Below are 72,089 nucleotides of genomic sequence, written 5' to 3'. Positions count from 1 at the left end.
AAATGAGGTATATATGTCATTGAACTAAGGATAAGAAGATAGATCTGGAAATTCAATTCTCAGAAAAATGACAAAGAGAACATGTTTGATAAACAATTTGCTGAGCCATTCCAAAACAATGAGACATAGAGAAGACATTGTTCAAACAGGCTTTGCTAGGTTCCTCCCTGTCTAGCATACCTAGTTCTTATTATAACATATAGTTATCTATGGGGATAGCTTTCTTCCTAGAGCAGGTCCTCTATATAAATTCTTTTTAGGCAATCAAAGAAGAAGTGAAGAGCTTTTCCTGGAATCTGCTGGGTTTTGATTGCTTTTAACTCAAAATAATCTTCATGCCAAAGTGGTCCATCTTGGGTGGCTTCTCCTTGGCTTCTCCTTGATCGCTACAGCTGGAAGTCACTTAAAACATCTTTCCATTTAAATGTCTGCTGAATAAAATTGAAATTTATAAGTATTTCTGAGGAATGTGTGAACTAATTTATGTAAAGAACTTGGAAAAATTTATGCCGTTGAACAGTTTCTGGTGCATAGGAAGTGGTATATAAACATCAGCTGTCGTCATCATTGTTGTCATTATAGTCTATTGTAAAATTGATTATTGCTACATATTATTACAAATAATTTATTCTCACTGCATTTCTCCCACTCCATTTTTTTCAAATTTAAGACGATGTAATTCTAAATCAAAGTTATGAATTTTGTCTTAAGTTTGCACTTTACCCTGATATTTGACTATTGATGGCCTGGTGGAAGGCAAGTATTAATTTAATCATATAGTTAGGCTTAGTCTAAAACATATGTAGACAGAGAATGAATATTTGTTGATATAAAAAAATCCCAATTCTATTAACTTCCATGATACCTTCCATGATACCGAAGTAGTGATATTACTCTATGTAGTAATATATTTCCCTGTGTATCTAGATCTTTCTAAAAATTAATACATCCATGTCCCACAAGCAACAAAACCAAAACAACTATAAAATATTTACTGTGTATCACTTCTTTTTTATCACTCCTATAAACCTGCCATTATTCTTTTATTTTTATTTTGGATAAAAGTAGATCCAATGCCATATTAACCATCCCAGGCTTCAGGAAATTCATCACTAATTTCTATCCACTTAATCATATTGTTTCTCTGTTTCTACCTCTGAAATATCTCTTAAAGTCATTTCCTTGTTGATGTTCTGGGTATGCTTTGGCTATACCTTCAGTAATTTTTTACTAAACACTTGTTTCTACAGTACCTAATCCTACGTGCTGTCAAACAAAATCTGTTTTACCTTATTCATCTTTTTACCCATGAATGATAAAACACGATCCACTTGGAATTGTGGTGAGTGTCAAATAAATGATTATTAATTATGATATTTGGTCTTTTAAACAGTGCAATTTCCAATATTTATATCTCTAAATTAAAACTGTAGTCACAATGAAACCAAAAGCTAGTTCTTCAAAAAGATAAACAAAAAAAAAAAGATAAACAAAATTGACAAATCTTTAGGTAGACTAAGAAAAAGAAGCCTCACATAAATACTATTAGAAATGAAAAAAGAGATGTTATAAAACTGATACTAAAAACATACAGATAATTATAAAAGATTACTATGAACAATTTGTCAACAAATTACATAGCCTAGAAAAACAAAATAATGAATACAGACAGAAAAAAACCAAGACTTCTAAATCCAGTGAACGAACTGCTGGTTGCCAGACAGGATATGGGTAAGGAAATGGGTCAAATAGATAAAGGAGATTAAGAGGTACATACTTCCAGTTATAAAATAAATAAGTCACAGAGATAGAAAGTACAGCATAGGGAATATAGTCAATAATATTGTAGTAAGTGTATGGTGATTAATGATGACTAAACTTATTGTGGTGAGCACTGAGCAATGTATAGAATTATTGAACCATTATGTTCCACACCTGAAGTTAATAAACTCTATATTTTGATTATACTTTAACTTAAAAGCTGGTCAGAAGAACTAAATATTTTTCCATAGAAAACATAAAAAAGGCAAACAGGCATATAAAGAAATGCTCAACCACCATCAGGGAAATACAGCTCAAAACCGCAGTGAAATAACACCTAATACCTATTAGAATGGCTGTCATCAAGACAAGAGACAACAGGTACTGGCAAGGATATGGTGAAAGGGGAACCCTCTACACTATTGGTAGAAATGTGTAGATTAGTCCAAACATTATGGAAATCCAAATGAAAATTCTTGAAAAAAAATAGATCTACCATATGATCTAGCCATTCCATTTCTGTGTATATACTAAAGGAAATGAACAGACTTTTGATGAATGATATATACACCCATGTTTATTATAGTATTATTCACAATAGGCAAGACATGGAAACAACTCAAATGCCCATCACTGGATGAGTAGGTAGAAAAGAATTATGGTGTTATGCACAACAGAATATGATTCAGCCATGAGAAAGAAAGATATCCTGCCATTTGCAACAACATAGATGAACTTGTACATTATCTTAATTGAAATGTCAGACAAAGAAAGACAAGTGCTGTGTGATATCACTTAAATGTGGAACCTAAAAAAAGCCAGACATGTAAAAATAAAAAAAAGTAAAATTGTGGTTACCAGGGATCTAGGGTGGGGAGATAGGATTGATGGCATTTAAGGTATACACTTGTAACAAGTAGTAACAAATAAGTAATAGTGATCTAATGCAGAGTCGAATAAATATAGTTAATAATAATATACTGTAATTTTGTAATGTGGTATACCTTGCTTCAATTGCAATTATAGTATAATGTATAAATGTATCAAAGTAACATGCTGTACATTTTATGTTTACAAATTGTAATGTATTAAATTTTTCAAAAAATAGTCACATCTATACTAGAAGACTTTTGGCACAAAGTCAGATCTAAATTAGCCTACACTCTATTCTCTGCCAGTAATACCCATCCTTAAAATAAATGAGTGACAACTATTGCTTCCTTTTGGTAAGTATTTACTTTATTTAGTAAAGTACTAAAATTTGTAGTAAAGTAGTATACAGTCTTTTGCACACACAATTTTTACTTACAAATCTCTACACCTTCAGAAGTAAGACAAAGTCGGTTAAAAGACTAATTATTACTTCTTTTTCTTCAAAATTTTTTTTCATGTTTATATATTTATTCTAAGAAAGAGAGAGAGAGAGAGAGAGATTGAATCCAAGTAGGCTCTGCACTATTAGCGCAGAGCCGGATGCAGGGCTTGAACCCACAAACCACGAGATCATGACCTGAACCAAATCAAGAATCAGATGCACTCAGGGGCCCCTAATTATTACATCTTAAGCAGCTGGACAGCAATTGAAACTAGATATCAAACGTCTGCCTAAAACCAGGATATTACGTCTCTCAAATTTTTAAAATAGCATTCCTTACAAAGCATTGGTAGGAAATGAGTACTTGTGCTTTAAAAAAGTATATTAATTAAAATGTAATAAGGAGATTATAAATGGAATTTCTTTCCCCAATTAAAATAATGTAGTTAAAAACAATGATTTTTCCCTTTACAGTTTTATATAATAAGAAAGAAAAATGTTCTATATAAAATGTTATTAGAAAATATGTTCTGGTTAAATGGAGATTTTAATGTCTGCCTATACTATATTAAAACTATTTTAAAAACTAAATCAGCAGACATTTATTCTTGATTTGACATAGCAAAATCAATATATTGAATAATTCATTCAAGGCTTAACTATTATTTTATTTTACACAATTATGGTGTATACATTTTAATACTATTAACCAAGCTTAATCTTTACTAGTAATCAATGCCTTATTTTTCATTGCATTTTTCTTAATTAAGTTTCTCATTTAGTTTTTATCTTTTGCATAGAGTGCATATGAACCATTCTGGAGAAAAAAAAATCCATAGTATAAATGTAACTTGCAGCTTCCTTTTCCTATTTTCTCTTGAAAATACACTCTACAATATATTTAAGACATGAAATTTGTTACGTTTCATTTTATAAGTTTTTGATACATTTAAAATTACAATGTGAGTTACTATAAAAATAAATATAAATAACAAACAGATTTTTAGCAAAGTGTCTATGCACTTATCTATTTCTCACTCACATCAATAATTCTATACTTTGAAGTAAGAAATAAAACATTTTTTTTTCCTATAGCCCAAGGTGTTGTTTGACATCAGCAAGAAGGAGTGGCTGAGGAAGTCTGGTAAGAATTGTTGAGGAAATACAGTTAATAATTGCTTATGTTTTCATGATTTTGTTTTAATTTGGTTAATAAAGATTTGGAAGCTCTACTTAAATGCTGTTTCTACTAAAATATTTGGATATTTGTCATGTAAGCTAGTCTGGAGGTATTCAGTTGTATAATGTTCCCTTCTTTAAATGTAGTGAGTAAGTGCTCAAGCAAAGGATAGCCATTTAATAATCAACAATTTAAGGTTTACAATAAAATGTATTCGTTATTATTTTACTTATGTTTCCTTAGACACTAACTGAAAATAAAATTTCAGTTTCTTATGAGATGCAAATTTAATTTTTAAAAAGTCTCAGTCAAGGGTAGGTGGAATTTTCAAAAGCACATATTCTTAGATGGCTGTAAACTGCTATGGTTAGACTGCATAAGATTGCTTTATTCCTATGTGTAGAATTGTGTGGCATAAGACATGAAACCGCATAATTTCTACAATGCAATTATAGCATATGATTTGTAGAAGTCCTTGAGCATTAAATTAGTTCTAGTTTTCTTAATTATATTGAACATGGCAGAATTTTCAAATTAGTCAAATTCTTTTCTGCCTTCAAAGAATGTGAAACTGAATAGGATGTGACGTTCTTATAACTTGGCTCTTACCCAGATTTTTTTTTTTAAAAAGAGAGAGATACTATGGACCTGAGTATCCTGACTGATCTGATATATAGGGACAAAGAAAGAAAAAACATTTTTTTTCTGTTAATGTTTATTTATTTATTTTGAGAGAAGCAGTGTGTGTGGAAGGGGGAGAGCAAGAGGAAAAGGAGGGAGGGAGGGAGAGAGAGATAGAGAACAAGAGCAGGGGAGGGGCAGAAAGAAAGGAAGAGAGAGAATCTCAAGCAGGTTCTGTACTGTCAGCGAGGAGCTGGACACAAGGCTTGAAATCATGAACCATTGGACAATGACCTGAGCTGAAACCAAGAGTTGGCCACTCAATTGACTGACTCGCCCAGACCCCCAATGAAAACATTTCTTAATGTTTGTTTTGTGTTCAATTTTGTATAGGCTCTTTTTATTTATAATCTACTGAACCCCCTTACATATTACCAAGGTTACTGTCCTCATTTATAGAGGATACTATTATGTAGAGAAGGAACTGATTTGTCCTGTGTCAATCAGCTAGGAAGCAACGGAATTAGAATTCAAATTCAGATGTATTGGTTCAGATCACCATTCTTTCCTATTGGTATATATTGTTAAGATTAAAACTACTTTTTAAGGAGAAAATATTTGAGAGATTTTTAATATATTCATGAAATGATTACTCCTTCAGATCCACCTTCTACCCTTCTGTACCTGGTTTGGATCGAAGAAGTCTGTCCTGTATAGATTGCATCCCTGTAGACTTTCAAGGGGATTTGGCTAACGTGAGTCATCAGAAGGACTTAAGAATAGGAGAATAGTGGGGTCCAGCAATATACTTCCTCTGTTCCATCACCGCCAGGTCACATTGGTTGGCTATGTGCATGCATGGCCAATAGTGCGTCTTAAGCATACCTCTGCATACAGCTCACATCTCTGGTTTCCAGTTACCACTTCCTGATCTTGCTCCTCTTGGCCTAGAAGTAGTTACAGGTCTCCCCATTCCCCTTGTTAGCCTGAAAGTACTGCAACACCCCTTGGTGGTTTTCCTAAATGCTACTATCTATTTTATTTATCACTTCATTACAGTGCCCTCAATTCTACAGTTGCTAGTCCACTTATTATCTTCTGGAACTCTTAATGATATAATCAATTTTATTATATCGTGCTCTTTGATACTTTAACACATGGAATACATTTATTATTTTTGTGTACATTATCATAAGATGACATTGGTTCATGGATAATATCGTAGTATATATTTTACATGGTACGTTTTATTTCTTCTCAGGCAAATAGCAAAAGAGGCTTGAACTTCTTCAGGGATAGATAAAATTAATACTATGTTTATGGTTGCAATCTTTCTAGACTAGAAAGACTAGAAAAGACTAGACTAGAAAATACATGGTATTCAGGATAAATTATGCAATGAGTAGCATTTCTATTTTGTAAGTAAGAAAACTGAATTCTAAGAAGTTATGCAACCCTGAGATCACAGAGCTAAAATGTATATATGTACATTTATACATTTATTTACATGTTTATAAATCTATATAACTACTCCATTCTCATTTAAGTATTTTCTGTTTTCTTTGAAGTCCTTAATAGTCTTTGAAATTCTCAGAATCTCTTAACATATTATTTCCTAATTTATATTCAAAACATTCTTGTAAGTTTGTTTCCCCCGGAATCATCTCTTATCAATTATTTGAATCAATATGTTTCTTTTGCATTCTTTACTTGCCACAACAGTCTTAACAAAACCTTTCTCTTCACTTCTTTCCCTGTTAACAAATATACCTCAGAATTAATGTGATCATGTCTATGTATACAATTATTCATTGAAATGACACTTCCATTTTCCTCTGAGTTCCTCTTATTCTATATTCATGTGCTGAAATGATGCTTATCTTGGATTTTAATATTCAGTGTTCTTATCCCATGAAAGTGATGCGGTCACTTGTTACTGAGACATCCCTGAAAATGACTTTTAAAAGCTTTTAGGACAAAATCAACCAGCCCAAGAAATACCACTTGGGCCTAAAAACACCTTTTAAAATTTATTTTTATTTTTAAATGTTTACTTATTTATTTTGAAAGGCAGAGAGAGACAGAGCACAAGCAGGAGAAGGGCAGAAAGAGAGGGAGACACAGAATCCGAAGCAGGCTGCAGGCTCTGAGCTGTTAGCACAGAACCCAAAGCTGGGCTCGAACCCACCGACGGTGAGATCATGACCTGAGCCAAGTTGGGATGCTCAACCAACTGAGCCACCCAGGTGCCCCAAACAACTTCTAAAAAAAAAACAACAACAACATTAGAATTTTAGGTGGTGGAAACCACTTTTGTAGAAACATTTACTTATTTTAAATCCTTAAATGTAGTATGTCAAAATAATAATTCATCTCACATAATTGAGAAAGAAATTCACTTGTTAATCTCTTTCAGATAAATCCATGGCATGTATATCTTACTTCTGGAAGAAAATATATATGAAGAAATAAACAGATAACATTTTTAAAATAATTTCCTTCCAATATGTTAGGCCTAGTCTTTTAAAATATTATGTCATTATTGATAATAGCACAGGAATTTCTAATATGGAGATTAAAAATGACAATAATAATAAAGAAACTTTGATTTGTTTTAATTTCTAGAAACATTTACTTTTTGTCTACTATTTGATTTAACACATTAATGGTTAGTAACATTTTTTCTAAGCCAACTTGTCTACGTTCTTTATCAAATTTTATGTATGTTCAATTCTTCACTCTTTATGGATAATAGATTATTACCTTTGATGTATCTCTGATAATTTAATTTTTTGAACTGATTCAGAATGGATGTCATAAATGAGACTAAAGAAAGAAATTTCAGAGATCTTTTGTTTTACCTTCAACAAAGAAGAGCACTTTCGAGATAAGAATCAACTTACATTTAATATAAAACATACTTTTACTATAAAAATAGTATATTTTATATATTTTGATATAAATTATTTTATTACAATTTTTACTTTATTTCTAATACAGGAATAAAATAAAAGTGAACAAAGAACTGAAAATAGTAAAAATAGTTTCTAATTGTGCCATCTTAGTGCTTAACCATATCCATGATGACTTGACTTTCATTATAAAGTAAGGCTTTTATTACTCTACAATTAGGTGTTCTTCCTATCAAACACCTGTACCAGTGTGGGTCTGTGTGTGGAATGAGTGATGTCACCATGAGCATAAATACTCATACAATTATAAAAAATAAATAATTTTTTAAATTAGAACAGCCTATGCTAAGTCTATAAAACCCCCAAATTCTACTGGGGACATGCTTATAGTAATGTAGATACACTCACCAAAATCTCCACCTTGTTTCCTTTCTCTTTGCTCACTTTGACTGCACTAAAGTCCTAACTCTGAAGTTTTAGGAAAACAACATATATTAAAACACCCAAATTCTCATCACCTTCCACATAGGGAAAACTCCTTAGTTTTCTGTTAAGGTTTGGGCTCTAGTGGAACTTAGTCTGAACTGAAAAGAAAATGAATTAAATATTCAGATTATCATTATATTCTCTTTATAATCTTTTCTATTTTACCTTTACTTCCTTTAGAGAAAAGACTCCACCCCAGAAGCAAGTTTTTGCCTGTGCAGGTATCTGTGTTGAGCATCAGTTATAGCTCGTGTACTGTGCTAGATGCCAGTATATTAAAAAGCGTCTTCTTGTTTTCATGTTGCCCTGGCCTAATAGTAGAAAAAGATTTATATAGCACAAATTAGAATATTTTGTGACATGTTTAACAACAGAGATATGCTATGTGTATAGTATAAAAAACAAATCATTAATTATGATCAAGGTCATTGGGACTGGATTGTAGAGATATAGTCAAAGTGACCATTAGTCACTATTAGGGATTAGTGGAGGTACAGTAGTTTGAAGCATAAAGACAGGTGAGACATGGAAATGCTTTCTAAGGAGATTCATTCCTGCTGATGAGAAATTAGATGATCCTTTACAGGGAACTCAAAGGGGTTTATCATTGTCAGAAGGAAGATCTCTAGAGGAAGTGATGGGAGAAGTGTAAGCAAAGAAATACAGAAGCCAGAAAAATCCCATGGTCTTGCATGCTGTGCTAAGTAGTATGTTATTTATTCTGCAGGAAAGGAGGAGTCCTTGAAGGATTTGCAATAGAAGTGGCACCCTTTTTGGAAAGACTATTCAGATAGCATCATAAGGAATACAACTGGTCAGAAGTCATAGTAGATATAGACAATTTAGAAGGTATAATATATGATGAGCCTGGTGATGATGACCGACAAAGAAATGAGCTAGAGAGCAGAAATAAATGTTGACTGTTAGGGCTGAGGATTAAAGAAAAATATAAAGAAAAATTTTTCTGAAAGAAAAATTTCAGAATGACGGACTGATTTCTTCTCCGGGTAACTGGATACATGATGTTGCTATTAGAGAAGTGAGTGACCAAAAGAATCTTATGTAGGATCCTGGAAAAGGAATGTCGTTTTATACACGTTGAAGTGCAGCAGGCAGTTGAATGCAAAGTAAACACCAAGAGCAAGCTTTCTCAAGGATAATCTACTTTTTTAGAGTAAGAAAAAAACCATAAAAACCCAAATTTATTATGGCCGACATAAGAAGGTATTCAAATAGGTATTAAAAATCTGTAAAGCTGTCTAGTCTATTCCCAGGGACTACATAGGAGAATAAAGCTTTGTGAGAAGCTCTTCTTCAGTTGACTTTAATCTTGAAATTGCTGCAGGATAAATTTTTCCAAAGCAAGATCTATTTATATTGTACCTTGCCAAGAAAAAAAACCTCTTATATTTTTTATGCCATCTGATATACAAACTTTTTGACACTCCAGGCTACATCATGGCTTAAAACCTTATCTCCCTCTAGTTTTTTCTACATACCATATGCTACAGCACAAATGAAAAACAAGCTATTCCCTGAATAGCCAGTTAATCTTCTCTCCCAGATCCTTTGCCTTTGATTTAGAATGCACTCTCTATAACTCAACCAGTAAAATCCTCCTTGAATATGATCTCCTTCTCAGAAAACCTTTAATTTTCCCCAGTTGCACTTGTTCATTTCATGATTTAACACCACATGGGTATTGCTGTTTCTCTCTCATAATTTACATGTAGTAAGATACATTCTGTGGTAATTTTGGTTATGTTCTTTATTTTTTCACTACTAAATCAAAATTTCTTTTAGAGAAGAATTTTTGTTGTTGTTTACTCATTTGGCTTTCTTTCAATACTTGGCTCATAGTATATGCTCAATAAATATTTGAAATAGTAAATCAGATGTAAGATAGGTTACACTTAATTGAAAAAAATTAAGTGGAAAAACGTACTTAAATTTAAATACACAGCTATTTAACTTAAATAATGTGAAATCTTGAACTGGAAATACTCATTTTATCAGTAAATATGTGAGAATTATTATTTATGCAATTAGTTTGCCAGCCACTGTGGCAAATCTATTTAAATAAGGTTTTTTTTGCTTAAAAGGGTTATTGCTGTATGAAAATTTAAAATAAATTTGGTTTCATAATGAGAAATATACTAAAAATTATTATGTTCTCTTTAAAATTTAAATATAAAAAGCAACACATCAGTTTAAAACTAAGGTACATTATATTAATACATACATATATATATATAATATATGTTTTACAAAGTAGTAGAGTTAAAATACTATGGAATCTATGTATTATGGAAAATAGATTAAAAAGACCCTGGAGCAGAGAAATCCTGTACATTGTAATCAAACAGAATAGAGTTAGATTCCTTGTCTTAAAAGACTAAGGGTAAGTTTTTTGACTTCTTTACATGACAGCATTCTCATGACTAAATGCATACATATCTGGGGTGCATGGGTAGCTCAGTCATTTAAGTATCTGACTCTTGATTTGGGCTCAGATTGTGGTCCCAGGGTCATGGAACTGAGCCCCGCATAGGGTTCCGTGCTCAGCCTGGAGCTTGCTTGAGATTCTCTCTCTCTCCCTCTACCCCTTTAACATAGTTAAACATAGTTAACATAGTTAACATAGTTGACTCTCAATAAATAAGATCATTATTATTATTAGTGTATGCTATTATTAATTCCACTGTTGTTAATTGCATTATCATTACCAATACCACTATTATTTATCAATACAAGTGTATCAGTGATATATATTAATATATGTGTGCATATATATATATATACATAGGTAAGGAAATACAAAAAATGTCTACAAAAACAAGATTATAAATGAAAAGTGAGTGACATGAAGATATATCAAATGTATATTTAGAGCATAATCATAACCCTACATGTTTACAGTATCTAATAAGTATAATTTTCTTAATTATATTAATGTATAATATCAGAAATTATTAAACTAATGTAAATATTAGTAATAACTTAGTAATTACTAATGTAACTGCATAAATGCACTTGCTTTTCAAACTTATACACAATATTTTAGGATTTTAGACAATTTTTTAAATTAAATGGTTAAAAATGAAGTATCATAAATCAAAAGGAAATTAAATAACTACCTGGTTTAAAAAAAAACATGCAAGACTAGGCAATAAAATCATCCCTATAAAATTTAAACCTTATTCATTATAAGGCAATTTCCATTACCTGCTATGGTGTTTGGTTTGAAATTTGTAAGTATGTAATCTAAGATAACATAGTCCTACTAGGAAATCCAAAAGTACTATTTGTGCTTCTGTATATTATACATTGTCCCATTCAGCTCCAAGGACCTGCTCTTCTAACTCAATAAACTTCCCCCCTAAGAACCTTTAACTTATGAAGCCCTAAATCAAAGTTTACAACTGGAGATACTATCAGCTTAAATCCAAACATTTTAAGGTGAGCATTAAAGAATATTTATTTGTAGGTTTTCGCTTTATTCTGGCTTTTAAAATTTTGGGTAATGGCAAACACCTTAAACATTACTGAGTTTAATTTTTTTGTGAATTTTCAATGTTTTGGGTCTTTTTGATTGTTTTGTTTTTGCTTTTGCTTTTTGCCTTTCCAATCTATAGAGTGAAACCTATTTGAAAATAGGTTAATAATTGATAATATAGGAAAATATTTTCTGGAGAGGAATCCCTTTTTGTTTCATCCTCAGTTATTTTATATAACTGAGAAATCTCATAGGTGTTACTGTACTCACTGAAAAATAATATAGGTAAACATTTAAAAAATACTTTAAGAGTATTTAAGTATTAAATGTAGATAAATGTCCAGGCAATTTTTATATATAAAACTATTTAGAACACTATAAGTGAAGCCTCGAATCTAGGTCAGTGTATTCTCATTATATCTTGGTTATTCTTCAAAATTATGTCAAGAGTAAATATATATTATGAAGAATTATTACCATATATCATTATATGAAAGGTTGATAAAATCAAATACATTACAGTAGAACTACATTTTTTAAAAATCCCATTGGGTCTCTATTTATCTTATATTTTCTTCTGCATTTTGTTTTAGTACAATAAAAAGATGAAAGTCTAGTTTTAAAATCAAGTTTAATGTTTGGTTTAACAAAAAATACAAAATTATTATATACTAAACTGCAATACCTATTTAAAACCCTAAAACATGTAAATACATAACAATTTTTATAGGTATTAACAGCTGTTTTAAGATTTGTAACTTGTGTGAGCATTACAATTTTGTTAGATAAAAATAGAACTACTCTATGATCTAGCAACTTCACTACTAAGTATTTATCCAAAGAATACAAAAATACTAATTCAAGGGGATACATGCACCCTGATGTTTATAGCAATGTTATCTACAATAGCCAAATTATGAAAACAGCCCAAGTCTTCACTGGCTGATGAATGGATGAAGTAAGGGAGGTATATACTGGAATGGAATATTACTTAGCTATAACAAAGATGAGATCTTGCCATTTGCAACAATATGGATGGAGAATAATATGCTAAATGAAATATCAGTAAGGGAAAGCAAATGCCATATGATTTCATTCATATGTAGAATTTAAGAAACAAGATAAATGAGCAAAGGGGTAAAAACAAGAAAGAGGCAAACCAAGAAATAGACTCTTAACTGTAAAGAACAAATGGAAGGTTACCAGAGTGGAAGTGGGTGGAGGGGATAGTGAAATAGGTGATAGAGATTAAGGAGTGCACTTGCTGTGATGAGCACTGGGTGATGAATGAAAGTGTTGAATCACTAAATTGTATCCCTGAAACTGATTATTACACTATATACTAACTAATTGGAACTTTAAACTTTTTCTTTTAATGTTTTATTTATTTCTGAGAGAGAGAGAGATTGACAGCGTGAGCAGGGGAGGGTCAGAGAGAGAGGGAGACACAGAGTCTGAAGCAGGCTCCAGGTCCCGAACTAGCTGTCAGCACAGAGCCCGACGCGGGGCTCGAACCCACCAACGGTGAGATCATGACCTGAGCCGAAGTAGGATGCTTAATCCACTGAGCCACCCAGGCGCCCCTAAATTAAAACTTAAAAAAACAACAACAACAAGGGAAGATGCATTACTATTTTCAAAATGAGGAAATGGGATCCTATCAAGGTAAAATGTGAAAGAGAGCCTAACATATGTGGCAAACCAGGAAGTTCAGAGTCAAAGTATAGGCTTAATTTTACCTACGGGCTCAATGTACCATTTTGGCCTTTATATCTCCTGTATCTTTATTTTTTATCATAGGAAGGAATGAGAGAGGGCATAACAGGTAATCAGATATATGTCCATAAATGTAAAACATGGAATACATGTTTTAAATTATGAAAAAAATTAAATTTAAATTTATTTTTGTGCAGATTTGAAAGAATCAAAATTATATATCAAAAATGGTAGGCATTCTTTGCACATAAAGTATTGTTGACATAATCAGAAGATTAATATGAAAGAAATAAGTTAACAGCCAGAATTGTTAGAGCTGGTACATATCCCACTGATCTTAATCCTCCACTGCTTTGAACTTCTGAAAAGACAGACACTCAATTAATAAAACTTCTATGCAAAATTATGGATTTGGCATACTTAACAGTGATGTAAGGTACAGATGTACACATTTCTTCTTAGGGACCATATTAATTTCTTATTCAAGCTGATTTTTTTTTTCTTCCTTTCCTTCTTTTTTTGCTTCCCATTTTTCTTCCTTCCTTTCTTCCTCCTTTCCTTCCCTCCTTCATTTGTCCTTTCTTTCTTCCCTCCTTTTTTCTTCCTTCCTTCTCTCACTCCTTCCCCTTCCTTCCCTACTTCCTTCCTTTTTTCCTTAAAGATGAAAGCCGCAGTGTGTTCTTTTAGCATCTTTATTTTTTTCCATTTCTTGTATTTTTTCAGGTCCTGTATTGGAGCAGGGCCTCTTAACTTTTTCAAACCATGGCATACATGGAAAATGATACCAGCACCATATATGGGGGGAAATCAAGGAGGCCTTTAGAGGTTAGAGGAAATTGGACTGAGGCATAAGCTATTAAGGTCCCTGCTGTCGCCCCAGGGCTCCAGAGGAGAAAACTGTCTCAGTTTATTTCTAATCCATCCAAGGCACCGGATGAAAATTGTGTGTTGTATTTAAGGATGTGGAATTTGGAATTTTCCATACAGAGGTTCACATCTAGGCATAGTCACTTACTATTCATATGACCTTGGATAAACAATGTCTCTGACACTTGGTTTTTATATCTATAAAACAGAGGTGATAAAGATAACTATTTGAAATGGTAGCTATTATGATAATTAGACCAGAATGTACATTCCTTAGCAACTTACTTGGCATGCAGGTCCTAAGTCCTCAGTTTAGTTTGGATGTAACCTTCCCTCTCCCTCCGCCAAGTCCAGATCTGTTTGGAACAGACTGTGAAAGAGTTGCTACAGGTATTGAGGACTCCGTCAGAAATGAGCTAAATCACAGAAATAGCATATAAAGCACAAGGGGAAGCAAGCTCCTTTCATTGAAGTCCTAATGAAATCTGTTTGTTGGATAAGAACAAGTTATTTATATGTGTTATTTATTTATTTGTTTGTTTATTGTTTTATCCAGACTCATCCCAACTTGTTGCTACTGCCTTTGCTTCTAAAAATTCTGCTTTAAATTTCTGTCAGCTCTCACTGTATTTTGGCAATTGAAAATCAAATCTCTTTCCTCTGGCAATAGAACTTCCCCATTGATTTATCTTTGATATGTTGATAGTGTTGCCCTTATGCTTCTCATACATCTCAATAAAGGAAAGTGTTATTTCCTATCATGAATTCAATTATCATCTTTTTCCTCAGTTTATAATCAACAGTGGCCTTTAATGTTTGAGAAGATTTGTTATGTGAGCCCTATGATATTTACAAAGAGAAAGGCAAATGCACAGGGAGTAGAGAAGAGGAGAATGTTAGAGCTCAATGCAGTGATCTAATTTAATACATTCATTCACAAACAAGATACTGTGTCCCAAATAGGATAGATTATTTGTTAGAGATCATATAATTTTTGAGTGGCAGAATAAGGTCTAAGACCCAGATCTCTCATCTCAATGGTTAGTACTTTTTTTCCTACTTTATGCTTGTCTCCTTACAAGAGAAAAAAAGTTGCCTTTATAAGGTCTGCCTTCAAAAGGACACAACCCTGGATATAAAGAGCAGTCATGGAATTCTGACACCCTTTCTCTGAGTTTACAAAGCAGAGCAGAAGAAAATGTGTCTTCCCTTTACATTTGTCATTTCACATATGAAATAATTTATAAATTTTTATTGAGATATAATTTACATATAACATTGTATAAGTTAAAGATATACAAAGTGTTGATTTGAAACATGGATATATTACAATATGATTACCACTGTAGCATTAACTAACACCTCTGTCACGTCACATAATTACCATTTCTTTGCTGTGGTGAGTACAAGTAAGATCTAGTCTCTTAGAAACTTTGAAGTTTATAATAAATATTGTTGACTATAATCTCTACGCATCAGGTCTTTAGGAGTTATTTCACTACTAGTTGCGAGTTCATGCACTTACATAATATCTCCCCAAATTTTAAAGGAGCATTAGCAATGTGGATGCGATAGATGGTAGCTGTTTATGAGGGTATTATCATAGTAATTCAAGTCGGAAAAAGAAACAGTGATGTAAGAAATACTATCACAGTTACCATTAATTTTTACTATCTGTTATTCACGTATGTCACTCACTATATTAAGCTGTTTACACAAATCTCATCCAATAATCACAATAATTAATAATGAGGTCTTATTATGAATCTTATTTTAATGATGAGTAAATTGAGCTAACATGGAGAGGTTAAAGAACTTGTTCCATTTCATGAAGATGTAAGACATAAAACCATAATGTGGAGCCATTGCTGTTTGACCCCCAGTACGCTATTTCTATCTCTACGCACCTTGTGTAACACATGTCACAACATTTAAAAGAAGCCTTAGAGAAGAGTCCATCTGTAGCTCTTTGACTCTTTTGAAATATATATATCATGTGTCTTTCCACAATCTTGTTTATACATTGAAGTGCATTTCTTTTGTCCTTTTAATGGCTTCTAAAATGCTGAATCCACAGTGAATAAGTTTTCACAGGTTTTTCAGAGAAGGAGTGACACAGCTCAGGGACTTAGACTAGACATAAGATCATAAGGTTTTTGCATTATTCACCTTGGCCCCACACGTATCACTATTTCAGTTGGGTCTTTTATGTCCTTTCAATGGTTAAAATAGGGGTGTGTAGGCTGCCAGTAAATGCAGAGTCACAAATTATTTATCAGTGATCAAGACTGACAAGTTTTTCAATGCAAATTTTTCAGAAATGTATAAAAAATAATGTTTTCCAGCACTGGATGAAGATGTGCCTGAAAGTAGTCTTTAATATTTGTATATCTTTATGTTATAATTTTTTCTTCAGCGAGAAAATGTCAGATAAAAATCAGTTGGATTCCATTATATAAAAAATACTGGAGAATATACACTAATAAGAAAACAATGCTTATTTCTGGTGAGTAGGTTCATCATTGACATTGTTTTCTTGTTGTTTTTTTAATATTTCCTAATTTTCCAAAATAATTTATTATTATTAGGAATCATGTTTATACTCAGTGAAACAGCTAATATAATGGTAAACTTTCATTAATTTTTCCTTCAGAATTACACTTTTCTTTCTCATCCTCCTCCCCATCTTTCATTTCCTTACCCTTTTATTTCTTCTGTAATTTTTCAGGTAAAGATTTATTTTGATCATGGCTAATGAATAGTTGGAGGAAGATGTAATGAAACACATGATAGATTCATGTAACCATAAAAATATGAAAATAGTCACAGCCCTAAGGTCAAAGTGATAATTCCTCCTTGCCACCACATTGGCACATTGTCAATTAATCCTTTGCTAATACTTTCTATTCTGCTAATGATAGCGCAGTACATAAATTGCCAAACGAAAATAATCTATTTTCTACAAGAAAATAGTTCTACTATACTTCTACTATAGCATATTTTTGGTTTAACTATCCCCAAGATCCTAAGTAGGCATTTTATTTGGAAATATATTCTAGGGGGATGAAATGAATGAAGTAAAATAATTAGATTAAATAATTATATGGCAAAGTATCAAAGGGAATGAGTTACTGTGAGGTGGCATAAAACCAACAAAACCCTAAGTGCACTAAGATTATGAGTAACCAAGTGACACCAGTTTCAAAGTCCTAAGAATGGGTGACAAATAAATTTTCTTTGCCAAAACATTTCTATTCATGTGAGAAAGGAAGGAACTAAAAACAAAACAAAACAAATCAAAAAAGCATCAAGAACTTCAACCAAACAATAGAAATGACTAAAATAATAAAACTAGGGATTAGACTACTTATGTAGGGAATAATATAATTGAAATAAATCTCTAAAGTGAAGGGTATTGTCAGACCGTAGCACCTTAGAGTCAAACTACTTTGTAATATATATCAAAGGTAGGACATATTCAGTTTGAGTGAACAGGTTTGACAGATTAGAGGGTAAATTAACCAGATAATTGTGAACAATAAATTTTAATGTCTCCGTGAGATAAAACGTGTGTTGAAAGTTTTCAGATGTATTTTGTTATCTTGCTTGTCTTTTGATAATCCATTTGTCTACTGCTGTCAGAATACTATGAGGAAAAAAATTAAAATATTTATTCTATAGGGTTACTATCTCTGCCTCACAAGAAGAAACTGAAAAAAATATTTTTCAAAGTTCTTTCTTTTTAAATAACTCTAAAGTCAGAGAGTGGTGCCTCGGTAGCTTTGTCAGTGCAATGTTCAGCTCTTGATTTTAGCTCAGGTCATGATCTGAGGGTTGTGAGATCCAGCCCTGCATCAGGCTCCTAGCTAAGTATGGAACCTGCTTAAGATTCTCTCAGGGCACCTGGGTGGCTCAGTTGGTTAAGCATCCACCTTTGGCTCAGGTCATGATCTCATAGTTCGTGAGTTCAAGCCCTGCGTTGGGCTCTGTGCTGACAGCTCAGAGCCTGGAGCCTGCTTCAGATTCTGATTCTCTCTCTCTGCCCCTTCTCTGCTCACACTCTGTCTCTGTCTCAGAAATAGAATAAACATTAAAAATATTTTAAAAATTGAAAAAAAGATTCTCTCAAAATGTCTGCCTCCTCCAACTCTTTACCTACTACCCAGCCACTATCTAACTTTTTCTCCAAACAATTTTCCCTTTGCACACTTCAGGTCTTGCTTAAAAAAATAAAAGTGGTGGAAAACAATGTGACAGTTCCTCCTAATATTAAACATAGAGTTATCATACAATCTAGAAATTTCACTTCTGGGTACATACCCAAAAGAATTGAAAGTAGGGATTCAAACATATATTTGTACATCAGTGTTCCTAAGAGCATTCTTATAGCTAAAAGTTGGAAGCAACCCAAATGTCCAGGAGATGAATAAACAAAATATAATATGCAAATAAAATGGAATATTATTCAGCTTAAAATGGAATGATTTTCTGATACTTCGAACAAAGTGGATGAACTTCAAAAAACATAATGTAATGCTCAATAATGCATGCTAAGCAAAATAAACCAGACACAAAAAGACAAATATCAGATGTTTCCACTTAGATACATAGGAACAGAAAGTAGAAAATTGGTTACCAGGGACTAATGTGGGGACATTGCAGGTGGAGAAGGGGACTTATTGTTTAATGGGTACAGAGCTTCATTTGGGAGGAGGTAAAATTTCTGATAGCGTTGATGGTTGGAAAACAATATGAATATACTTAATGGCATTGAATTGTGCACCTAAATATTATTAAATGTATGCTTCTTATATTTTGTTGCAATAAAATAATATTTAAAAAATCACAGGGACATTTATTTAAAAACATTTTTATCATCAATCTTCTCCCTCATTAAATTTATGATTAAATTTTAAAATAGAAATCGTTAAATGTATAATTGTATATCTGCTTTTACTATTTCTATTAGTAAGCCTTTCATATTAGCCTGTAAGTTCCATGAGAGTGGGAACCTTGGTTTTCTTGTATTTTGAGTTGTATTTTTTTTTTTTTTAGTTTTCCACTGCCCAATTTGTGCCAAGCACCAACAGCCACTGAGCAAATATCTGCTAAATGGATGGATAAACCTGCATATATGATAGAATCCAGTATGAATTTTTAAATAATTCTTTTATTTTGAGATACTGGTATATTTACATAGAATTCTCATATATTCCTCTCCCAATTTCCCCTAGTGTTAACATCTTATATTACCATGGTACTTTGTCTAATTAAGAGAAGCAATGCTACTGTATCACTATTAAATGCCCTCCAGACTTTATTAGGACTTCTCTACCTTTTCCATTAAATTTACTTTTCTTTACTTTTCCAACACCTAATTCAGGAAGATGGCACTTTTTCTGACACTGATACAGAGTGATAATTTTTTGAATTACCATAATAGTTTCCTAAATAACACTACAATATCATGAAGGAAATGAAATACATATACACCTCACATTATCATCGCAGAGATGCCTCATTCTTTAGTTCTGTCTGAGATTTCTGCTAATGACATAATAATTCATTTTCCTTTATTTTCCAACTCAGTGTTTGTTTGTTCATAGAAATAAAAAGAAACCTTTCCTTTAAATAATTTTTTAAAAATTCCCTCTTTGGAATTATAATTTAACATTCAAAACTTGCTTTCTCTTTTCTTTCTTATTTTTAATACTGTTCCTTTGTGCTCACACATTTTAAATACCCCTTAAACTCCAAACAGAAAATACTTAAAGCAAAGATATGCTTTCTTTGAAAGTGATTTTATCTTTTTCTTTCATTATTTACAATTTAAGCATTTGCATCTAGATATCCACACACCACATGCTCTGATTCCTTCCAATTGGCACATTTGGTAGAGCAAACAGGTGCAGAAGAATCCAGCAGCAGCATCTGTGGGCAAATACCACACAAAACCAAGAATATTTTCCAACAGCTGGACACTAGTTTGAAGATATCCGAGGAATCACATGAACATCACATATTTTAGAGACAAGTGTCAATGCCAAGTTTCTTCTTTGGGAAAGCAAACAGTTCTCTCAACCACTTTCTTCTTCATGAAACAAAAGTCAACACCAATGAGATGTTTTATAAGTATTTAACCAGAAATTTTAAAACAAAAATGATTTTTAAAATATCCCAGGGCTTTTGCCTAAAAAGAAAAAAATCAACACCAACATTACAATCTCATTAGACTTTTTTTTAATATTTTGTTGGCAAACTAAGATTTTAACTACTTAAAAGAAGCACTGTTTCCTAATTTGACAAGGAAGAATTTTGTAATCTTAATATGAACAACTTGCTGTTGTATTAATGTTTAGTGATTTAAAGCAAAATAATGTTAGAGCCTCTGAGTGGTTCAGTCCGTTAAGTGTCCAACTTCAGCTCAGATCATGATATCAGGGTTTATGGGTTCAAGCCTCTCTTCAGTTTCTGTGCTGACAGCTCAGAGCCTGCAGCCTGCTTCGGATTCTGTGTCTCCCTCTCTCTCTGTATGTCCCCATTCATTCTCTCTCTCTCTCTCTCTCTCTCTCTCTCTCTCTCTCTCTCACACACACACACACACACACACACCCTCTCATTCTCTCTCTCTCACAAAACACTAAAAGCATTTTAAAGGAAAATAATGTTAAATCTAAAACTCATTCAACTTTTAATTGCTATTTTCTCTTTAGATTCTAGATTCATGGATTATATATTAAAAATAATATCTTTTTTCTTTAAATAAGGCATCATCAATACATCCTGAAAGAAATGCAGTTTTAAATGTAATTACAAATAAATTTATTTTGTTGCCCAAATTTTTTTCTAAGACATACTTCAAAAATATTTTTGCCTATAATTTGAAAAAAAAAAAACTCTTCTGGAAAAAAAATTATAGCAAATGGCAGGTACCTGCAGTTTCAAACAGTTTAAAAATAAGGGAAAAAGTGAATGCGTTTCAAGAAAACAATTCTAAAGTATGTTTTCAATTACCACTATTTAAACACATATTTAAGTTCACTGCAACTAATTTTAAAGATACGTTACAATATGAAAGTAAATAATAAAAAAGAAAATGCTTAGAAATAAAAACTTTACATGAAACTCTGATAGCAACATCTAATATATTACATTTTTTTGGTCAATGTTATTTCAAATTATTACATTAACTTTTAAGTTTGAAAGGAATGTGTGAGAGACACTAAAATGTGTTAAAGATATGTATCATGGAGAGCCTGGATGGCTCCATCAGTTAAGCATCTGACTTTGACTCAGGTCCTGATCTCACAGTTAATGAGTTCAAGTCCCACATTGGGTAACCTCAACCCCCACATCAGGTGAGGTTGAATCCCACTTTCGGTGAACGTGAGCCCAGCTTTGGGTGAGTCACACATCTCTCTTTTTCTCTCTTTCCCTCACCCTCTTACTCTCTTTCTTTCTCTGACCCTCATGGGATTCCCTCTCTCTCACTCTCTCTGCCCCTTGCTCACTTGTGCCCTCTCTTTCTCTCTCAAAAAACAAACGTGTTATGGACACAAATGTGGATTCAAATAATAACAGTGATACAAACCTGTGTGCATTGTGGCCAATTTCTTAACTTCTCTGGCCCTTTGTTCTGGAATATTGGATTGTTAATATTTCTCCCATATGATAATTCTAAGATTTACAATGAGATTATGTATAAAAAATCTTTCAGAGTTTCTGGCCAAGAGTAAACTCTCAATATATTTTAGGTCTTCTTTTCATAATATATCCTATATTTGACCTCCACGTAAAGCTATCAAACAAATCAGTGTTCCTCAGCTATGTGAATGAGGATAAACTTATGTGTGAATTCCTAAAAGGGTTAAATGTGCCATTAAAGAATTTTAATAATTTTAATACTTAAATCCAAAGCAGGATAATATGAAGAGATACTCTCAAATAAGATGAACCCTTTGTCTATATGCATGACCCAATCAACAACCATCACCAAAGATACAATTGCAAAAAAGTGCAGTAAAACCTACACCAAAATGCTGTTAACCTGGCATTCTAAATGCTAAGATAACATTTCCTTTTTTTTCACATAAATGATATGGTCAGCCATATTCAGCAACTTAGTTCTTCCTTTCTAACAAGCTAGTGAATTAATTTATTTTCTGAAACCATATAAAGGAAAAAATAATTATTCTCCACTTCCTTTCTAACCAGTGTCAATTTTTCCAGCCCACACAGTATAAATAATTGCCTCTACATCAAGAGGGAAAACTTTTTTGTACTCAGGGTCTCTTTACCTGACCTCAAGAAGAGAATGGGGAATAATGCTCTACTTCTCTTTGTGTTTTTTCCCTTGAATAAAAATGTCCTCATCTCATATTCTGTTAAACCTACCATAGTTTTATACTTTATGTAACTTGGAGGCATATAAAGAAAACTGACATTCTGTCAGTTAAAATAATGAAGAATTGTGGTCTTCTATGTTCAGTATTGACTAAGTATTTTATTCTATGTAATTTCCTTTGTAATAACAATGTAAAATGAATCCAAATTTTCTACATTACATATAAATTTGATCTATTTATTTAAAAATTATAAATTGAAACTAAGCCAGAGATTAAATATAAAATACTAAGAGATCATCTAGAAGAGAGTGTTCATATAAGGACCAATGTTACACTAGTCCTTCAAGATGGCTTTTCACATATGTCATATAAATCAGAATTAATTATTTCCTTCCTCTGTGCTATAAGTCACTATTCAAAAACATCAGGTAGTGCTCCTAGACATAATTTAGTATACGCTTTCAGGCTGTAGTAAATCAGCAATTTCAGTTTTCTTTCTTGAAATGTTTTAACTTCTAGATATAATAACAGAAAAAATTTTGACAACATGTTACTTGGTTTGAGTCTGGGTATTAAGGTAATATTAAACACACACTGCCCTTTGAATATATACTTAGAATTTAACTGATTGGAGAGGTCAAATCTTCTGAACCAAGTCTTAGGTTCTTCTTCATTAAACTTCTTGGTCTGAGCTTGGACTAAACCTGGGATATTTGTGACTATTTATAATTCATCATCTTCATGTTGGAGGAGCCAAAAAAAAAAAAAGCAATAACCCACAAATACATAGTTCCTGTAATATATTACTTTCCTTTATCAGCAAAAATTAAATAAGTAGCTCCTGCCACTAAATCCTGTGCTATGTACAGAGACTTTATTGTATTAGGAATTAAATTTATGTAACATGTCTTGGATTTTTTTCATTATCTTTGTAATTTATAAGATCCTAAGAATGATGTCCATTTTCATATACAAAAATATCTATAATAATATCTGTGTGTACAGTGTTCAAATCTAATAACAATTCAACACAAACTCGCACTTTTATTACATTAAGACATGGTAACTGGGAAGGTAGTTCAAGATGGCAGTATAGGAAGATCCTGAACTCACCTTCTTCCCATAGACACAACCAATCTGTAGCTACATATGAAATAATTCCCTCTGAAAAATACCTGAAAACAGTAGAGCTATACAGTACAGTACAGCTTTTCCACAACAAAGGACAAAAGGATCACATCAAGATGGGTAGGAGAGACAGATTTGGTCTCCCCCAAATCCCACTCCCACTGCATTAATCCACAAGAGATATGTCACAAACGCAGCTTTCTCCTTGAGGAGCACAGAGTTTGTGCCCCACATTAAGCACCTTAGCTTCTAGGACCAGGCAAGAGAGACAAACTCCCAAAATGTCTAGCTTTGAAAACCAGTTGGTCTTATATCCAGGAAAACCATACAGTTGTAAGGAATGGAGATTCTGCTATTAAAGCACTCATTTGCATACTTACTTGCCCTGGGACTGAGCACCAAAAGAGTGGTTTGGAAAGTGCCTAGATTCACATCTAATATACTCAATGGCAAAAAAAAAAAAAAAAAAAAAGTTAAAAGATTTCCCTTTAAGATCAAGAATAAGACAAAGACACCAACTCATACCACTTTCATTCAACGTAGTATATGAAGTGTTAGTCAGAGCAATTAGATAGGAAAAAGGAATAAAATGCATCCAAATTGGAAAGGAAGAAATAAAACTGTCAGTATTTATGGACAATATGATTATATATACAGAAAATTCTAATGAGTCCACAAAACAAACAAACAAAAACCTGTTAGACCTAATAAATTCAATAAAGTTGCAAGGTACAAAATCAATAATACACTAACAACAAAATATCAGAAAGAGAAATTAAGGAAACAATCCCACTTACAATGCATCAAAAGGAGTAAAATAGCTATAATAAGTTTAACCAATAAGGGACACTGAAAACTATGTGGCATTGTTGAAAGAAATTGAAGATGACACATGTAAATGGGAAGATATTCCATGTTCAAGAATTGGAAGAATTAATATTGTCACATTGTACAAAGCAACTTATAGATTCAATGTGATCCTTATTAAAATTCCAGTGGCATATTTCACAGAATTGGAACAAGCAAGCTTGAAAATTTTATGGAGCCACATAAAATCCCCAAAAGTTAAAGCAATCTAGAGAAAGAAAAACAAAGCTGAAGGCATCATGTTTCCTGATTTTAAACTATATTACAAAGCTATAGTAATCAAAACAGCATGAAATTGGCATTAGAACAGACATATAGAGCAATGAAACAGAATAGAGAGCCTAGGAGTAAACCCATGCACACATAGTCAATTAGTTTATAACAAATGAGGTGAGAATCTACAATGGGAAAGGACAATGTCTTTAGTTGGAAAAAATGAACAGCCACATACAAAAGAATGAAACTGGTCATTATCTTACATCAGACACAAAAATTAACTGAAAATGGACCTGAATGGAAGACCTGAATGGAAGACCTGAAATCATAAAACTTCTAGAAGGAAACATAGATGTGAAGGTCCATGACATCAGTCTCAGTGATATTTTTATGGACCTGACTTTAAAGGCAATGGCAACATAAGCAAATATAAACAAACAGGACTACCTCAAGCTAAAATCCTCTTCATATTAAAGGAAATGGTAAAAGTAAAAGGCAACCTTGGACAGGACAAGATACAACCGACCCTTGAACAAAGTGTGTTAGGGGAACTGACCACCCACACAGTCAAAAATCTACAAATAACTTTATTCCCCCAAACCTTAGCTACTAAATAACCAACTGTTGACCAAAAGACTTATCAAGAGCAAACAGTTAATCAACATGTATTTTGTATGTTATATGTATTATATACCGCATTCTACCTCATTCTTACAATAAACAAAGTTAAAGAAAGGAAAATGTTGCCAAGAAAATCATAAGGAAGAGAAAATGCACTTCTAATACTGTGCAACATTTATCAAAAACATCCACATGTAAGTGGACCTACATAGTTCAAAGGAATGTTGTTCAAAGTAACTGTATTTGCAAACCATGTATTGATAAGAGATTAATATCCAAAGTATATATAGAACTTATACAGCTCAATAACAAACAAATAATCCATTTAAAAAATGGGCAGAGAACCTGAATTAGAGACTTTTCTAAGGAAGACACGGAGACTGCCAACAGGCGGATAAAAAATATTCTCAACATCACTAATTATCAGGGAAGCACAATCAAAACCATAAGAAGATATCATTTCATACTTGTTATGATGGCTAATATCAGAAAGACAAGAAATAGCAAGTGTTGAAAAAAATGTGGAGAAAAGGGAACCCTCATATATTGGTGAGAATGTAAATTGATACAGCCACTATGGAAAACAGTATGGAGGATTCTAAAATAAAATTAAAATAAGATAAAACAAATAAAATTAAATTAAATTACATTAAAATAAAATAAAATTAAATTAAATATAGAACTATCATATGAAGCAGCTTTTCCATTTCTGGGTATTTACCCAAAGAAAACAAAAATGCTAATTTGAAAAGATACATGCACCCCTATGTTCATTGCATCATTATTTACAATAGGAGGACATGGAAAAATAAAAATTGTGTCTATTGACAGATGAATGGATAAATATACAATGAAATGCTACTCAGTCATAAAAAGACTGAAACATTGCAGTTTGCAACAATTCAGATAGACCTTGAGGTTACTATGTTAAATGAGATAAGTCACAGAGAAAGAGAAATACCATATGATTTTACTTATATGTGTAATCTAGAAACCAAAGTTCTCAGACACAGAAAAGTTGCCAGAGGGCAAGATGTTGGGGGAGGGGCAAAATGGGTGAAGAATGTCAAGAGGTACAACCTTCCAATTATAAAATAAATAATTCATGAGGATGTAATGTACAGCCTGCTGACTATAGTTAATAATATTGTATTACAATTTTAAAGGATGCTAAGAAAGTAAATCTTAAAAGTTCCATTGCAATGAAAAGAATTATAATTTTCTATGGTGACAGATGGTGATTATTTCTCAGTATATACAAATATGCAATCATTATGTTGTGTACCTGAAGTTAAGATAATGTATGTTTATTATACTTAAAAAAAATAAAAACCATAAAGACCTATGATTTTATGTATTCCTCAAATGTTATACTGGTAACAAAATCAACATCCTTCATAACTGTATGAAATAACAGTTCCAAAATCATTTAAAAAAAATTTCCTACTAACTATATCATTAGATTCATTTATTTTATGGATATGATAGTATAATTCTTTGGCAGTGGTTCCAAAATTTTAGCTGGATGTTTCTTCACAGTAAAGTATAATAAACTGCAATTTAGTGCATCTCGTAAACTGATTTATTGTTGTAAATGTAGTTTTTCATTAATCAGCTCACAATATTAATTGGTCATTCAACAATACATACATTATTTATTATATGAATATGGGAATAACATACATTTATGTGAAGAATATTTTAAAAAGACAAATGTTAGTGCTTTATTCTGGAACCATTATGTACACTACTCAGTACTTCAGTATTTATATGTAAATAATTAAAAGAAATTATTTTTATAACAACAATCCAAGTCAGTGATAGATGAAATCATCAATAGAAATGAAACCTGGTTCACGTAGTTTATTTCCAAAGAGTGAATTTATATTTTGCACAAACTTTTAACAAGAAAGTTTAAATGAAAAAAACTACTTTTGAAAATCCTGTATTAAAGAAAATATTACTTTATACAAACATACCCCTCAATTCCATAAGTTATTTTCTAGTATTTTGATCTCAGAGATGACAGAATATTTTATCATTTTGTTTTGTTGATATCTGTTTATGTGACGACATTAATTTGACTTCATAATTTCATTTTGTATTCATCAATAAAGTGTCATTTAATACCAGACATAATATAGAAATAGACATGAGCCTTTTATTCTTTTGTGGAAGGTGTTATAATAGAATACAGATCATTACTTTCTGTAATGATTTCGTTTTATTCTATTTAGAACAAGTAAACAAAATGTATATTTCTTGGTGTTTAGAAAATAAAATGAAAGTTCATGGGATGGCCTTCTATTTAATTTCATGTTTTAAAGACTTTATTTTAAACCCATTTGCTCTTAGATCCAGATTTATTATGTAGATTCTTTAAGCCTTTCTAGGTTTTGCATGATATAGTTATAGTTATAGATTTTAAAATATAAGGAAAGTAACCCAAAGCATTTTCCATAAGCTTTGTCACTTCCTTCACAAACTGAAGCATTCTTGATTCTAATCCCCTCATTCTGCTCTTTTGTTATAAGATGGGTATTTATGGCACTACCTTTAAAGAATAGGCCACTGGGTCTTGAAGTTTTGGATGGGGACACAGTTTTACTTAATATTTTGATCATGCCTAACTATACGAGGGCAATAGTCAAGTTAGCTTCATAATAGCCAGAAGAAACGCCTCTAATCCAGTTGGTCACAGGGCAGCTATCACCAAAACCAATTTATTTATAATTAAAAGGTGCTCCCAGGCACTGTAAAAACTTGGAAGTTTCCCATGGATTTGGGAGAAGAAGGGGAATTTTTTTTTCATAGACAGAAACCACATTGAAGCAATTTCTGAAACACACTGATAAGCTTTGCTTTTGAATTTATATTAAAGAGCTCAATAGTTGCTACCTGTGAGAACAGCTCACACTTCTAAACTGACTCATGTCCTGCAGAGATTAAGGACAGAGGCCTCTAGAAGATTAGCATGTCGCTTGGTTTAAGTGACATACAATCCATTTTATTGACATGGACTCCATCCTGCAAAACAAGCACTTTTGGACTGAAACATAATGAAAATTTGGTGTGCTTTTATAGGCCAGCATACAATACGTTCTTACACATTAGTGCTGGCTAATACAGACAGTGTCTGTAAATGAAACCAGCAGCTCCCATAATGGATGGCGTGTAGGCACGTGCTTCAGAATACTAATTCAATGAAACATACCCAAGAAGCTTCACATTACTTTTTAATTTTACCCAAGTCTTGCTGTGGTCCAAAGTTATTAAGCTGTATTCATTGAATTCGGCAGGCTATTACTTTGCATTGTTACGATTCTTATTGCATCTCGGCATTCAATTGTGAAGCCAAACAGGCTTTGATTTGATTTCTAATTGTTTGTTTTCAGCAACTTGAACCTGAGTTTGTTGCTTCTGTGTAGAGCAGAAGGAACATTAGTGGGTAGGTGAAGAGTTCTCTCATTTTACTTTTAATGCCATTTTAACACGAAGTATGGTCTGGATTCCACCTGTTACAATAGAGCTACAAAACAGAGATGTGAAATGCCACTGATTTAAACTGTCTAACTACATTGGAGAGTTGACATTTTATAATGTTTCTGCCAGCTCCTTGGACTCCATTATTATGAGGAAATAGCCCTGTGCCAACACCTTGGAAAATAATTCTACCATGCTTTCTCTTTATTTTTGATCTGTAGCATAGAAGCACTGCATGTGCTGAATTGAAAGAGATCAGAGAGCTGGCCTCCCATGGCATTATGGGAAAATTTCATTAGAGAAAACATATTAGACAGTAAGAAAACCATCATTTCCATAAAGTATATTCACAGCTTAAAAATATTTAGAAATAACATGTATAGAGATAAAGGATAATAAGGAAAAGATAATGTTTTACCACACTTTGTCACTGTAAGTTGCATTACTTTACCTTAAGTTTAAGCTTAAATTGCTATAACACATTATTAAAACTAGGTCATATGTGTGAATTACAATAGAAATGTCCTTTTCAAAGTGTCCATTATTTTGGCAATACAACAATTTTGGTTATTTTTTATAATGAAATGTATCTTTTATTTATTTATTGTTTCCTTCTTCACTTCATTTGTTACATCAAATGTAGAAGGCAATTCTTTCCTTTTTTTTTTTTTTTAAAGTAGGCCTCATGCCCAGTGCAGAGCCCAGTGTGGGGCTTGAACTTACAACCTTGAGATCAAAACCTGAGGTAAGATCAAGAGTCGGATGCTTGATCAACTGAGCTACTCAGGCACACCCATAAAAGGTAATTCTTAAGTCTGCCTAGCTCCTGAATACTTTAAACAATTGCCACTAGTTATTGTTTCAGGTTTAGTTTCATCTTTTAGAAACAAAGCTGTTCAGCAGAACAACTAAATCAGAACAGGTGAGCACAGACTATTCATCTGAAATAAGCCCTTTGCATATGATAGATCAACATTTCAGTTTAATCCTTCAACAATTAACTCTGGAGAGCATGTCTGTTTCTTTTCTTGGTCTTCTTGGGGATTATTCTGATTTAGCTCTATCTTTATTGTTTGATACAGCCCACCATTACTAAGGAATTTGTCCCATGAGATAAACAGTTATTGTGGATGCTGTAGCTCACCAGCACAGTGTAGTTCAATGAAATAATCACCAGACCACAGAGGAATTGGAGTTTTGCCATAAAATATATCTGTTACAAGCTATACACCATCTAATGCCTCTGAGACTCAGTCTCCCTGTCTGTAAAATAAACAGGCTTAATTATATGACACTTTTTGGTAATAAAATTCCATAATTAGCCCTAACTTCCTGTTCAAATGAAATCAGAAGTATCTTTGAATAAGTTAATAGGGTCAATTTCTTGGCTGTCTCATCACTGGCACCCTTTAAACTTATCTATGCACCTCACTCCAATGATCTCATCAACGTTGTGTCTTTCAACTAGTAGAGTGGAAGGCCATACAATCAACTTTAGGATTTTACATCTAACTTTTATGGGATGTTTTCTTATCTTTGGGAAGAAACTGTGTAATGTAGCAGAAAGAGCACAACCAGAGACTTTGGGGAAGTAGTATAAACTTTTTACATCAGATTCACACATGCAATAAATTGGAGACACATCTATCTATATTATAGTGTTATAAGGATTGAAAAATATAATGTGTTCAAAAATTGTTATACAGCGGAACTCAATGTTCATTCTCTAGTCTATTTCCTTACCCTTTCCATCCAAATATTTTCTTTTCTTTTCAATTAGTGGGGAATTGGGGGAAGTAGTCTGGGACTCAAAAGTTTAAATCCTAATCTTACTTGAGAAAGAGAGAGTAGAATGTTCTGAGGAAAAAATGAGACTTTCAGAGAAATGATCAGGAATTGCAATATTTCTTCTCTCATTGTCAGAAATTTTATTAATCGTTATTGTTTATTGTGTGTGTTAAAAGCATTCTTATCCTGTAATATCTTCCTTATACCTTCACTCCCTAATTAACTACCCCGCCAAAAAAGAAAAATCCCCTGCCCCCAGGTATAAACAGAATTTTGCTACATAATGAGACAAATGAATAGAGAGAACAAGAATGGGGAAATATAAAAGATGATAATGAACTTTGTCATTTCATTAAATGATGTTATATTCAACACTTGTTAAAAGTTAAGATTATAAATGCTGATACTAATGCATGCATATTTGAAGCAAAACCTTCCTAAATGTCTTTATATGTACTGAAAATTTATACAACAGCCCCACATAATAAAATGGCAATTGGAATAAACTCTGAATAGTGATAGTATGGTAGACAAAAAGAGGCTGAACAGGGAAATATTTACTTTTGACTCTATATCCCTACAGCTATATGTTAGAATTCTAATAATATTATTCTTATAATTACAACAGTTAGAGAAAATTTTATGAACAAGAAAGAGAATGTCTCCTAACCTCTTCTTTTTTCCTTTTCTTTTTCTTTTTCATTTTTTGCAAAGAAGGATGTTGTGGAAATGGTTGGAGATAGAATACGAACTTGGCCTCTGAGAACTCCTCCCTTACCCAAGATCTAGATGTTAGTAATAGGGGAATTAAGGGTAAGTTTTGAGGCAAGATAAGTAATTTTATTCTTCACTCTTGGAGCATAAATTCAAGGAAGAGAAATAGAATGTGTAGAGAAACAGACAGAAAGAAGATATTGGGAATTTAGAGGGATAATGAAAGCTCACAAACTAGAATAGTTAAGAGATACTTTGAGAAAGAAAAAAAAAATGTTTCCGTTATTACAATAAAAGCCCTCTTTGTCATCCTAAAAATTTTATTTAAATTTATTTAAATCTAAGTTCTTCATGATCTGGAGACTGTTTGCCTCTCCCTATCTCCCTATCTGTGTATCAATTGACACTAGGGAAAGGGATGAATTTTTTTTCCTCCTGGGATGTCACAAAATAAAAATAACATATGCAATTAAGAGATCTAATGGCAGAGTGTATATCATAAGAGCATGATTCTATATAAATTCACTGAAATCCAGGGAAGTCTGAAATGTAACCATAAAAGGAAGCTTTAGGCAAGTCTATCTAGGTTTCACAGGGAAGAGCGAACACATCTGTTATATTAGTTGTACTAAAATAAATAAGATAATAAAATAAAATTTAAGGTTTTTTTTAAATAAAAGAAATCTTGGATGTAACCACCACGAAAATGAAAAAATTGAACAATGATAAAATACATGAATCTATTAGATAGCTGGAAGTTATCCACCCTTGGATCAAAAGATGGACAAACAAGACCTCTTCTTCTACCCTTCCTTCTGAGTGAAAGGGGAAAGAAAACATGGGGGATACAGAGCATGGTAAAAAGAATGGGGTAAGAGTGCAAACTAGTTTTTTGTTGTCATTTCAACAGTCTTCACAGCATCTTCACCAAGAGTAGACTCCACCTCAAGAAACCACTTTTTTCATCCATAAGAAGCAACTCCTATTCTGCTAGAGTTTTATTATGAGACTGCAGGAATTCAGTCTCATCATCAGATCTACTTCTAACTCTGGTTCTTTTGTTATTTCCACTACATCTGCAGGTACTTCCTCCACTGAAGTCTTGAACCCCTCAAAAATCATCCATGAGGATTAGAATCCACCTCTTCCAAACTCTGGTTAATGTTAATAATATTTTGACCTCTTCCCATGAGTCACAATTGTTCTTCATAGCATGAAGAATGGTGAATCCTTTCCAGAAGATTTCCAATTTATTTTGTCTAGATCTATCACAGGAATTGCTATCAATGGCAGCTATAGCCTTATGAAATGTATTATTTAAATTATAAGATTTTAAAAGTCAAAATTATCCCTTGATACAGAAAGGATGTTGTGTTCGCAGGCTTGAAAGCAACAATCTCATTGTCCATCTCCATCAGAGCTCTTGGGTTGACAGATGCATTGTCAATGAGGAGTCATATTTTGAAAGGAGCTTTTATTTCTTTTTTTGAGTATTAGGTCTCAACAGTGGGCTTAAAGTATTTAATTAACCACGTTTTAAACAGATGTGCTGTCTTCCAAACTTTGTTATTTATGATCATAGGCAAAATATAAATATCTTAATTCTCTAGGCCCCAGGATTTTCAGAATGGTCAGTGAGCATTGACTTTAACTTATGGTCACCAGGTACATGAGCCCCTAATAAGAGAGCCAGCCTGTCCTTAGAAGCTTTGAGGCCAGGCATTGACTTCTCTCTAGCTAGGAAAGTCCTATATGGCATCTTATTCCAACAGAAAACTCTTCTATCTCCATTGTATGTTGCTTAATATAGTCAACCTTCATCAGTTAGCTAGATCTTGTGCATTGTCCAGATCACCACTTGCTGCTTCACTTTGCACTTTGATGTCATGAAGACGGCTTCTTTCCTTAAACCTCATGAACCAACCACTTCTGGCTTCAAACTTTTCTTCTGCAGCTTCCTCACCTCTCTAAGCCTTCATAGAATTGAAGAGAGTTAGGGCCTTGTTTTGGATTAGGCTTGGACTGAAGGGAATGTTGTGGCTGGTTTGATCTTCTATCTAGACCTCTGAACTTTCTCCATATCAGCAATAAGAGTGTTTTACTTTCTTATCATTTGTGTTTTTGTAGGGATAGCACTTTTAATTTCCTTCAAGAACATTTTCTTTGTACTCACAACTTAGCTAACTGGTGCAGGAGTCCAAGCTTTCAGCCTGTCTTAGCTTTGGGCATGCCCTCTCACTAAACATAATCATTGTTAGCTTTTCATTTAAAGTAAAAGACCTGCAACTCTTCCTTTCATCCGAACACTTAGCAGCCATTGTAGAATTCTTAATTGGCCTTGTTTTAATATTCCTGCATTTCAGGGAGTAGGGAGGCCCAAGGAGAGGAAGAGAGATAAGGGAATGGCTGGTCAGCAGAACTGTCAGAACACAGAACATTTAACAGTCAAGTTTGCTGTCTTATATGGGTATGGTTCATAGCTCCCTAGGAGAATTACAATAGTAACATTAAAGCTCAGTGACCACAGGGGTACCTAGATGGCTCAGTCAGTTAAGCTTCCAACTTTGGCTCAAGTCATGATTTTGTGGTTTATGAGTTTGATCCCCACGTGGGGCTCTGTGCTGACAGCTCAGAGCCTGTAGCCTGCTTTGGATTCTGTGCCTCCCTCTCTCTGCCCCTCCCCCACTCTCACTCTGTCTGTCTCTCAAAAATAAATAAACATTAAAAAAATATTTTAAAAAGATCAGTGATCACAGATCACCATAACAAATATAATAATGACAAAAATGTTTGAAATCTTGTAATAATTACCAAAATGTGACACAGAAACACAAAATGAGCAAATGCTGTTGGAAAAATAAGCACTGATGCACTTCTTCAAGCAAGATTGCCACAGACCTTCAATATGTTAAAAGTGCAATATCTATCAAGTACACTAAAGCAAAGCATAATAAAACAAGGTATGTCTTTTTTAAGTGAATTTTACATCTAGTCCTGGTAATTTGCAGTAACACCTCTGTTATAGTCATCTTCCATATATAGACGGGTCTGTTCCTTAGATCTTTATTCTGTCCCTCTGCTTTATTTATCTTTCTTTGTATCATTTACAGTCTTAAAAATATATAGCTTTAAAATAAGTTGTTACATTTGGAAGTATGATGACTTGGTCCTTGTTTCATTTTAGGAATTCCATTATTGTTCTTGGTTCTTTGCTCTTCTAAATTAATTCTGGAAAAAGATGTCAAATAGAAAAAAAACAACATATTTTTTGATTGTGATTAGAATCATATTAACTCTGTACTTCAATTTAGAGATAATCATCATGTTTATAATACAATTTTTTTACCTATGAGTATACTATTTTTTTCCAAAGTATTTGAAATGTTGTCAAATAAAATAATACAATTTTCTTTAAAAAGATCTTGGAGTACTACTATTAGTTCTTTACAATTTCTTTTAGTTTTGGAATTGCTCTAATTGATATTTTAAAAATCATATATTCTAATTGTTTCTTGCTAGTATATAAAATCCATTTTAACTAGTACTTTAAACTTGTATATGATAAAATTGCCTAATTTTTTGTAAACTTGAGTTTCATTTAATATATTTTAAATGAAGTTTAAAAGTTTCATTTTATATATTCAACAATCATTGCATATATAAACACTGATAATTTTTAGATTCTTTTCACTTCCAATGAATATTAATCCTTTATATTTTCTTATTGTTATGGCTAAAACAATCAATGATGTATTGAATGTAAGTGATTATATAAGATACCTTTTATTCATTTATGGTATTCAAGGACACTATTTTTAAACCACACTTCTATGCTTGCAATTGCATTTTTGGATTTACATTTTTTAATTAAAATTTTTGTTTTGACATGATTGTAGAATCAGGTGCAATTTTCAGAAATAATACAGAGAAATTTTGGTGTAGGCTTTTAAAGTTTCTTCCAATGGCAACTTCTTATAAAACGGTATCACAACCAGGATGCTGATGTTGATACAATCTGATGATCTTTTTTATTTAATTTATTTTTTAAAATTTACATCCACGTTAGTTAGCATATAGTGCAACAATGATTTCAGGAGTAGATTCCTTAATGACCCTTACCCATTTAGCCCACCCCCCTCCCACAACCCCTCCAGTAACCTTATTTGTCCTCTCTATATAAGAGTCAATTATTTTTTGTCCCCTTCCCTGTTTTTATATTATTTTTGCCTTCCTTCCCTTGTGTTTATCTGTTTCATATCTTAAAGTCCTCATATGAGTGAAGCCATATGATACTTGTCTCTCTCTGACTAATTTCACTTAGCATAATACCCTCTAGTTTCATCCATGTAGTTGCAAATGGCAAGATTTCATTCCTTTTGATTGCCGAGTATATATATATACATATATATATATTATATATATATATATATATATATATATACCATATCTTGTTTATCCATTCATCCATAGATGAACATTGGAGCTCTTTCCATACTTAGGTTATTGTTGATAATGCTGCTATAAACATTGGGGTACATGTATCCCTTCGAAACAGCATACCTGTATCCCTTGGATAAATACCTAGTAGTCAAATTGCTGGTACTAGGGTAGTTCTATTTTTAATTTTTTGAGGAACCTCCATACTGTATTCCCGAGTGGATACAATCTGATGATCTTATTCCGCTTTCTCCAACATTACATGTACAAGTTTGTTTGCATTGTATGTTTTTGTTCTATGTAATTTTATTACACCTGTAAGCTCCTATGTAGTTCTATTACCACAATGATATCCCCTGTTTTGTTTTTTCAAGTTTATTTATTTATTTTGAGAGAGACAGAGCATGGGCAGGGAAGGGGCAGAGAGAAAGAGAATCCCAGCAAGCTCTGCAGGTTGTTCCATTTCTGCAAATGAAAAGCATTTAAATGCAAACATTAAAGTGGGTAAACTCACAAAATTCTGAGATCATGACCTGAGCTGAAATCAACAGTCAGATGCTTAACCAACTGAGCCACTCAGGTGCCCCCCAACCCATGATAATTTTTTATAGCTACATTCACCTCCTTTATTTCTTTTCCTCATTCCTTGCCTCTTGCAATTGCACATAAGTTCCTGGTTTCTATAATTTGACATTCTAAGAATGTTATATAAATGGAATCATATACTATGTGACCTTTTGATATTGACTTTTCTCTCACAACATAATCCTCTGGAAGTTCTTCAAAGTTTTATAGCACGTTCCAGTAGTTTATCTCTTTTTATGATGGAAGCATTCCATGGTATGGATATACCACAGTGTGTCTGGGGTACTTCCAGTATTTGACCATCATGAATACAGCTACAATGAATTGTACACAGCTTTTTGTGTGAACAGAATTTCCATTTCTCTGAGTTAAATGCTTAATAGTACAAGTGCTATGTCATATGATAATTGCATGCTTGGATTTATAAAAAACAAACCAACAAAAAGCCCAAAAAACAGCCAAGTAGTTTTTCAGAATGGCTATACCATTTTATATTCCCACGCACAGTATATGAATGACCCACTTGCTATCCAGGTAACTTGCAAAGTTATGATGGGGAAAGTCAGCCATCATAAATGACACCCTGCAACTGTCATGCTGTGAAAAAGCCATGCCCATGGAGAAGTCTTAGAAGAGAGATCTCAAAACAGAGAGATGAGAGCATCAAAGTGCCAGGACTCTGGGTGAAAAAGCCAACTTTGAGGTGGGTCCTCCAGTTTCAGGTGCCATCCCACTCCCACGTAGGTCAGAGGTTAACACACAACCGAGTCCCTCTTAAATTTCTGACTTACAATATTATGAACAAAATAAGATGACAATTTTAAGCCACTAAGTTGTTTTTTTTTTTTAATATTTTTATTTATTTCTAGGAGAGAGAGAGAGACAGCGTGAGCAGGGGAGGGTCAGAGAGAGAGGGAGACACAGACTCCAAAATAGGCTCCAGGCTCTGAGCTGGCAGTCAGCACATAGCCTGACGCGGGGCTCGAACCCACGAACTGCGAGATCATGACCTAAGTGAAAGTCGGACGCTTAACCGGCTAAGCCACCCAGACGCCCCAAGCCACTAAGTTTTAAGAAGAATTTAATCTAGATGGTAGACAAACTAGAGAAAACATATGTAAAATGTTAATAAATATTATTTATGATTATTTACAAGTGTTAATCCTTGACATTAGGATCCTTGGTTTTACTAAAGCACTTCTACAAATGAAAGGTATTTAAATGCAAACATAAAAGTGGCTAAACAATATGAATACACAATTCAATGAAGAAACAGAAAGGACCAATAAGCATCAGCTTAAGGAATCATGCTTCACTATTAATACAAATTGAAATTTAATAAGATGCTACTTTTGGCCTAAGATATTGGCAAAATTTTTAATTTGTATGACTAAAAAGTATGATTTACACACATATATATGTACATGTATAAGATGTATGTATTTTATAGATACATATATATGAAAATAGCTATATATTTAACTTTTGTACTTGATTATTTCTTTGTTATATGTTTTTTATTTTATTTTTCCTTAATATGTCAAAATAAATAAAGCATATGCCCAGAGAAATATGTAATATTGTGAATTCTAGACTCCACACATAATGATTAAGCTAACAAATAAAACTCAAGGTTTATTTATTACAATTTCTGAATGTTAACTTTAAGCCATCAGCAATAAACATTATCATAATGACAAGTCAGTAAGTATTTGAGATTTTTAGACCTTATTGTGAATGGGTTGAATAATATTTTGAGGGAAAAAATGCTATGAAAATGTATTAGCATTTTTGAAACATGTAGAATTTCTTCTCTTTTGGGGAGAATAAGAGAATGAGTTTCTTGGAAAGAAAAGTTGTAAACCTTTTTCCTGATAATTACATCCAGAATTAATTACCCTAGAAAAGTATAGTTTTTCATTTAACTCTTAAAAGTCTCGAAGAATTCACTCTTCCTCTACCTCTGCCCATGGAGAATTATATATATATATATATATATATATATATCGATCTCCTTAGATTTTCTAAATATAATACTTTATCTTCCCTCCTGTGTATTTTGGAACAAATAAAATATAGTACACTCAATATTGACAAAAATATTATTATAACTTTTAAATAATTTCAAGTGAGTATGTTTTTACTTTTAAAAAATTCTTTTAAGTAGTCATCTTTTGACATTACCTTTATATATTGTTTCTGTGAGTAATACAGCAAGCTGCAACCTAAAAGAATTAACACCAGAGAGAGAAACCATCTCTCCTCTTAAAAGTTTATGCCTCTCTTCCTTCACCATAAGCATTTGCCACCAACTGTCTCCTACCATGGATAAGGCACTAAAGTAGCATTGGCTATATGGTGTGAAAAAGAGAAAGATAACTTACTGTTCTAATATAAGCTTACATTTCTATAGAGAAGATTGGCTTTAAATATATATGTCTTTACTTAAGAGTAAAAATAGATTGTATCCTTCAAAAAAGTAGGTTTAGAGGAAACATACCTCAACATTATAAAGGCCATATATGAGAAAAGCCACATCTAAAATCATCCTCAATGGGTAAAAACTGAGAGAGTTTCCTCTACGATCAGGAACAAGACAGTGATGTCCACTCTCACCACTGTTATTTAACATAGTACTGGCTAGACCCACATAGACTGCATAGAGGCTAAAAGTGCTAGCCTCAACAATCAGATAATAAAAAGAAATAAAGGGTATCCAGATCAGAAAGGAAGATGTCAAGCTTTCACTACTTGCAGATGACATGATACACTACGTAGAAAATCCAAAAGATTCCACCAAAAAATTGCTAGAACTGATATGCAAATTCAGTAAAGTTGCTGGGGCACCTCAATGGCTCAGTTGGTTAAGCATCTGACTCTTGATTTGGGAGGTCATGATCTCACAGTTTGAGAGTTCTAGCCCTGTGTCAGGCTCTGTGCTAATAGCATGGAGCCTGCTACAGATCCATTGTCTCCCTCTCTCCCTAGCCCTCCCCTACTTGCTCTCTCTCTCTCAAAACAAATGAACACTAAACAAACAAACAAACAAAAATCAGTAGAATCACAGTATACTCTAATCAACATACAGAAATCAGTTGTATTTCTATACATTAATAATGAAGCAGCAGAAAGAAATTAAGGAACTGATCCCATTTACATTACAATCAAAAACAATAGGACACCTAGGAATAAACCTAACCAAAAAGATGAAAGACCTTTACTCTGAGAACTCTAACACACTGAAAAATAAGTTGAAGAGGACACACAAAGAATTCCATGGTCATGGATCCAAAAAAACCCCAAATATTATTAAAATATCTATACTACTACACATTTAATGCAATCTTTATCTAAGAACCAACAGCATTATTCACAGAGCTAAAACAAATAATCCTAAAACTTGTATGGAACAGCAAAAACCTTGAACAGCTAAAGCGACCTTGAAAAAGAAAAGCATAGTTGAAAGTATTACAATTCCAGACTTTAGTTATATTACAAAGCTGTTGTGAAGAAAACAGTATGTGCTGGAACAAACACAGACACAGAGATCAATTGAACAGAGTAGAAAATCCAGAAATGAATCCATTACTATATGGTCAATTAACCTTTGACAAAGCAAGAAAGAATATCCAACGAGGAAAAGACATCTCTTCAACAAATGGTGTTGGGAAAAATGAACAGCAACATTAAAAAAAAAAAATGAAATTGGATCACTTTTTTACACCATACACAAAAATAAATTCAAAATGGATTAAAGACCTAAATGTGAAATCTGAAACCATAAAAATCCTACAACGCAGGCAGTAACTTCTTTGACACTGGCCATAGAAACTTCTTTCTAGATATGTCTCCAAAGACAAGGGAAATAGAGGCAAAAATAATCTATTAGGGCTTCATCAAAATAGAAAGCTTCTGCACAGTGAAGGAGACGACAAAACTAACAGGCAACCTACAGAATGCGAGAAGATATTTGCAAGTGACATATCTGATAAAGTGTTAGCATCCAAAATATGTAAGAACTTATCAAGGTGAACACCCCCCAAAAACACCCCAAATAATCCAGTTGAAAAATGGGCTGAAGGCATGAATAGACCTTTTTCCAAAGAAGACATCCAGATGGCTAACAGACATATGAAAAAATGTTCAACATCACTCATCATTGGAGAAACGCAAATCAAAACTACGATTAGCTATCACCTCACACCTGTCAGAATGACTAAATTCAGCAATACAAGAAAGAGCAGGTGTTGGTAAGAATGTAGAGAAAGGAGAACCCTCTTGTACCGTTGGAAGGAATGCAAACTGGTGCAGCTACTATGGAAAACAGTATGAAGTTTCCTCAAAAAGGTAAAAATAGAACTACCCTATGATACAGCAATTGCACTACTAGGTATTTACCCAAAGACTACAAAAATACTAATTCAAGGGGTTACATGTACTCCGATGTTTATGGCAGCATTATATATGATAGCCAAATAATGAGAATAGCCCAAGAGTCCACTGAATAATGAATGGAAAAGAAGGATATAAACTTATTATATAAATATATTATATTACATTCATAATATATTATTATATTATATATCATATATTACATATCACACATCACATATCACATATTATATAATATGTAATGGAATATTATTCAGCCATACAAAAGTGAAATCTTGCCATTTACAACAATATGGATGGAGCTAGAGAGTATAATGCTAAGTGAAATAAGTACTTCAGAGAAAGACAAATACCATATGATTTCACTCATATGTGGAATTTAAGAAACAAAACAAATAAGCAAAGGAAGAAAAAGAGAGAGGCAAACTAAGAAATAGACTCTTAACTATAGAGAATAAACTGATGATTACAGGTGAGGAGGTGGGTGGGAGGATGATTAAAATAGGTGATGGGGATTAAAGAGTGCACTTGCTGTGATGAGCATTGGGTACTGTATGGAGTTGTCAAATCACTATATTGTATATCTGAATCTAATATTGTACTGCATTTGACTAACTGAAATTTAAATAAAAACTTAAAAAAACCCTTTCAGTAAAAAAAAAAAAAATCTTTATCAGAAATCTTGATGACCATGAGAAACAAACCAAATCCTTAAGACAGAGTATCTATGTCTCATACTAAACCTCAGACGTTTCTATTTTTATTTTTTCTTCATAAGCATTTAGCATGATTTCCTAGACAATGTCTTCAAAAAATAACTAAAATAAATCCACTGCTCTCATATGAGTTACTTAATCCAGAGATATCTTTAATCATCTAAAAGAACATATTTTTTTTAAAGTTTATTTATTTATTTTGAGAGAGAGAGAGAGAGTGAGAGAGCAAGGCATGGGGAGAGAGACAGGGAGAGAGTGAGAATCCCTAGCAGGTTCTGCATCTTCAGTGTAGAGCCCAACACGGGGCTTCAACTCACAAACCATGAGATCATGACCTAAGCCAACATCAAGAGTTTGATGCTTAAATGACTGAGTCACCCAAGTATTCCTGTGTGTGTATGTGTGTGTGTGTATGTGTTTAATATTCAACACAAATCTCACATGAAAAGATCTTGCATAACATCAGGTAGGAGAGATTTTCAAGTATTACTCTTTTTTTTCAATAATGTATGATATTAATATATTATACAGACAAATAAGGTATTTGCTTTAACAATCAAGAGTATATAGCCTATGTAAATATAAATAATACATACATGGCATATAAGTATATCGATAAAACTTCCTGTGTGTTTGTTTTGTCTTTGATGTTATTTTGATTTATATAAAGCTATGAATAATATGTTCTGACAAGGAAAATCCTTAAAAGTATCTACCACACTAAAAAAGTCAGAGGATTGTCAACACACAAATTGTTAATTTTTTGCTAAAGTCATATGACAATAACAACAATAATAATTACGCTAATGGTAACAGAAGCAATACTTCAAAATTAATAGTTTCCCCTGCAAAGTGTATATTCTGTTGCTATATTTGATTGTACTATGACTGTCATTTCTATACTCTTTAGAAACACTCATTTTTAAATCCTTTCAGCTAACATTTAGCTAGTATTTAGAAGGTTTTAGGGGGTATTCTATGTGTTGTACCAATATAAATTCATTCAATTTTAATAAAAAGCCTATGATATAAGTTGCTATTATCCACATTTCATAGAAGAAGAGACCAAGTCACAGACAGGACACATACCTTGGTCAAGGTCATCTACTGCTAAGTGATAGAGCTGGGATTTACTCCATGATATCTATCTTCAGCCTCTAGATATTTTAATTATGAAGCTATTATGTCTTTTAAGTAAACCTAAGGCACATTTTCCATATATTATCATCGGTTACAACTTTTTTGAAAAAAAATTGAGGATGCTTTTGCTACATGGAAAGAGCCAAATGTAATTTAAAATTACATCTGGTGAAAAACATGGATATTCATGCTTGGCAATAGCTTAGCCATTTAAAAACTCAGTTTTGAGGGATGAAATGAATTTTTATATGGCCTGTAAACAACTCTTACAACAGTTCTAAAAGGAGCAAAATCCAAAATAGTATTTAAAAATGGTCATTATACATAAAATTATTTTATAGTGCTACAAAGAAACTATTGCTAAAGTTAAAACTCTCACATAGACATACAGTTGAAATTCACTCTTTGTATTCCATCTAGCACAATGGCTGGAAAGTTTTTAATTTTGAATGCTTTATTTATTAAAACTACCCCCTATATATTTTGCTAAGAACATTTCCTTGACAGATAATGTATTGTGAAAAATATATTTGACATCCTTTACATAATTTTAGCATATAAAAAAGTAATGTAAAGTACCTTTCCATATATGAACACTACAGTATGAAAACCATTTTAAATGCCTAAACTAAATCATGTAAAAATTATCCATGAATAATAAGCAAGAATAAATAGTGAGATTGTTCCAGTTAAGGTTCCCCCTGTAATTAAAAAAAAAGTGACACAGAGTAACTTAGAATATTTTAATAAAGGGATTATTTGCCAAGGTTTAGACAGGGTTGAAAGAAAGCAAGAAAGGCAGAGAACCCTACAGTGGAAAGCTGTTTTCATCCCTAGGATGTTTCTACTAACTTAAGGCCTGGAAGGAGATGCTGAGCTAGGAAAATAAATAACTTAATGTCTTTCCCTCTGCCCTCCCTTCCCTCCCTTTCATTTGGCTAAACTCAATTTCATTAAGTCAGAGAGAAAGGGACCACTGTAGATGCAGTGAACCAAGATTAACTAAACCAGGACACAGTCCAAGTTGGAATAGGGTAGAAACTCACACAACAGGTCCCTGAAGTTGGGTTAAATGTAATATTTTTCTATGATATGAATGGATTGCCTTCAGGTTGCACTCAATCCATGTTTTATCTTGGGATACTCTAGATATGATGCCATACTCATTCCCATAAAACAGGATTATTTACATGTTATCTTTATAAAACAACCTAGAAAGGCAGTACACATTTTTCCCCCTTCTGATTCTTTTCCTTTCATTCTTTCTTGAATCTACTCCAATCAGAAATTTTTCGCAGAATGACATTGAACTTGGACATGTTCACAGTACCCTCATCATTTCTAAATTCAGTGGCAATTTTCTAGCACTTGACCTAGTGGATCACTCATTTAGCTTACATGATGTAACTCCATGTCACATACTTTTAAAAAATATATAATACTCTTTATTATAAATTCCGTACAACAAATGATTCTGACAATATTTTTGCTGATTTTTACCAAATGCTTGTATCTGTAACATTTTATGCATCACTTTCTTACATCTAGACAATCAACAAAACAACAAACCAAGCCCAGGTCTGTAGCAATTGCCAATTTCCATGGTGTAAATGCTCCCAAAATAGCCAATTTCAGGTTATCAACATATCACTGAATGCAGAGTTGGAAAGAGATCTACTTTTTATTTAAATAGTATTTAAATGCTATTTTGGATTGTAAAATTTACAGGCACAGAGTGGTTCACTCTATTTGCTTATCTCCTTGTAATTTCTATAGGGTTTGTAGTAATGTAATCTCTTTCATTCTGGATATCAATATTTTATATTTTACCCCTGTATTTCATGAACAGTCTAACTAGAGTTTTTATTTTATTTTTAAAATTGTTTTCAAAGAACCTACTTTCGGTTTCATTGAGTTATCTTCTATTGTTTTACTTTATTCAATTTCTTTTATTTTTGCTTGCTTTTGACCTGAAAAGTTCTTTCAAGTGGTAACTTACATCAGAAATCAGCAAACTATACCCAAATCTGGACTGCTCCTTTTGTGTGTGTGTGTGAATAATTAGTGGACTTTAACCATGCACATTTATTTATGTATTGTCTGTGTCTGCTCTTGTAAGAAGACCTCTTTTAAAATTAACCTATGAACTTTTCCCTCACCCTTATTGGCAATAACTTGATTTTTCACTCAGTTCTTTCAGCTTCCAATTGATGATTCTATTCAAGGCCCACTGGTGTCTTCCCGATGTATGGTTAGTGGGTATCCCAGTATTTGGGAAAATTTTAAATGCAGACCCCTCTTTTAAAGCGATCTTTCCATATAATCTTTCTTTGTGAACCAACTGACACAGGCACAGAAAGATGAAGAAAGTGACAGTTCTGTTAGTAACATATCTGCTATTAGAGAACATTGAGAGTTTCACTTGTGCCTTAATCCATTCCCACCAGTATTTCCTTGCTGGATCTACTCTAAAGCAGGTATGAGCTTTAAGCATGGCAAACCTCCTTTTATGCTGATCCCCTCTGCATATTTATCTTTTTTAAATATGAATTTTTAATAACCTCTGTTTGAAATAAGAAATGAACATTTTTACATTTAAAAAGTAATATGTTTTCCAAATTTCATTCACTAAGCACACACTTCAAAGAAGAAATGAACATGAAAGTACACAGGCATATCATTATCAGTTTCTTGAAGGAAACCAGAGGATTTTGGAATATCATCAAATTGTCAAGGGATTGGATCCTTTTTGGCATCTCTTTCAGACTGTGCATAGGTCATTATAACATGCGAGTGCTAGTGTCTTCATGTCTGCCATGTAACATGTGGTATGATAGTAGCTCGAAGGACTGTAGTAGATCAAGCTGACTGAGAGTCACCATTCTATCCAGTCATTAATTACTTCATCAATCACATTCTCAGAGTCTCCTTGTAGCAAATATGGGGAACAACCATTTTCTCTTGTAGCTTCTTTAATGATAACCACACTATTCACAGACCACTCGTTAAATCTTCACTTGTGCCAAGTATTGTGCTTAGTATGTAAATTTTGTTTTAATTTTTTAAAATCTTTATTTGTTTTTGAGAGAGAGAGACAAAGCATGAGTTGGGGAAGGGCAGAGAGAGAGAGGGAGACACAGAATCTGAAGCAGACGCCAGGCTCCAAGCTGTCAGCACACAACCCGACACAGGGCTCGAACTCACCAGCGGTGAGATTGTGACCTGAGCTGAAGTCAGAGGCTTAATTGACTGAGCCACTGAGGCATCCCAAAGTAAGTAAATTTTTATTATTAAATTGTTTTGCTTACTTTAAGAATTAATGCATATAATAACAGAAATGTGGAGTTCACTTCCTTGTCTCCATCCTCAATGCATGGGCCAAACCTAAATAATTTCTTTTTATTTCAATAATATTTTATTTGACTTTGTTTTATTTTCAGATTTGCAAAGAAAATGTAATAGTATAAGGTAAGAGTATAAGGAGCTTTCAGATACCTTTCACTCAGATTCACTAATTCTCACACTTTAAAACATTCATTTTATCTTTGTCTCTATGTATATATTTATATGTACACCTTTTATTTTTTCTTAACTATTTGGAATTAAGTTGGGAATATTAAACTCTTTTAATTCTCAATATGTCACATGTATTTTATAAGGACAAGCACATCCTCATATATAGATACAGTAGATGATCAAAGCCCAAAATTTGATATCAATACAGTATTATCTAATCCACAGTGGATATTACCAAAGTATCCCCAACATATCAGTTACAGCAGAGAAAGGGCAACTTGACAATGGAGACATGTGACAGAAACTACTCTAAATAAGTGATTAAAATTAACATCACCAATATTGCAACAAACTGATATTGTACAAATCTGATATTATATGCATCCTGAAATAACGGTATGCTATGAATTCTTCAGAAATGCAGCCTGAATCTTAATATGAGGATACATAAACCAAACCCAAATTGAGAGGTATTCTGCCTAAAAATTTGCTGTATCTGTCAAATTTTCAAGGTCAAAAAGACAAGGAATAGGTGACAAAGTTTTCCAGATTAAACACTTGCTATTAAGTAGTAATTCTTGTAAGTGCAAATATGTTACTTCAGTTTTTCCTTTATTTATCCATCCATTATTGACTGCTCCTTCCTCTCACTCTATTATTTTGGCACACTTTGTTATTCTTGTCTCTTTTAATGGTCACCTTTATTAGTTTAAATATAATTTGTTTACATTCCCATTTGATTTATGTAAATGCTAGAGTACCTTGAACCTCAAATATAAAAGAGGAGCTTATTTGGGTAATTGAGATTCCTTTTTTTTTTTAATGTGTGTTAGTTGTTTTATTCTTTTTTTTTTTTACTTTTTAATTTAGGTCACATTTATATTCTCTTCTGGAGCTTTAATTCAGTTTATCAGGATTTTTCTATGTGTTACCTCTAAAAATTAAACATTGATAAGTAACATTTACAGTAGTATGATTATATAAACATTATTCATTACAAAAACTAATTAATGTAATTGGATCAACTGCCATCTGCCTTCTCCTGGGAGTTTTTCCAAGCTTTTTCACGTGTTCTTACTTTTCTATGCCTCATGGTTTTATTATTTTATTTACTTATTTCTTCTCCATATATTTTCCATGACTTCAATATGACCTTTTAAGAGTGAAGTGATTATATGTAATGAGTCTGTTGGTTTGAATAATTCTTTATATACATTACGTTAGTCAATTTTTTTACAAGGCTCAACTCTAATTTTTTTTATGTTTTATTTATTTCTGAGAGAGAGAGAGAGAGAGAGCATGAGCAAGGAAAGGTTGGAGAGAGAGGGAGATACAGAATCTGAAACAGGCTCCAGGCTCTGAGCTAGCTCTCAGCACAGAGCCCTATGCAGGTCTCCAGCCCATGAACCAGTGAGATCATGATCTGAGTTGAAGTCGGAACCTTAACGGACTAGCCACCCAGACACCCCTAAAAGACTCAACTCTAAAGAAGTGGAAGCTTAGACTGTGATATTATTTATAAAAGGTTTCTTGTTTTGCCTTTATAACTTCAACACCTTCATCAATCATGCCTTGTCTGGTAATCAAGAAAAAAGATGATAAAGTGACTAGAAATACATTCATTTAGTATATTTCTTAAGAAAAATAATGGTTAAAGCCAAATGCCTAAAAGATATCAAAAATGCCAAGGAATTTATTGTTAATTCCTGACACTGGGTCTAATTTTTCTAACAAACAAAATCTATACACTTTGTCAACATGTTTTTTTTTATTACCTGATATAGACATATCATATATATTTGTTCCCTCCCAAATTGTTTTATCAGCTTCTAAATTACTTAAGATTTTCTGATAGAAAAAGCCAGACTGTGAAAAAAATTAAAAGAATGAAAGAGTAATGGAAGGAGAGAGTAAGGGAACGTAGGGTGAATGCATAGATAGGTAGATAAATTGTTACTAGACATGGATCTGAATGCTCACTGGTTCACCATAGTTTCGCTGAACTGTTAAACTTCGTAGGGGTATAATGGGAGAGCTGGTGGCACTCATCCAAGTGTCTGGTACAAGTCCATTGGGATTATGACTCAATTAACATCACGCGGAGACGGATACCTTTATAACTTTTGAAGGTAAGAGGTCCCTGATTCAAAGGGTCATTGCATCTCGTCAGACTAAGTTTTTAGTGAATGGAAGTATGAATATGCTCGCAAGGGTGCCTGTGGATACTGAACAGCAGGAGGATGGTCTGGGTCAGTTATTTAACTTTTTATTTTCTATTTGCGGGCTATGCTGGCACATTGACTTTCTGTTAGATTTTGCTGATATAAGCCTCTCAGAAAATGAAAGCACGAACAGTATTTGCCGTTCTTTTCAGTGTTTTCCCGTTAGCAGCAATCAGGATGTAGCACTGAACTAATTTTCTTACTGCTAGAATCAGCCTCATCATGTCTTCTCAGTCTTTCATGGATGTAAAACATTTTCGTTTAAACCAATAAATATAACTGTTAAAAGAAACAAGAATAACAAAGTGTGCCAAAATTGAAAAGTGAGAGGGGGAGGCAATCAACAGTATACCGACAAATAAAGAAAAGAACTGAAGGATATTTGCACTTAGAAAAATTACCACCTAACCGAATAGGATCGCACCGTATCTTCAGAGGTCTGAGCCTCAACTCCATGGGATCTCTTCTCCAAAGAAGGAGTACTGCATTTCTGTAAAATTATTCAAAGAGCAATACTTAATGATGATTTTTTCAAAGTGTTTACACTATGGAGATTTTTAAAAATATTAATGACTCAGTAATAATAGTACTTTGGCAATTCTAAATTTTTTGAAAGTAGTTTGGTTCCAGGTGAGATATTTAATGCATTTTAAAGACTTTAAAACCGGTTATTCAAGAGTGAAAGGTTGCACGGAGACAAATACTTCAGTCATAAAAAATAAAGGTTAAACATCAAGCTGAGTTAGTATTAAATCTGTAGCAAAAGTAGTTTAAATGTTGATCTACTTCATTCTGGGGCATCTCGAACATACACATATTAAAGTATGTCTATGGGACATAAATGAAAAACCAAGAAAAACTTGAATTTAGAAACTTCCAGGAACAAAGGAAATTTATAACAAACTTCTAATAAAACAATATTCTCTCTGGGTTCTCTTATCTACTATAATTCCGTATCAACTATCTTAGAATAAGGAGATTTATCTATATCTCATTTTGTGTGGATTGCTTTGCAAAAAAAGTCATCTTACACAGAAGCAAGCATAGTTTGGTAATATTTAAATTAATCTATTTTATTCTGTTCCTTTTTCTGCGAAAATATTGTCAAATAAAATCTTAAGTAAAAAACAATCACTAAAATCACTTTAAAAACTAAAAATAAATATACTATTACTTAGGATACGGACTGGAACTATATCCATACTAAAATAAATATTTTCTACACCTCTCCAAAACTCCATCTATACTGTTCAATATATCAAATGTAGGCACCTATAAAATCATCAGTTCTAGAAAAAAAATGTTTTAACAGTAAGTCCTGAGACAGTTTTGCAAAGTAAAGTTGATTGAATTTTGAAGTAATTGTTTACATAAAGCATAAAAAGCTCATCTAAGAGCAAGCTAAAGACTTTAAAACTGGAAAGAAAATTTATTTGTTGACTGTACTTCATGTCATTCCACAAAAGATATGATGTGGTTTTAAAAAAAGAAAAAAACATAAAAGAGGTGCCTGGGTGACTCAGTTTGTTGAGCATCCACTTCAGCTCAGGTCATGATCTCATGGTTTGTGGATTTGAGTCCCACATCAGGCTCTGTGCTGACAGCTTGGAGCCTGGAGCTGCTTTGGATTCTGTGTCTACCTCTCTCTCTGGCCCTCCCAGCTCACTCTTTCTCTCTCTCTCTCTCTCTCTCTCTCATTCTTACTCTCTCTCTCTCAAAAAATAAATAAACATTAAACCATAAAGAAATTTCGAGTGAAAAAAAATAGAGAGAAAACTGGTAAAACTAAGGATAAAGTTAACACATACGAATCCATGGCAATTAATCCTATATGATTTGCTAGAGATAGGCCAATTATTTGATTAAATTGTATGATTCCTTGAGTCTTTCCTTCTTTCTAGAAGAGTCTGAGAATATCATCTCCGGACTCCAATTAATCTGAAAAGCATGCTATCTTAAACAGCTATCCCCATCTTACACCACTTGTTGCTCGTTTCAGCTCTTATATTTTAGACAGTTCCCTAGCACAAAAGGAACAAAATCAATAACTATTTGATATGTTAGAAGATTGTCTACATTTTAAGCTGGAATAGATAAATAAGATTAGGTAAATCTTTGCAGTTAAAATGGTAAACTTATCCTATATCCTGACTTGCCTTTTTCCTCTCTGGATGTAAATGGACCCAAGGGAAAAGTTTGAAAATGAAGATTCGTGTTTGAATATTGTACAGGATATATTGAATAGTACCTTCCTCCCATCTCCTCCCTCCATCCAACACATTAAAGTGCATCTTCAGAACATGTTTTTAAACTTTTAAGAATGAAAAATTCAAAAAAATCACTCCCTTGATGTTATATTCTTTATTCAATTAATGAATATTATGTTCTAAAACATATATGAATATTATGCTCATATATATATATATATATATATGATAGAGGAGGATAAAGGAAAGATGGAGATTCAGATGCATGAAGTCAATATTATTCAAAATGGGTGCAGAATCAGTCCCCCTTCTTTCTTAGGTTTCTTACTCAATGGAAATAAATGTCAGGACAGGTTGTTAAACAAAATACTGTATCAGCATTGTTAATGTACCATATAAAAGCAAGACAACACCCAAAAGTACAAGAGTTGCCTATTATAGGGAGATTGGAGAAAGCAGTTTGGATACCACACAAACACGGAGCTCTTCATGTTTAACCCCTCCACCATCCATCCACCAACCCCGTGGAATCTAGCCTGTAGGATTATCTTGTTTCAAAAATTGTGTCTGAGATGACACTTACTTGGACAGCTGCATGGGGGGATCGAAGCAGCTAATAAATAGAACAGAAAGTACGAAACAGGAAAAAAGTTGGGCCTGTCCGAATCATATCGATATTCACATAATCAGATGCAAAGGGTTGCTTGTGGCCCTGAAGGGTAAGAAACAGTCTGGGCTGCTTCTGCTATATAGATTTATTACAAATTACTCTCCACAGGTATTCACTTTACATGGGATATGTGTCAGTGGATGTCAGTTTCTTACCAGTTTCACAATCAGATCAAGAATTTCTCCCCATAAGAAGGATCAGGAAGTGTGGAGAAGAGGAATAGAAAATACGTAGGCTGATATAAACCTCCTGAGAAGTGGAGTCTAATAAGTCCCCTACTTTCTAAAATAATGCAAAATGAAGGCAATGATTGTTTCCCACCCCTAATCTCACATACAACAGCATGAAGGTCTAATCAATTAAGTGTATTATGCTTATTGACTCAGGGGAGATGATATTTTAAGTTCCTTTAGATGTTATGTATATGTCATATTCTGAGGCATTTGGGGAAAATATTTACAAAACACATTTAACCTTTATGTATTTAAAATAAAGCAGGAGATTTTAAAAACGGATCTCCACCTAAAAATAAAGTTTCACTTGATTATTAAGTAAAGGATCAAAAATATCATACTGCAACAAAAATTACTTGTTTTAGCAGACTTGTTCCAAAACAGAATATTAATTTTTTTTAAATTTTATTTATTTCTAGGAGAGAGAGAGAGAGACAGCGTGAGCAGGGGAAGGTCAGAGAGGGGGGGGGTGACAGACTCTGAAACAGGCTCCAGGCTCTGAGCTAGCTGTCAGCACAGAGCCCAACGCGGGGCTCGAACCCACAAGCAGTGAGATCATGACCTAAGCAAAAGTCGGACGCTCAACCGACTAAGCCACCCACGCGCCCCCAGAATATTAATTTTTTAAGCGATGTTAACAAAGCATTCTTGAACTTCATTTTGTAGTTAACTTTGAAGTTAGATGACATACAGATGAGACTGACCATGGAACGAGACAAGCATGGACATCATGAGACATGAGTTCTTGTCTCGGTTTTGTAAAAATCTGGCCAAGCCAGGTGATATAAGGCATATAAATATCTTGTTTTGAGTTTTATTGTTATTGTCATTTTGTTTTGTTTTACATTTTCTTTTTAAATAATGAGTTCAAGATGATCTCTAAGGTCATTTCCAGTTTTAATACTTGGGTTGGCATATACCTCTTGACAAATTTTATCATTAACAACCCAACTTGCTAATAGTACTTGTTCATGTCTTATTTTTTCCCAAGAATCAAGATAGATACAAAATAAGAATGGAACAGTCTTCTTTCTAGACCTCCATTCTCAGAATTACATACAGCAAAGAGACTAGGATAAAAGAAATGGTAGAGAGAAGATGAAATGCTACTCTAAGAAAAATTTAATTAATTGATGATTTCTGGCATCTTATAAACTATAAAACTTTTGAGTCAATATTAACTAAAATCCCTGTTTGTGATGGAAAAAGACAGATAATAGTATTGACATGAAACAGACCCCACTTCTTATATCAGGTGCAAGAGAAAGGAGTATTAAGTTCATAGAACTGTACTCACATAGTATGGCCAAAGTGGTAGATATAATGCTGCTGCTTTTCAAAGATGTTTTAACTGAAATCTAAGTCTATTTTACCCAGTGTTACCTGGATCTGGAGATTTGGAGGTGATAAGCATAGTCAAATTATTCTGGACACAAATGTGTAAGCAACTGTCCCCAGGCAAATCCACCCAGACCCTGAGAATACTTTTTCCTGGAAGCAAGAGAAGGGAAATGAGCAATGGACTTCATGTCATAATTTAACCTTCTTTCTCCAAAGTCCTGAATAATAGGCCTGTTTCCTATTTGAAAATCCTGGTTTGAGTGACAGATATATTAACCTATTTGTGTTATTTCTGTTTGTATTTGATGGGTTTACCCATTATCTTAGTTTCTCTATTTAAAACAAAAAGACCCTTAAGGTGACTCAAGATAGGGATGGTTCTCTTTTTACTGTCTAAACCATTCTGATATAAAATACTGTGCTATTTGACTTAGGTTTTTCAGGAGTCTTCTGGTCACATAAAAGCATTTTCCAGTGACTATTAGAATAATCAATGCTAGATGAGCATAAACCAAACTCAATGACTATGTACTGTTACCATTGTCATAAAACAGGAGGGAACAAAAGATTTTATATATTTATTCCATCAGATGGGTGTCTGAACTAAAAATCTTCTAGGACTCAAAAGATGAATAATGGACTCTATTCTTTCCCAATAAACCCAGTATTTTCTAAACATTCAGTTTCCTTATCTCCTTGGCCTCCTGACCCCCTAAACCCAAGAGTTGTAGCTTTGACAACATCTCCATTGATTACCTTGATCCCTCCAAGTCATTTCAGCTGTACCCTGATATTATTTTCTTCACCTTATTTCTCTCTTTCCCATGAAATCCAAGTCCTTATTCACTAATTAGAATTGTAGCAGGACTCATAGACTTATGTTGATGAAGTTAGATCACTGTTAATTTTCAGTAGAGGCCCCTGGTTCCTGTGCTCTGTCTCCCAGCCATTCACACTCAGCAGGTCATTAGACATTTTACTCAATGACCATGTGGCTGGGTTTTCAGTGAGTAAGAGCATGTAAAAAGATGAAATATTTTTTAAAGAAATATATAGATATATTGAATGCTTTATATATGTCACACACATTGTATGAGTTAGGAAATGCTAGCAGCAACTCAGTTTTACAAATTAAGAAAGCTAGACAAAGAAAGGAAGTGACCTGCTTGTGGTTACACAGCTTATAGACGTCCAGCTAAGTTTCAAACTAAGGACTGTCAGAGCTCCAATGAGTCAGTGGTTGAGAAAAAATAGATTTAATTTACCTGTCCCTGGTATTCCATGGATATGTTTAACCTGTCTATTTGAACCAACACTTTATAATTTGGGGGGGTGGGGCAAAGCATCTTTAATTAAATTGTTTGGGAAATCACAGATTTCCCACAGTTTCATCATTCTCCCAAATAATACTTCCAACTTTTTATGTTTCAGTTAGTCATTGGGACCCTCACTATTTTCATTCAATATCAGATGGCTAAGAAGATACAATTATGGGGACACCTGGGTAGCTCCGTCGGTTAAGCATCCAACGGTTTGTGGGTTCCAGCCCCACGTTGGGCTCTATGCATGCTGACAGCTCGGAGCCTGGAGCCTGCTTCAGATTCTGTGTCTGCTTCTCTCTCTGCCCCTCCCCTATTCATGCTCTGTTTCCCTCTGTCTCAATAATAAACATCAAAAAAATTTTAATAACAAAAAAGAAGATACAATTACAGCACAGTGGGCCAGGAAGAGTGCAGGAGAAGAAAAGATTTACATGGCATTAGAAAAAACAATACTTGGAAGTTATTATCTATTTCTCAACCAATTTTAATTTCTGTAAGTCAATACACCAAATGCTACAGGTAAGAAATTTCCATTTTCTTATTAAGTAAGACAAATTGCTCACAATTCTTTTCAACTAATAATATTCCATATTTTATGGCCTTAGTATTTCAGAGCAGATATTCTTTGTTTATGTAATGTTTATTTATTTTGAGAGAGGGCAAGCAAGGCAGGGGCAGAGAGAGAGGGGGGTTGAGGATCTGAAGTGGGCTCCGCGCTGATGGCAGAGAACCTGATGCGGAGCTCGAACTCACAAACCATGAGATCATGACCTGACTGAAGTCGGATGCTTAACCAGCTGAGACACCCAGGTGCCTCTAGAGCAGATAGTCTTACATGGAAAATCTAAATGCCATACTTCAGAAACCTGTTCTTACCAACAGATTTGGAATACATTAACCAATCAAAACTATGTCTTTATTTTAACTAATACTATTTATCACTTTTGCTGACTATAAAGATATTGCATTAGTAATTTAGCAGTTTAGTTGCTCATTTAATCAACAGTATTTCTTAGACTTTCACTTTACCTAGATCACTCAAGTAAGCTCTGGGTATGATTATAACAGATGAAAATAAATGTAAGTATCTATTAACATTTGGGAATGAGTGATAGCTACAATAAAGAAGAAATATGAATTCATATCTTTTATAACTTATTTATTTAGATATTTATATATGTACTTCCTTCTACTAGGCTGTATACACCTGGAGATAAGACCCGTATCTACATTTACCCCCTGAATTTAATACAATGCTTGGCAAGATCCGAACAAATGTTTGTTGAAAGCATGTCTGAGTTGTTTATTACCATTTTACATATGTATTAAAAATGACCTGAAATAGCACACCTCAAATAAAGGAGGATTTAACATTCAGATACACTTGTAGCTTTCCTATATTTTTTTTATTCTCTTCAACATTAAAAACATACACACAAGCATTTAGCTATATATAATCCATTAAACATCTGTGCATAAAATATATGCATATACATTTGTAAAGAGTTTTAGTTTTCTAAGCCCAGAGTTTATACTTGCAAGAAGAATTATACTAATTTGCCCTTGCAAAAATCAAGCATAATTTTTACTCAAGTAATCTGAAGATATTTAAATGAAAGTTCTGACAATTATAGATATTGGCATTGCTCCTTGGTACATGTAAAAGTGAAGAAAAAAATGGTAATCAAATGTTGCTACTGTATTTTAATTTTAACAATAGTTATGAATATTGTTACTTTTACCAGTCTTTAAAAGAAAATACTTCTATTATTTTTTAATATTTTTTTTATTTATTTCTAGGAGAGAGAGAGAGACAGCGTGAGCAGGGGAGGGTCAAAGAGAGAGGGAGATACAGACTCTGAAATAGGCTCCAGGCTCTGAGCTGGCAGTCAGCACAGAGCCCGACGCAGGGCTCGAACCCACGAACCGCGAGATCATGACCTAAGCGAAAGTCGGACGCTTAACCGACTAAGCCACCGAGGCGCCTCGAGAAAATACTTCCATAAATATGCATCTGAAGTTTATCTTTACTGAAAAGACTATGGGCATAGAAAAAATATATCATGGAATTAGTAGTAAACAACAATAAGTACTGAATACCTAATATTCTCTTAAAAATATCTTTCTACTATAGCCACTCAAACACCCAATAGACATGAAACATTCTTCTACATAGTTTAGATAAAGTTTTAAATATTTTGAGCTCTGGTTCTAGTTTTTTAATGTCATGCCTCCACAAAATTATAAAATACACCAAAAATAATAAAGTAGAAATAAATCTTTGCAATCAACTACTCCAACCTTCCATGAAGTAATCTCCCTTATCACCTTTCTGTTGCATATTCATGCAACTTCTGCTTGAATACTTAAAGTTGTTACTACAAAGAGAACACTAATTTTCATTTTTAAATTCTTCTAACTTTAATGAGTTTCCAAACTGTACTAAAATGCTCCTTATATAACTGTTCCTAGTCCTGCCCTTTAACATAAAGAGATTAAGTTGGAACAAAGTTTCTCAAAACAATTATGAGATTCTGTGTGAATTTCCTGTTTTCCAAGCTAAATTTCCTTGTTCCTCTGAATATGTGTCTTTTGATAAGCCCTATTTTTAGCTTCTTCTATCTACTCTTACTTATAAATAAGTCATAAAGTCTTTTTGATATTTCTTGGAAGAAAAATTAAAAAGCAGTTTTGTCACTATATAGTGCTAAACAAAGGGCAAATATCAATTATAATAATTGGACTGTGATTTTCAAAACAGCACTTTTTTAGTGGCGCTTGTGAGCTTCTTAAGAACCATATGAATTTTTATAACAGAAAACAGTTAATATCACTTAGATAGCATTTAGATAAAACATAAAATATAGTTCACAGACAGAGGAAGGAGAGGTAATGTTGAGATTGTTAGAGAAAGACAAATAAAGGAACCACTAGAGAATCTTCTTTAGGAGTTAAATTGCTGAGTTTTACATCTTCACCACAAATTGCAGAATAGAGGATGAGGTAAGTCTCTGATCAAGAAATGGATTGGGTGGGTGGGTGGGTGCACGTGCACATAGTGAATAATTCATTCAAAATGAATAATGACCATAAAAGGATTGAAATATCAATAAAACAAAAATTACCTACTAATAATCAATAAAGGAAGACAAAATAAATTGTGGTTCACTAGAGAAAAAGTAACAGGTAGAAATGTTTTTCAAGACAAATTATATTGGTGAAAGAATAGAGAGAGGGTTGTTGAGAACATTTTAAAATGCACGACATAAAAAAAATAATGAAAAAGCCAGTTCAATAAAAAGCTGTCATAGCTTAGAATGTTTGCCCAAAGAAATTATATATCTTAGTCTTCTAACCACCCAGTTCTCCTGCACTGTAAGAGGTAAGAATGTCTATCCTTACCTAACTTGCATTTTATATGTGGAGTGAGGATGAAGATAATGTTGGTAAGATTGAAACTAAGTGAATGGTGAGCAAAGACTTTGGGGCTAGAGAGAGTGAGGTGCATAAAGAGTGGAATCAGTGGTGTCTTGTCTTCAGGGCAAGGGAAATCCTTCAGTGGCTCAACTGTGTATGGAGTAAAACCCAAGTCAAGTAACAGAGCCAGAGGATTAAAAAGTATTAAAGAGTCATAGAGAAGGTTGTAGGCACTAGGTAAACCTATTGACCAATACTGGCTACCATGTAAAGGAGAGCTTCCAGAGGAAACCAGAGAGAGAATAGACACCCTCACCCTGCTACCTTTCCAAGAACAAGCTCAGAATGGGCATTCAACAGTGTCTGAAGTGAAAGGTTTACTTCTACAACATTTCTCACCAATGAAGCCAAGAACTGACCAGAGTCAGGCTATCTAGAGTTGTATCCATATGACCTTCGGCAAGTTATTGAAAGTCGGTATGCTTTGCCATCTTCATCTATAAATGGAACTGAAAATAGTATCTACCACATACTGTCTTATAAAAATTAAATGAGATAATTCACTCTTAGAATATGGCTCATAGTAAGCACTAAATAATTGTGGGCTTTCATTGCCATATCAGTTAATTTTGCAGTCATACATATGTCAAAATTTCTCTTTCACAAATGGAAACATAAATCCCAGAAAAAAATCATAAAAATGATTAGCCTTACCTCACCAGAGAAAGAACCTTTTTCCTCAGGTTGACCTAATGTGATTCCGGATCTGTTTTATTTTATTTCTAGAACATAGCCATTTTTTCAAAATCAGTTTTTCTCTCTTGTCTATTTCCTTCTGGATCATCTCCTCTGAAAAGTTCCTGAGTAGGAGACTTTTTGTGGTTTATCTAAAATTAGCCTATATCTCTTCTGGGAACAAAACAGCTAGTGAGGATTTTAGCTGTGTCTGTGTGAAAAGTCCAAAGGGCCAAAGAGATCCCTCGGCCTTTATTAGCTCAAAGTCCCTTGCCTTTGAAGTAGCACATCTTCCCAGAATCCGCTTAAATCTCATCCATGGTCTGTTGATGCATTTTGTTTTTTCCAGTGTCTTCTTGGAACTGTCCTAAGTGTCTGTTAGGAACTCACACAATAAGATCTTGCAAATTATTTAATTGGATAGCTAATTAGAGGAAGAAGAGATGTGGTAGCAAGATATAAAAGAAAGGTAAATTAGAAAAATACCAGGAGTAAAGGCACAGAGAATGAATACAGAACATTGTAAATGGCTACTGGATTGAGTCAACAAGTAGAAAAACAAAGTTATGATGGAAATTAAAAATTTCTTGAAGCTATGTTTTTATTGGCTTTTGGTTTCAAAGTGCCTACTAGAGTAAACTAGTTATTAAATAAGTTAGGGATGGACAGCATAGGGATTATAGTCAGCAATACTATATAATAAAGTTCAAAGTTGCTAGGAGACTAAATCTTAATTGTTCTCACTACAAGAAAAAAATGATGATTATGCGACATGATAGAGGTGTTAGCTAATGCTACCAAAATAATCATATTGCAATATATAAATGTGTCATCAAATCAACATGTTGTTGTACACCTGAAATTTACACAATATTATATGTCAATTAAATCTCAATAAAAAATAGGCATGTTTACTGGGACATCAAAGACATATTTAAAGTTAATATACTATTGAAAGAGCATGAATTTGGCAATTAGAGATATATTAAAATCCTCACTTTCTTCTATTCTAATTAGTCTTTACAAATCTGGGTCAGACGTTTCAAGACCCTCAGTAAATGCTTGAAACTGCAGATAGTACTGGATTATATAATACTATGTTTTTCCTATACATATATACCCATGATAAAGTTTAAATTTTAAATTAGACACTGTAACAGGTTAACAATAGCTAATAAAAAGAACAATTACAACAAAATATTATAATAAAATTAAATGAATGTGGTCACTCTTTCAAAATATCTTATTATACTATACTCATCCTTCTTCTTGTGATGATATGAACTAATAAAATGCTTACATGATGAGATGACGTGAATGACATAGGCATTGTGATGTAGTGTTAGGCTACTATTAACCTTCTGACAATACGTCAGAAGAAAGATCATCTGCTTCTAGACTGTGGTTGATGGCAGGTAACTGAAACTTGAGAAAGTGAAACCACAGGTAAACAGGGACCACTCTACTAGATAACTTATACAAAGTTTCTGAGTCTAATATCCAAATCTAAAATAATAAGAAATATATCTCCCTTTTTAGACTGATGTCAAAAGTGAATAGGCAAAAATATATAAAATTGATAATAATGAAACATTTAAAAAAATAATAGCTGTTGGTTGAGCACTTATTCTGTCCTCAATTACTCATATACAAATGTATACTTTTGGGGACACAGATGATGTGCAACAACAGATAGTTCCTTTTAGTAGTTAAATGCTAAAATTTTAAAAGAGTAGTTTTAGGGAAAAATTATAAGTCAGATTATATAACAGTTTTATCTCTTGTATATATAACAACTTTAAACTATTTTAATAGTCTTAATGCAGGTCATCATTAGTAATTATCTAAATGACTGTGTGGCATTCTAGGATCTTTGTCTCTTTAAGCCCTTGTTCTTTCCATTCTCATTCCTGTTGGAGCAGGTCTTTAAGTATGAAACATTAAAGTTACATTGCATCTCCTTAAAAATATTATGACAAATGGCAAGAGTTCATTCTTTTTTATACTGAATTACATATATATACACATATACATATATATATACACCTATACATATATATATATATATATATACACCTAATCTTCTTTATACATTCATCAGTCAATAGACATTTGGGATATTTTCATAACTTTGCTACTTGCAATGACATGGATGGAACTAGAGAGGATTATACTGAGTCAGAGATTTCAATAAGTTATATGATTTCACTCATGTGTGGAATTTAAGAAACAAAACAAATGAACAACAGGAAAAGAGAGAGAGAAGCAAGCCAAGAAATAAACTATTAATTATAGAGAACAAACTGATGGTTACCAGAGGGGAGGTAGGTGGTGTGATGGGTGAAATAGGTGATAAATGTTAAGGAGTGCACTTGCTGTGATAAGCACTGAGTGATGTATGGAAATGTTGAATCACTATATTATATACCTGAAATTAATATTATACTCTATGTTAACTAACTGGAATTTATTTTTTTAATGTCTTATTTATTTCTGAGAGAGAGAGAGAGAGAGAGAGAGAGAGAGAGCATGAGTAGGGGAGAGTCAGAGACAGAGGGAGACACAGAATCCGAAACAGCCTCCAGGCTCTGAGCTAACTGTCAGCACAGAGCCAGATGTGGGGCTCAAACCTACGAACCGTGAGATTATGACCTGAGCTGAAGTCAGACGCTCAACCGACTGAGCCACCCAGCACCCCAACTAACTGGAATTTAAAGAAAACTTAAAAATATATATTATGACATAAAGAGGTAATCAGAGTTAGCTTTGGAAAAATGCATTTTGTATATACTCCTCTTGGAAGAATATCAGGATCCAGGATCAATTGATTTTGTTGGCTATGATCTGTATCATAAGAAGTGATACAGGATAAACCAGGGTTCATGAGAAGTAGAGAACTAGATAGGAAATAAGAAGGGGATACCAATGAAAAGAACTCTGGTCTGCCCTTTGAGACTGCTTCTGTATCTGAAGGTGATTGTGATTGGCTATAGACAAAACTGAATTCTTTCTGATCAGTGTACTAGACTTGCTCATACTTGTAGCTTTGTAGGAAATAATGGCAGGTTTGTATTTGTGAGATCTTTCCCTCAAGATCACTTAACTCTGGTGTAGTAACTGATTACCCTAAATCGATTACAGTTGTTAGAGACTGTTAGAAGAATTGTGCATCGGATTCGTTATAGATATACCCTTAGAAGTTATGACTTTCTCTGGGAGATAGGAAACCAAAGTAGACAGGTGTCTTAGCAGTGGAACAGCTAAAGGACTACATATTTAAAACAGGGAATTTCTAATTACAAAGTCAGGCAAGACTAGGTCTTCTTTTATTTACATTTATTAGGATGATCCATACAGAGTTTTCTCCATGAAATGTTAGGAGAGGAAGCCTATGATGAATTTTTAATGCTAAGATTGCAAATATTAAGGATATTTAAATGTCTCATTCCTGGAGAAATAAAGAAGTGGCAAGTAGGCTATGGTAGAGTTAATGGAAGAATCCCAGTCAATTCTGAATTGTGCCCCACCCACAAGAAACCATAAGCTTTCAGTCTTAGGAAAGAAATAATAGAAAGAATCAGATGTTCCTCACTATCTTCATGTTGTACAAGTCTAGGATGTTTGTAGTGCACATGTAGCAGGTTGCTTGACTTCAGATACCAAAATGAAATATTCCAGAGCCTGAAAAACAAGATTATGGAGACATTAGAGTCTTTCACTCAGGTTGTGGGGAACAGGCTAAAAAATACTCTTATGTAAGCTTTTGATGGAGTAAAAAATGCCAAAAATGTACCCTAAACCCAAGTGTTTTCAGTTTTGTTGTGAGGCTAATGCTAATTTTGTTAAGGGCATTAGGAACAAATAGGACTAGGGAAACCCACTGAAACTTTAAAAATAGAAAACTTACAAAAGGAAAGGACTAAAGGCCTTGTACCAGGCAGCATCCAGTCTTACTGATTGCATTTAAGTGCATCACAATTTTGCCAGGAGAGATGGAGAAGTGTTTCTGATTGAAGGATGAGAATACAGAGATATACTGGAAAGAGAGAAGAAAGGAAAAAAATGCCAGTGAGTGTAACCTTCCTTCTAAGTCATGAGAAGTCTGCTCCATATATGGCAGTGGTTATCCACAACTCATTCATGTTATTTGTTCAGGGTCAACAACTGAGACATCTTTGATTTTATCTGACTTGCAAAGTACTCTACTACCAAGTTAACATCCCAGTTTCATGGATGCTAACAAAAGACATTAAATTCCTCAGTCAGATACAAAGAACTTTATCACTCACTGCAGGAGCAGCAACTGGAGTATAAACATTTTGGCAGTTCTCCAAGCACAGCCCCAAAGTGTTACATGAAAAGAATCAGATGATCCCTAAATATTGAGCAGGTTTCATTAAAGGAGAGGAACTCGGGGGGCGCCTGGGTGGCTTAGTCGGTTAAGCGTCCGACTTTCGCTTAGGTCATGATCTCGCGGTTCGTGGGTTCGTGCCCCGCGTCGGGCTCTGTGCTGACTGCCAGCTCAGAGCCTGGAGCCTGTTTCAGTCTGTGACTCCCTCTCTCTCTGACCCTCCCCTGCTCACGCTCTCTCTCTCTCTCTCTCCTAGAAATAAAAAAAACCTTAAAAAAAATTTAATAAAAAAAAAAAGGAGAGGAACTCGGGCTTAGGGAACTGATATCCTTTAGAAAAGATAGTTAGAAGGCTTGTTTTTTGCTTTGGATAGAGACATTATCTCTACTTTCTCAGGGTGTTCACCATATAAACATCCTTGAAAGTCAAGACAAATGGCAGTCGGTGCCTCTCCTCACAGTCAGGCAGAAACACAAAATAACCTTGGAAAGTCATTCCTTATCAATATCCACCTATTAGTCCTATACCATCTTGTCATCTGACAAACTTTCCCATGAGTACACTACTTTGTGGGCCAATCCAACCAACAGAGACTAGAAGCAAATTTGCTCAATTTATCACATATTTATTGTTGATATTAAGGCTACTACCAACAGGACTCCAAACAACAGGATGAGGCAAATTTGTAATATTACTCTAAGTCATTTATACTAGAGTTCTAGACCCAACCAACTGAATAACTCCTATAAACCATCAGGGCCTACCTTAGATGGAGAATGACTTTCCTCTTATTTTTTATTATTGACTTTTATATCTGGCTGGAGATACTAAACCCTGGTATGGTAGAATATAAATGTAATTCCACAGAAACTGCCTTGGCTTGCAAAGACGCAATCTGTATAATTCTTTTATCAATAAGAAACTTGGATCATGAGTTGAAGTTGATCTGAATGTCTTTCAGGGCCAAAATACTGTATTAATCACTTCAGATAGTCAGGAACAAATATCATACCGCCAATTCTAATTGAATGACTCATATTATAAGAATAATTTTCCATAGGTTGCACATAAATTGGAAATCACTTACCCCATGGGAGAATTATCCATGAATTTCCTCATTTTGGAGAACTGTCCACAATTGTTTGACAGCTACATGATACACGGTGGTATTTCATTAAACATCATGCAAAGTCTCTTAAGGCCATTTCTAAGATGCAAACTAATATGTTTTCAGGGAAAAGGCAAGTGAATGTCAAGATTCTAAACAGAAGTCCATTCCTACAGATTTACATAATACCCATAGAAAGAAAGTGTTATAATTTTGCGCCCTTACCTTATACAGGACCTGCATCAGTCAAGGTCACAGGTCAATAGTGCTTCTGATGTGTTGGCTGGCGAATCTTAGCATTCCTAGTTTAGTTCAAACACGTTTTTGTTTGTTTGGTTTTGTTTGGTTTGGGTTGGGTTGGTTTTGAGGAACTGCCTGGCAGCAGCAAGCCCAACCTATTCTTCTGTTCTGTGCCAACATCTGGGTGACATTAGTCTACTGAATGGAATGACTGAATAATAACCATGGAAGAGGAAGTAGGGAAAACCTCCGAGATGTTGACAGGTTTTTTTTGCAAGGGGAAGTGCAGGAACCAAGACCATCTCTTGCTGTTGAAAACATTGTCTTTACAATGAGATTAAGGGTAATGACATTTGAATCCTGGTCAAAGCCATGTGATAGGGGATGGAAGACAAAGCAGTCAGTTAAATGTAAAGTGCTCTCAACAATTTGGGAGTAGCACACGAGGGTGTTTTTCTTCATGAGCAAGTGTCTGGGATGATTCTTAAAGACAGAGATCATTGATATTCCTCCACAGGTGTGATATTCACCACAGCTCCTGGAGTCTGAGATATTCGCTGGGTACCTAGGCTGGTATTCTCTCTTTGTTTGCCACAAAGTTTCCGCATCCCATTTCAGGAGCTATACCTTCACCCATGTCCCGATTATTTTCTATATGCACCAAGACCTTTCATTCATAAAGGCCAGGTACCAGAGAGACAGTGTGCCCTGTTTTGGTTGGCATGGAGCACAATAAAGGGGCTTGGCAAGTAGTGTGCCACCGAATACTAGTAATGGTAGTAGTAGTGGTGGTAATAGTAGTAGTAGTGTACAGCTGAGAAATGGTCATTATTCTTATGCTCTAGCAATATGCCAGTCTAAGAAGAGTATCCAGGTAGTTGGATTAGAAGAAAACTTGAGTCCCTTGAACCCCTTTTGTCCAGTCTACTACTTGGAAAGTGTATTAACTGGTCAGGCCTGGTGAGGACATTGCTGGGGAAACAGCAGCATGGTCAGGAATGGGCAGAGTAGAATGCCAACTATTCATAATAAGTCTATATAACCTACCCCTTTGATCCTGATCATTACTCAGGAAGTAACCAAATTAATGATCACTTGCTTTGGCAGCCATATTTGGTGATTAAAATCTCTGCCTAAAGATGTGGACCAAGAGGAGTTGAAGAAAGTAGAATCCAAATCATTCTGAGTTGATTTTTGAGGACATTATTTCTCCATAATAGGAGATATTTATGGGTAGTACACAATATGGAAAATCTATTTAATACTATTATTATCAACACATTGCTTAGTGACATTTATGATAACACATATTCCACTATCAAACTGTAGATATTCCTGGTTTAAAAAACAAAAATATGGAAGTTTAGCTTCAGAGGCCACAGTGGTACAGTCACAATGGTGCAGACTGAACTTGAGCAGTAACCCTATAACCTGATAATACGTCAAAGGTATGTATACTGCTCCAAGAAGGGGTGACCCCAATAGAGGTTTCCAGGAGTGGGCAGAACTTAAAGCAGGGTAAGCTTTCTCACCTCAGAAACAAAGTCATGAAATGTAAGATACAATGATGGACTCAGGCAGCATGGGTAGCAATCTGAGTATTGAAGTTTAATCATCAGCTTAATTACTATCAATCCCATGAATAAATGACCCTTAATATGGACATTGATATGAGGAACCCAGATGTTTCAATAAGGAACAGCTATTTATGTCCAAAGAGCAGAGCTCCCAAAGAGGATTGTCTTTAATCTGCCAAATTTGTAGGAATGTCCACCTAACACCTAAATTCCTAATACAAATCCTATTGTAAAATCAACAGAAGCAGTATATTGAATTGTCCTAGATGACCCACAAGATCCAGTCAGCTTTTCTTCCCTACTATGAATAATTCCAAACCTATCAGTTGGATTGGGGCACTCCATCCTTGCAAAAAACAGGTAAGATTATGACTTGGACAACAATATCCAACGAAGCCAATGCAATTTGACTCTCTTCCTTATCCTAAAATACTTAAAAATACTTGAATGGTTCCATTTGACATGTGGATTCCCTTTGGGCACAGGGGAGACTTGAGCCAATCACTAATTATCTTTCTCATTAAAGTGATTGAGGTACGGTTCAAGGTAGAGAAAAAGACCTGGCTTAGCATATAAAGAAAACTGCATCTTCCCATAAAATCAGACTACAGGGGTGCTTGGGTGGCTCTGTCAATGAAGTGTCTGTCTCCTAATTTCAGTTCAGGTCATGATCTCATGGTTGTGAGAATGTGTCCACATCAGGCTTCGTGCTGAGCATGAAGCCTGCTTAGGATACTCTCTCTCCCTCTCTCTTTTTCCCTGCCCTGGGCTCATGCAATCTCTCTATATCTCAAAATAAATAATCTTTTTTTTTTAAAAAATAACACTTAATATTTACTATCAGGTTAAAGTGGTGTAACAGTAGTTTGGGCTTCAACTAAATGAATTTCTAATATTTTTAGTTTGCTGAGAGATCTTTATCAGGTGATATGTTCCTAATGATTCACACCATCTCTTTTAGTCTTAGGAAACTCTTATTAAATAGCATAACCAAAGTACTTACTGTTGGGGCTCCTGGGACTATGTGCTGGGTTTAATTGGCTTTGCCTCACAGAGTGCTAGCTGTTTTTAAGGATTAAATCTGAGGCATTTGTTGCTCAATTGTTATTATAATAATAATTTAAATTTTCACTTTGTTTTATTTTGTTATTTTTTTAAACTTATATACTTTGAGAGAGAGAAAGAGACTGAGTGGAGAAGGGACAGAAAGAGAGAGACACAGAATCCGAAACAGGCTCAAGGCTCTGAGCTGTCATCACAGAGTCTAACATGGGTCTCAAACCCAAGAACCATGAGCATGACCTGAGCCAAAGTCAGACACTTAACCAACTGAGTCACCCAGGCATGCCATATCTTGTTTTAATACAGGAGCTAGGGGATTTTCTAGAATATAGAAAGAGGATTACCACAAGAATTTGTATACATTTCATTTAATCAGCGACTTGTTCTCCAGTGGCTCACCTTCCTCAAAACCCATACTGGTCAATTACTTATCTACAGTTTCTCACAAGAGTGCTTCTTTCTCAGGAAAACCTAGTTGGCCAAAACTGCTTTCTAGTAGTTAGTCCCTAATGAAAATCAATTAAACAAACAAACAAAAAAAAAAAAAACAGGAGACCCTTTATTCTTCTTGTCAAATGAATCTGAGGCTGATATGATAGACTATAAGACCAGTTGAGTCAGGAGATGATGTACTGTTGCCAATTTTCCTTACATATTCCTTACATATTCCACTCCATCCTCATCTACCATGAGAACCAGCCAAAGTTCTATTGATTTCCTGGTTAATGCGTACAGTGGTCATGAATTTCCTTCTTTTTGCATTCAGCGTAGATACAAGTTTCTGCAACTGTTGTCTGAAAGTATCAGAACCATCTGCAAACCCTGGATTAATTTTAAAATTAGCTGTTTCAAAGGGATGCATCGGAGGCTGACTACCAGATTAGTGAAGAAGTCCCCTTCCTAGAGCACCATTTGGGAGGCTGACTTTCTATCTGTTTCCCTATTGTTACCCTGCAGCCACCTGCCCAATTCCTCCTGAGTAGCAGCCAATAAACTGAAGAGCCATTTTTGTTGCCTTATCGATGATATTATTTGGTCATATATGTTTTCTTGCTGAATCCCATAGACTTCCCTCAAATCCCATTAACCCGCCTGTGAGGTCCCTAACCTTCCTTTCCAAAAACGCTATGCCTGGGGCTCCTGGGTGGCTCAGCTGGTGGAGCATCCAACTTCAGCTGAGGTCATGATCTCACAGTTCGTGGGTTCAAGCCCCATGTCAGGCTCTGTGCTGACAGCTCAGAGCCTGGAGTCTACTTCAGATTCTGTGTCTCCCTCTCTCTCTCTCTGTCCCTCCACTTCTTGTGCTCTGTCTCTCACTCTCTCAAAAATAAATAAACATTAAAAAAAATAAAACAAGAACAAAAAACTACGCCTATGTCAGTTTCTATCCTTATCATCGAAACTGTCAAGGACTCTGCAGAGTCTGAGATTTCACCTTCATTGTAAGCTACAAGTTTAGCTTGCCACAGTTTTATGGATAATGGCACAATAAACAATGCTCTTGGGTGAGAGACATAGACTTTATTACTCACAGTAATAACATTAGCAAGCATATTAGTGTTGTGGGTGTATGTGTGTGTGTATATGTGTGAGTGAGAGAGAGAGAGAGAGAGATTCTGCAAGCCCAAATTCCCATGTAGTGATGTGTGAACATCCAGGTAATACCTGCACTCACAGAGGTCTGCCAATGAGGAGAGTAATCTAGTGCTTAGAAAACCTGAATGTTTTCTAATGGAGAGGAAGCATTCCTGTTTGATGCTCTAAAGAGAGACAGATCTCTTACAAGTCTCTGAATAAACCTTCTCTCCTTTGCTTTGGAGAGAAACACCATCTCTAACTTTCAAAGCTGTTTGTTATATAAACTTCATTTAAACTATAGTCCAGAACAAAAACTCTCACTGCCTTTATTTATAAGATGTGCAGAAATGTAAGAGATTTATGAATAATAATTGTCTACCAAGACTCAAATCATATGCTTTGAAACCCTGTTGAGTGCTAACTCATTCTAGGCATTGAGAATATGGTGGTGATTAACTCAGACACAATTTCTATCTTCATGGTATTTACATTTTAAAGATGACGGTGGCAGTATGGTGTGTGTGTGTGTGTGTATCGGGGCAAAGACAGATAATAGAAATACCAAATGAGTCTGTATGAGTTACACATGTGGTAATGTGGTAATGGGATCAACAAGGAAAATAACACATAGAACATAGCTAAATAGGACTGTTTCTACACCAATGGTCTATTTCTGACAGTTTGGCAAGTATCAGAAAATGCGGTTTACACACCTATGTAAGATTGCCGGAATTGCTATCTAAGGAAACAATGTTGCTCTGAAGATGGAAGTTAGCAAACTGCAGGAAACAGACTTTATAACTATAAGTCTTTTGTGAGTCTTTGAGTTTGGCAGATGCAGCCAGAAACTGTGACCAGGCAGAAAAGTTGTTGTATCATAAAATGTTTTTACCCAATTACAGAAGTAAGCCTGGTACAGGGCAGGTGAATGATAATTACCCAGTCTAAACTGGTAACAGCCTGCTTACATTACTTAATAAGGCACTCTTAATATGCATGAACGAGTGAAGGGGAATAAGAAGGAAAAATCAATAATATCTATCAATTCCCAGTGACCCTGTCAATCTTGTATCATTTCTTCTACTGCATTGATTCCCATAGTTCTTAATGTAGAAACCTTTGAGGTTAAGCCTATGGAAACTGGGACACTGTTTTCTGGGTAGGAATTTGACTGAATGATGCTAATGGCTGCAGTGTAGACAAGTAAAGACTAGAATGATGAGCAGAAAAGATCTCCGTCCAAAGTAGATGACAATTCTCTACGATGGGTCTCAGAAAATCATCCCTGGGTGAATGACCAGTAATGAATTGAACACATCTGTGGACAAAGCTGAAGCTAGATCTACCCTGCTATGAAGAGTAAAATAGTAGCCCTTCAATCCCTCTCTTCATCAAGGTTAAACCACAAAAGACTACCACATGGGTACCTTTAAGAAAAGAGAGCTAGCCAAATAGTATTCTCTGACACTTTCACTTCTTAACTTTTTCCTGGTGATGTTGAGAAATTTTGGCATAAAAATATGATGGATTTGTGTTTTGATAAATGATCAGAACTCAGAAGAATCTGAGAATGCAGAGTAGAACAGTTTTCCAAGCTTTGGCAAAGCGGGACAATCATAAGATGAAGTAGAGTTCTGGAGCAAGGAGAAGAGGATACAAGCGAAGCAGGGAAGGCACAGTGACAAAACAAAAGGCGTTTGGGCACCCATCTGAGGGCAATCAGATTACAAATTTAAATGTTTTTCACCATGGGAGCCCCTGGGTGGCTCAGACATTTAAGTGTCTGACTTTGGCTCAGGTCATGATCTCATGGTTTGTGAGTTCAAGCCCACTTTGGGCTTTGTGCTGACAGCTCAGAGCCTGGAGTCTGCTTCAGATTCTGTGTCTCCCTCTCTCTCTGCCTCTTGCCTCTCATGCTCTGTCCAACTCTCTCTCAAAGATAAATAAACATAAAAATAAAAAAATGTTTTTTCACCACAAGTTGTGACTTAATAACCACCATATTCTCATTTTTTGGAACTATTTTACCCATGGGCAGCTACCTCAGGCAGTGATTCATGAAAACTTCAGAAAGTACCTTGGTCTAATTAGTATAACTGATTTTTATTCTAAATGCATTTTCATATTCAAAATGGTTCAGGATTATGCATCTTTACATTATTTCTGCCTCCTGTTTCCATGGCTCCATGTCTTTCATATTACCTTCACATTGTCTTTCTACACATAGTATAAACACATTCTCCGATCAATCCTTCCAACAGTTCTCATTCAGAATGAAGACTGTCACAGCCGGACATATGAAGGACTCTGGTTTATTGCCCTGTCTTCTCTTGCCTCAATTCCTGCCACGTCTTGCCTTCACACTTTGTATTCCAGTAATATTAAATGGATTCTGGTTGACATTATCTTTCCTCACAGCTAAATTTTCCTGGAGTTCACAAAAAGACACGACTTTCTCTGCAAAGGCTTTTTTAACCCTTATAGGCAGAATTATTCATATATCTTCGGTGCTAAATTTCTATCATACCTATTTTAGATTAGTGATGTTACATTGTTTTATTTTGTTTTTAATTTTTTAAAATCTTTACTCATTTTTGAGAGACAGAGACAGAGCATGAGTGAGGGAGAAGCAGAGAGAGAGGGAGACACAGAATCTGAGCTGTCAGCACAGAGCCTGACACGGGGCTCGAACCCAAGAGCTGTGAGATCATGACCTGAGCTGAAGTCGGACACTTAACCAGTGGAGCCACCCCAGTGCCCCAATTCTACATTGTTTTAAATTGTTGTTGCTGTTTTCCTAATAAGACTCATGAGACTTTTCCAGAAAGATGCTGTCTTATTCAGTTTATTGCAATAATGCTTGATATTTTTAGTAGTAAATTATATTTTGGATCAGATTGAACTTCTGATCAAGATTTACTAGTAATCAAACATTATTTATTGTGTGTGATGTTTCAATATGTCCCATATGGAGAAGGCTAACTCTGATATTTAAATCACATACCTCATGCTAAAGAAGTTAACACTACATTTGGTTAAAAAAATAAATGAGAAAGCAATTAAAATTGAAAAGAGACCATAACTGTCAAATACAATTGAACCTAAAGAATCTGAAAGATACAATGTACTTTGGAGTAAATATTAAACATAGCACTTTCAAAGTGTAATGTAAGCAACTTTTACCCTTGTAATTACTTTCAATTAAGACAATAAAGATCACTTTGAGCAAAAATAAAGAACATTTTATTAATAGTTGACTATATCAGAGCCGTGATTCATGTAGATGTCAGAAACTACTTTGGTCCAATTAGTGCAACATTTTTCTATTTTAAAATGGATTATCATACTCAAAATAGCTATTTATTCATTTAATTTTTTCCAAGTTTATTTATTTATCTTGAGAGAAACAGAGAGAGCTTGAGCAGGGGACGGAGAGAGAGAGAGAAAGAGAATCCCATGCAGGCTCAACACAGAGCCCGATATGGGGCTCAAATTCAAGAAACCCTGAGATCTTGAATTGATCTGAGCCAAATCACAATGACCTGAGCCAAAATCAAGAGTCGGCAATTGAGTGAGCCATCAGGTACCCCTCTATTTATTCATTTCTACACAATAAATAACAAGGTAAGTAATGACCTGCATTGACATAAATATCAGTGAAAAGAAACACTAACAGTTTTCCAGTGACTTAAGCAAAGCAATGTCTTATTCCTGCTCAATTCTG

The sequence above is a fragment of the Hyaena hyaena genome, unplaced genomic scaffold (assembly GCF_003009895.1).
Source record: "Hyaena hyaena isolate Hyena2069 unplaced genomic scaffold, ASM300989v1 scaffold_654, whole genome shotgun sequence".
Classification (NCBI taxonomy): Eukaryota; Metazoa; Chordata; class Mammalia; order Carnivora; family Hyaenidae; genus Hyaena; species Hyaena hyaena.
The sequence above is the reverse complement of the archived record's forward strand: the minus strand, read 5'-3'. Positions refer to the sequence as shown.